Raw genomic sequence first — 70,892 nt, 5'->3', positions numbered from 1 at the left:
AAGCTGGCTTCACCTTCTGAGTTTCAAGCAAGGCTTGGGCTAAATTGTAATCTGATGGAAATGTGGAAAGTGTCCAAAGCAGTCCAAATATTTTTGAACATGTCTTTCCTTTTTCTTTCTCTTCTCTGATCACTGTTTTGCATAGCTGCCAGTCAGCCCTGTATCCCTGATGCTTTTGCCCTGACAAGCACCTTATCTAGGTTGCGTGTGTTCTGCAAGGTCTTGGGATCTGAACAGAGCGCCATGCATGAATTTAGATTTGCAGGCAGCTCTGATCTGAGGCAACATGCACAGCCATAAAACACTCACAGTGTGCGGTGCTGATCTACTGATTCCTCCCCAGGTTCCTGCTTTTTTTTTTTTTTTTTTTTTTTAACCTCTCAGTTCTATCACAAGACTCTGACAGAATTTTATTTTTTTCTCCACTGGCAACTTTTCTACTTCATTTACTGTCAAACGCATTTCTGGGAACATCACCTAACAAGAAGGTTTAGTTAATGAACGTGAAGTCTTTCAGATGCATCCCCTCGGGTGTCATTCCTGAGGACTTTGGGAAAGCTTTAGGTCATTTTAAAAAATTCAGAGGCCATAAGCAATGAAATGGGAAGGAAAGAAACCTGCAGCTATAGCCATTCCTGGTGCAGGTCCTCAGTGTTCAGTCAAGTCTTAGGAGGAAAAATCCCAACTCGTGGCTTTGCTCTGCAAACCCTGAGAGTCGAACAGCAGGACTGATGGCACTTGCAAGTGGGTGATTTCAACTGTCAGATGCAGGGATGTGCATGGGAGAATCACATTTCACAGAGGGCATAAAGAAAATTTTCTAGGTCACTCAGTGAAGTCAAGTTACCCTTGCTTTCCAAGCCAAGGCAGATTCTAAGGGCTTCTATCTCTTTGCCACTCAGTCACTTATTGGGAGCGCACAGGACTACATGCATGCACCCCCCCATCCCATAGGATATTTGGCAATATCCAGAGGCATTTTAAACTGTCACATCTGGGAGGAGAGTTGCTACTGCCTTTGGGTGACAGATGCTGAGCACCCTACAACAGAGCAGTTTTCCAGAGTCTATAGTTGCTGAAACTGGAGATAGTACCAAATCCTATGTGTACTTTGTTACTGCCTAAGTAGTGCCTCATTTGTAAATTTGGTATAATAAGGGGTTAACAAAAACTACTAATGAAATAGAACAATTATAATAATACACTGTAATAAAGGTTATGTCAATGTACTCTGTTTTTGTTTCTGAAATTTTCCATGTAATGTTTTGGACCAGAGTTGACCAAAGGTAACTGAAACTGCGGGCTGGGGGCAGGGGGCCTGCTATATGCAGGATGGTTCCTGCAACAAGATGATTACAGCATTGGCTCAAGGAGTCAACAGGAACACCTTTGAGAAACCCTGTTCAAAGAGGGACCAAAAGAGGTCAGGAAGTATCAGCAGATGTAAAGGCAGGAGGGAAGCTCTGGAATGATCAGAAAACTCTGGGAATTTCCAGGACAACCATGAGATCCGGAGCTTGGAGGGACGAGTGGCTGGAGGTGAGATTCTCAGAGAAGGTCTCTCTACCTTGGTCCACCTGTCCAAGTCACACTTTAATAAAAGATGTGTTCCACACTTGCCCTCTACCAGCCTCATTAGCACACCAGATTCACATTTCCCCACAATCCATGTTGTAGATTTAACTGTGTCCTTTTTCCATTTAAGGAAATGACCAACATGACCTTTCTCCCAAACTATGGAACCTACTGAGCAGAAGGTAGAGGTGAGATTTACACACCCACCTTCATTTCTAGGCATGGACATCTAGATTCATATTTATATATGTTCAGGCAGGTTTGTATAGATTATCTGCTTAGGTGTAACTCTACTCTGTATAATAATACAATTGAGCATGCACATCTGTTTTATTATGTCTGCTAACTGAAATGAGTGGTAGCAGTAATCTAAAGCTATTTTTGAACCAAAATGTGTTGGTCTTAGAATTGGGAGTGCTTTCCATGGTATTCCTGACCTTTCCCTTTCTTGTTGGGTTTGGATGATGTAGACTTTTCAATGCTAGGGCACACAATCTTTGGGGGGGCCCATCAATGCTAATGATTGTAACAGGAGTCATCAATGACTAAATAAGAAGAACATTCTGGACATTCATGGTCTCGCCATGTTTTCTTATCTTCTCTTCCACACTGAGGTCCAGCAGTACATCTTTCAACATATAAGAAGAGAAGAGAATAAAGTTTAGAATAAAGACAGACTTGCAGCACAGCCGTCTTACTAGCTGTGTGGTGTTTGGCAAGATATTTAACCCCTCTGAAAAGTGACATTGACATTAGGAATGTGGATGTAACATATTTCTCCTTTCTGTTTGTGCAGAGTCGGTATAGGACATTGAACCCAGTGCCTGGCATATGTAAAATAAGTGTTCAAAAATGTTGACCACTTTCCATGCATTACCAAGCCTCACCAAAACAATTGAGAGCATGGGACACAGAGAACTAACATCACCCTAGCTTAACCTACTCATGGTGTGTGCTCTCTACTCTTGTAATAAGTTATGGAAATAGTTTAATTCCATGTTTATAGCTATCATGGAAGAAAAGATGGTGCAGTTAAAGGATTAGTGAGGAGACAGGTGAAATAAAGTGATATTCCATTTTGGTGGCCAACTTGGTATTTATGTCAGACTGTGCAACTTATATTTGTGAGTCAGTTTCCTTTGCTGTGCATTGATTAACAAGATTATTAATCCCTGGGCTTGTGGAGAGGATGTGTAGAGAGGGTCCAGTTGGGTACGTGCACACTCCTGTCTGACTCCGTCACATGACTTGCTTTGGGCCAATTGAACCTAAGCAGAAATGATCAATGTTTCCTGATCAACATCTTTATGGGCCTTTTTGTTTCTCCTGGCTTGTCCATCAGCCTGGATCCCAGAGTGAAGGAAGTGTGGGAGAGAGCTACAGCTGAGTTTTGATGGATGACAGCATGAGGAGAACTTGACCTTGGTAGTAGCCACCTATCTTTGGCCATTTATTACTGCCTTGTGAAGCAGCACGTGCAGCATCCGGGGCTCAGGGCTGCACAGGGATGCAGAAAGAGAAAACCACCTTCTCCAGCTTCTGTTCCTTTTGACCTCCTGCTTTCTCTCTTTGAATGATATGTACAGTCTTTTGACTTTCACTTCCTCTGCCCCAAGGTCCTCTGGGATTCACTGTCCAGATTCTCAGGCAAGGGGGACTGTGGTCCTCCACAGGCCATCTTTCTGCCTCACAGTACTGGGTGAAACTCCCTTGGGAGGGTAGATCCATCCCTTCTGCACCTTGCTTCTGCTGACACTTCTGCTGTGCCCAGTTGGGAAAGTGGTGTGAAGTCATGAAGTCCTTAACACTTAAAAAGTTTTGCAGAATCTTTATTGCATTATTGCATTTCGATTTTCTTCCAAACAAGAAGTCTTTTATGCCACAGATGCAGGAAACAAAGTTCCCAGCAGCTCCATAAAACCCACTGGGCTCTTCCAGTGCCCAGAATCACACCTAAGTGGGAGAGAAACCACCCCCATGTTGCATCTTGCCTTATTAATCTCCTTTCTTTATTTACACTAGGTCAAAAGCAACAAATTTAGCCAAAAGATATTTTATCAAGGGAACATACTGAAGAGCAGGGTCTTTTTGTGAAAATCCTGATAGGTTTTCACATTTAAGCAACTAATATAAGTACTGTTGAAATGTGCATCACATCAAGATGGAAAAATGGCATTTCTGCAGAAGGTACTGATTACCTGGACTTCCCACTAAAGGCATCAGATTCCTGAGTACAAGGATCTGCATTTGTGTTCTCTGAAAGGGCCACCCAGTAAACAGTTTACAGGCCACAAAGTCTCTGTTTCAACTACTCAGTTATATCCTTGCAGTATGAAAGCAGTCACAGACAATCTGTAACCAGATGAGCCTGACTGTGTTTTAATAAAACTTTATTTATGTAAAGAGTTTATGAGACAGGTTTGTTTCCTGCCCCTGGTGTTTCAGACCTCTATGTGCAGGTACAGTTTGCTACGTTCTGGTTTATTAGATCTGCTGAGGACCAAGACAAATTAAACAATATTTCTGAATGATTCTTTAACTTGAGTCTTCATAAAAACAGCCTTGAAGAATTAGTCAAAATTAAAATCATAATCATATAGAAATATCTAAATTCTTCACTTACATGTAATTTATTTAATTTGTACATGTACATATACAACAAACTATAAAAAGAAATTGAACATGTTTTTACACCAATCTATAGTCCTCTTAAGAAAATGGTGAAGTCCTTGAGAAGATAGTGTATTGTACATATGTTCAAGTGTTTCTAAGCTGCTATAACAGAGACCCCAAATCATAGCAGCTTTATAAGACGGAAACATCCTCCCACTTCTTTCTCTCTTTCTGCCTCTTTCTCTTTCACATATGCACACACACACACACACGTTACCACACTTGATACATGGCACCATTTCTGGATTATCCTGGCAAGTGGTATAAATTATCTCTTTGTGTAGTCATTAGGAAATGGGAAAGAGGCAAGGAGGAATGATACCGTATTTCTTTAGGCCCTCTCACTTTGGTGTACATGACATTAACCATAATTTACTCTCGTGATCACAACTCAACTATTTGGAAAGTTGCAAAATGTAGTCTCAAGCTGGACAAACATCTGTTCCATGAAAATCTGGGCATTATGTTGGCAAAACCAAAGAGAAGGTGAAGGAAAAGAGAATGTGAATTGGTAAGCCATTAGAAAGTTGTTGTATAGACCATAACGAAAGAGATCTTGTGCCATGAAGTCAGATTAATCTATTTTCATATCCTGGCTCCATTGCTTGCTAGCTGTGCTTTATTAGGAATTATTTAATCTTCATGAGCCTTAGTTTCCTCATTTGGAAAACGAGATGATAATAACAACCTCTCTGGACTCCTTGTTTTATAAGTTCAGTCTAGATCCTAATCATCCTGATGAGGGAGAGAAATGAAAACAACAAGCTGCATGTGCTGTTCCTCATCTAGGCTATGTTAGCCAGGAGCACAAGGGAGTGCCCAACCCTGCCTGCTTCTGGGTTCCCATCAGATGCCTCCAGAGAAGTGCCACATGACATGATCTTATGACTGACACTGGTCTAAGTCAGAGTCTGTGAGACTGGCTTTCTTGCACACACAGGGTTCCAAATTCTTCTAAGTAATTTTCTTTCTGAAGTCATCTCTTTTTCTCTTGCACAAAACTTTGCCAAACACCTGTGAGAAACGGCCAGCCCACGTGTGGTTCTTAGCACTGTTTTTGCCATGGTGTGTTTTTCCTATTGCAGTGTCGTGACACAGGAAGGAGCCCTGAGACAACAGCATTGAAAATGGAGCAACAGAGCACGGCCTTCCTGGAACTAAGTGCTCAACCCACTTTGCAACCTTTGGAATGTCACTATTGCAGTTCCCTCCCCCCTGGTTTAGTCTTTCTCTGCTTTCCACTCTTTCTAACAAGACTTAATACCTTCCCCTTCTCCAGAACAATGGCTTTCCTTCTCTGATCAATACACCTCATTCAACACCCACCTTTGCAAGTTGCTGCAAAGATAAAATGAGGTGGTATATGTAAAAGTCTTGGAACAGATCCTAACATGTGGCAAAAGCGGCAGACAGTTGGCCACACTATGAACAAGGTCTGGCATTGTCCTTCCCTGCTAGGAAATGAGGCTATCCAGTTGTAGGTGATGGCATTAGCTCTGTTCTCTGGCTTTGATTCTCCATCATTCAGTCATCCTGCTCCAATGCCAGAGCAGTTGGTACTGAAATATCAGAAGACCAATGACTAGTATCAGGGAAATTCCTGAGCATAAGGGCTCAAAAGACGCACCTTAAAGTCTGATTAGCTGTGCTGCTGCAGAGGCAGGCAGCCATCACCTGTGCTGCAGAATGTCTGCCAGCCACTCCTCTTTACACAGGAGCAGCTTCTCTTTTGGCTGGCCATGGCATCATCTCCCCTTATCCCTGGGTATTTTCTCTCTTATCTCAGTCACATCTACTAAGGGGATGTAGTAGAAGGGGGAGTTTCAGAGCGGGCTCCTGTTAGTAAAGAAACCTGCTGCAGGAGACTGTCCCACTGGCCAGGACTACAGGCATGATCCCTCATCCACTGCCATGCCCACTGCTCCCTGCATCTGCAGAACTTGGGAGCACTGTGATTTAATGCCTCATGCACCAAGGTCTGGTCTGGGCATTAGGAAAGAATGAAAATGCATAAAGTGCCAAGAGTTACTTTTAATATTTAGGCCCGTTATGATAATTCCCCCAAGCTAATGTGACAGCCTCATTCCTTACCTCCCCATTAGGAGTCTCCAGTTCAGCCAAGTTTACCTGGACATCCCTTCCTTTCATTGTCATTCATTCATTCATTCATTCATTCATTCATTCATTCCTCTACATATTTGATTTTTTGTACCCAGGATTGAACCCAGAGGTGTCAACCACTAAGCCCCATCCCCAGCCCTTTTTCAGTATTTTATTTTGAGACAGGGCCTTGCAAATTTGCTGAGGCTGACTTTGAACTTGTGATCCTCCTGCTTCAGCCTCTCAAGCCGCTGGGGTTACTGGCCACCACACCTCATCTACACCATTTTAATTAATGCCTATTGTTTGTCAGTCACTGTGCTACTTTTTGAAGATAAAATGATGAGAAAAGTAAAAAAAAATTTTTTTTCATTTATCAAACTTAAAATTTGCTTTCAGTGTTGTAGATTTTTCTGCTTCCTAAACCAGTGTTTCAGTTTGCAAAAGCTGCTCCCTTGCTCGCTGCTGAGACAAAAAAAGGACATGAAGTTTCCATTCTCCACAGAGCCTTGAAAAGTAGTGTAGCCCAGAGTGAGCACAGAACCTTCTTTCCTTCTCATCTCACACCTAAGTTTTTCTAAACCAATTAAAATGTTCAAATGTATAGGTCACTCCTGACAGAAACCAGTTCCAAATATTTCAAATTTCAGCATCAGAGTCCCAAAATCAATGAGTAGTTGGAGAATCAGGTTAAAACCTCAATAGAAGCCAGGAGGCAAGAATAGCTAGAGTCTACTCCAGATAGCACCACCAGAGCCACGAGCTTCACCTGCTTCTGCCCTGGACACCTCCAGTTATGGTGGGTACATTCAAAAGCCCAGGTTTGCAGGTGCAGGGAAGACTTATCCAACTGGCCAAACTTTGATCTCCTCTCTCTCAGGAGGTTGGCAGACAAAGGTTGAATTCCTCAAGCCTCCATGATGGGTGGTAAGGGCAGAATCTCTTGCTCATCCTACACATAAGGGAGGATTTTTCTAGAAGAGAAATGAGGAGTCAGACAACTGAAGAAATAACTTGGTCCCTTAAGGAGTCTCCAATGAAACAGAACCAATAGATGGACAGATGGGTGGTGGGGTTTAACATGAAGGATTGGCTCATGTGATAATGGAAGCAGAGTGATCACATGATCTGCTGTAGGCAAGTTACAAGTCCAGAAAATCTAGTGCTTTAGTCCTAGTCCAGCCTGCAAACCAGAAAAGTCAATAGTATAAGTACCAGTTCAAAGGCCTAAGGATCAGGAACACCAATGTCCAAAGGAAAAAGATGGCTGCCCCAGCTCAGGCAGAGAGGGTAAACTCAGGCTTCTTCCATCTGTGTGTTCTATTCTCGCCCTGGGCACTGAATGATTCCACATGCAACTTCTTTCCTCAGGCTGACAATTCCAATGTGAAACAATTCCAGAAGTACCCTCACAGACTCACCTAGAAACAATGTTTTACCAGCTGCCTGAGCAACCCTTAGTCCAGTCAAGTGGGCACATGAAATCAGCCATCCCAGTCCCTCATACCAAGAATGGTGGTGTTGTGATAGCTTTATTTATTGCCTTTATTTATCTCTCCCCTTTTCACCATTTATTCTCTAAATGACTTTAGACTTTGCGGCCAACTCACTCCTCAATTTCCTTCAGGACAAGAATAGGTGTTATAGTCTGTACATGACCTTATACTGACTCACTTACCCAGGCACATGTGAAATCATTTAAAACTGATAAATGCCAGGTATTTATCTAGTTGACTTCTTTTCCATTACTTTAAGTTATGGAGAATGTCAGACTCCAGAACAAATTCCAAGACATTTTATAATTATTTAAAATGGTATCTATTTGACAGCATATATGGTGTTTACTTTTAAACAGTGGGAGAGTGCTTATAAATAAAAATAATAGAACAATTCAGTATTAAATAAATCTTACATCTGCTGTTTAACCACTTGAGGGGAAACAGTTTTGTAGTAAGTGGCAAGGGTCAAGAAAGCTATGGAATTTAGGCCAGTTGTCATGGAAAATAACTTATTAGTTGCTAATCTACCAGTCCTTCAAAGAACTCAATTAGGGGAGACAAATAAGCTTAACTAGACACATTCTGTGAAAGTGGAAAGTTGTAGCTCTCAGCTGATCTGGCAGAAGCATGGCAGGCAAAATGATTGACAAACAGATCTTTGCTTGGCATGAAATTTGGATTTGACTTAGTGAGTGACTGACAGGCAGGTGTCATTGGAAAATGTGGATTGTGTATTGGAGGGGCTATTTTGCAACAAAAAGATTGACACATTACAGAAGTTGTCCCACAGATGGAGTAAACTAAATAGAGATTTGTTTTGACAAGCACTTCCCTTTTACCTGTTAATTTTGTATACAGAGAAGAGAGAGGGGGAGTCCTCCTAGTGCCAATTGATTTATCCAGCAGATATGGGAATGACAATGGTCCTGTGGGTGCATGGAAGGCATCCTGGACAGTGAAGAGTCAGGAGAGTGGTGAACAAGTTCAGGTTCTTCTATATGATAGAATTTTAGAAAGTAGGCGCCCTTTCACGGAGGTCTATATTAGCTGAGGTCTAGAAGTATGGTGCCATCTCTGTCACCTCTTGTGAATTTGGTTACCAGATAAAATAGAGACTGTCTCACTAAAATGAGTTTAAAGTAAACAATGAACAATGAATAGTTGTCTACTGTAAGTGTGCCCCAATATTGCACGGGATATACTTGACACTTTGAAGATCATTGTTTAACTGAAATTCAAAACTATCTGGGCATCATATATTTCTATTTGTTAAATATGGCAACACTATGTGAAGTCACCCTGCTTGGGAATGAAGCCAGTACAGGTAAAACAGGAGCCAAGAGGTGCCAAGAGACAGATCCCTGGTGGCCTCTTTTGAGCCACTTGGATGTGGCCATGCTAGAAGCGGGCTCTGGGCTGGTCAACCCGCAGCTTGGAGAGCAAGATGTCTCTTCCCCAGGTCCTTCCTCCACCTCTTGGAATGAGGCATATGGGGCGGCTCCCGCCATCCTGAGCTCTTTCCCTGGGGATGGACTGGGGCGGGGCCGCCGCGAGGCTGGGCGGGACGGGGGCTGGGCCGCACGCGGCTCCCAGAACTCCGAGCGCTGGGCACCTGCGAATGTGCGGTTCCGCGCTACCGCTGCCGCCGCCTCCTGCTGGGCCCGGTGCTGCTGGTGGCCAGGCGATATGAAGCGGCTCCCCACAGTATAGCCGGATCGCCCGGGATGTGGCTCAAGCCCGAGGAGGTGCTGGTGAAGAACCCTGAAGCTCTGGGTGGCCCAGAGGAGCAGCGGCTACTTCTTGCCACAGCGGCGCCGTGGGCATGGCGAGGGGATCGGTCACCTCACCGGTAAGGGGGTGGCGGGGGTGGGCCGCGCCTGGGGTCTCACTTCCCGTCGCTCCCAGGCCGGGGTTGGGACCCGGAAGCCCGGGAGGCGCCTCTGCAGTCGGCGGGGCTGAGAGGGGCTAGGGGTGCTGCGGACGCTGCCTGGGCGGCCGGGCGGGGTGCGCGGGGTGCGCGGGGCGGCCGGTGCGCGGCTGCGCCGGGTTCGCGGGGAGCGCTCCTCCCGCTGCGCTTGCGGAAGTGCGAGCGCTGGGCACCGCGGGTCTGCGTTTCCCGCGCAGCCGCTGCCTCCGCCTCCTCCAGAGCGAGCTGGGCCACGTGCGGCCTTGGCCCCGTCTACGTGAAGCGGGGCCCCAGAAGAAAGGGAAACAAGCCCGACGAGGTGCTGCTGAAGGACGCCCTGAAGCTCTGGGTGACCAAGAGGAGCAGCGGCTCCTTCATCCTAGGGCGGCGTGGCGGGCACGGCGAGGGGGGCGGCGGCCTCAGCGGTAAGGAGTTCGCGGGGGGTGGCCGGCCTCAGCTCCCAGCCCGGGGCTGAGTCGCAGGTGGGGATTTCGTGGGAGACGCGGGGTCAGGATGGCCCTGCCTCCGGTTTGTTTTCCTTTCTTCTGCATTTCTCTGCCTTGTCCATGGTGTCTACTCCGCGCCCTCCCCCCACCCGGCCCATGTTACAGCCGGCCTTTGCTGGAGTGTTGGAAAGCAGTCGTCATGTCAGAGCATTCAGCCCTGCAGCTCTGCTATGCTTCTTAGTTCCTGAAGTTTTTCTTGATTCTTTCCTTTATTTTTTAATGAAAAGCATGTCATCTTTGAACAGAGTTTTATTTCCTTCTCTCTCTGTATACCTTCTGTTTCCTCTTTTTGTCTTAGCATATTAGCTGGATCTTTCAGTGTGATGTTGAATAGGAGTGATAGGAGAAGTTGTCTTTACCTTGTTCCTGGTTATCAGGAAAGTGTTGTGTTTCTCTATAAGTATGATGTTAATTGTAGGTTTTGGGGGCAAGAAGGTAAATGATATTATCAAGTTAGACAAGTTCTTGATTCCTCGTTTGCTATGTTTTTTTTTTTTCCTTTAATCATGAATGGGTGGGTGTTCCATTTTTGTCAAATGCTTTGTGTATCAATTGGAATAAGTTTGTGATCCCCCCCTACTTCTATATTGATGAATTTTCGAATGCTGGACCATTGTTGCATACTTGGAGCAAGTCCCACTTGGTCCCGAGGTATAAATTCTTTTATATGTTGGTGGATCCTGTTTGCTGGTGGAATTTTTGTGGTGTGAACAATTGAAGTCAGGGAGTTGGGCATACTAGGCAAGCACTCTGCCACTGAGCTACATCCCTAGCCCCACCCCTTTCCTTTTCCTTTGTGTGACTGTGACATGGGTTCCTCGTGGGCCTTGGTTTTCTTTTCTTCCTTCTTTTTTTTTTTCTTAAATCCATTCTGAAAATCCCTGGGTGTTTTTGGTTGGTGTATTTAGGCCATTCACATGTAAAGTGATTGTTGGCTTTGTTAGATGAATCTCTACCAGGTTGGTAACTATTTTCTATTCCTTGCTCTGTTCTTTTTCTTTTGAACCTCTTTTCCTGACTTCTTTAGCAGTTGAATGCTTGGTGATGCCATTTAGCTTGCCAACAATAGGTTGAAAAGAATTTGTAGTATATATTTCTGGTTTGGAACATAATTTCCAGATTAGTCTGTGTCTACCTTCAAATATATTGCTGTTTCACATGAAATGTAGACTTTTAAATTTTTTTTTCCGTGTGCTGGGGATTGAACCCAGGGACGCTTAAGCACTGTGCCATATCCCCAGTCCATCTGTAGCTCTATTTTGAGACAAGGTCTCAGAGTTGCTGAGGCTGGCCTTAAACTTATGATCCTCCTGCCTCAGCCTCCTGAGCCACTGGGATTATAGGTGTACACCACCATGCTTGGTCGAAATGCAGATATACTAGTATTCCCAGATCCTGTCTCATCTTTTCTGACATTGTCATCCATTTCACTTATTTACATATTGTAATCACTCAATAAATTTTTTGTTAACTCTTCAAACATTTCTCTTAGATTACTTAGGGATAGGAAAAATAAGAAATTTTAATCTACCCTCATTCATTTCCTGAGACACACTTCTTCTCTTTACGTAGCTCAGAGCTACTGACCTATGTGTTTTCTTTCTCTCTGACGAATTTGATGGTTAGGTCTGCTGGAAATGGATTTCCTGTTCTTTTTTAAGACAGTCTTTCTTTTTCAATTTTGAAGGTTAATTTCACTGGACTCAGCCTGGTATGGTGGTCCTTGCTGGTAATCCTTACAATTTGGTAGAAGGAGGCAGTAGGATCACATCTTTGAGGTCAGCCTCAGCAATGTGTTGAATCCCTCTCTCTAAACAAACAATAAAACAACTGGGGATGTGGTTCAGTGGTAGAGCACCCCTAGATTCAATACCAAGTATCCCCCCCTCAAAAAAAATCCTCAGTTCATTTAGATTTATTGGTTTGTGATTCATTTCTTTCAGCACCTTATTTCAACTCCCTTGATCGCATGCTTGGAGAAGTCTGCTATAATTACCGTGCTCTTGCTAGGCTGTCTGCTTCACACCCCCTCTTCTTTAAAGATTTTCTTTTTGTTTCTGCAATTTGAATATGATATACCTCGGTGTAGATTTGTAAATATTTTTCCATTTTTTTATAATTTTCTGCGTGGTGTTCTCTGTACTTCTTGGAGCTATGATCTGGGGTGTGTCATTAATTTTGGAAAATTCTTGGTCATTATTGCTTCACATGATTGCTTTCCTCTACTCCTGTTTTTCCAGTTTGGGTTCCATCTATCTTTGGGAATTATCCTCAGCAGTCAGATATTGTGTACTTCCTATGTCTCTGTCTCACTCTTGGCTTTTCAGTGGGTTTGGGGGTTTCTGTTGATCTGTCTTCAAGTTCACTGATTGTTTTCTTGACTGTCCCATCTACTGATGAGCCATGAAGGGCAATCTTCATTTTTGTTTATTTCTATTTATTTTGTTTTTCATTTCTTAGAGTTTCCATGTGTCTGCTTTCATGACCTAGTCTTCCATACTCTATACCTTTTTCTTTAGAGCCCTTCACCTATAAATCACACTTATTTTAAAAGTTCTCTCAAAGTACCAAGATCTGTCATATCTGTGTGTCATTTTGATGCATGCTTTATCTTTTCTCTTTTTTTTTTTGGAGGGGGGGTTCTGGGGATCAAACCCACAGCCTTGTGCTTATAAGGCAAGCACTCTACCGACTGAGCTATCTCCCCAGCCCTATCTTTTAATCATGTGTATTTTCTTGCCTACTGGTATGTTTTTCTGTATACATATAGAGAAAACTTATTATAGTATATGAACAATTTATTATTTATACATATATATAAATAATAACAAGTGAGGAAATCTTTTTCCATGTGTGTTTTGCTACTCTGCTTGGATTTGGCTCTTTGCAGTTTCCTGTAGCTGAAGGTACAAGAGGCCTCACATTCCTCCATGACCCTGGTTGTGTCTCTTCTCTGTCCCTGGGTTCAGAACTTCCCAGCCTCCCTGCTCTTTGAGCTATCATGTGCTCTCATTTATCCTGGAGCTTTTGCTGTTGGCAAGGGGGTGGGTCCTAGAATCATCAATCAATCTCAGTCATCAGTGGATGTGTGACCCTGGCCTGTGACCTTCCCAAGTGTTTTCTAGCCACTTCCTACTACCCCTGTGGGGACAGGAAAGCCAGAGGAGACACAGGAGCCAGAGAAGGCCTTTCCCCAGCTGGGGTGAGGCCCTGAGGATGCTGCATGGCCTTATTCTTCCCTTGTCCACAGAGCTGGGCAGGTGTCCCTGGGGTCTTTCAGTGGGAACTGGTGGGGTTCTGGTGAGAACACCTGTGCTGCCTTGGGGTTCTTTAAGATTACAGCACCAGGGCTTTCTTACTTTCTTTCAGTCAGGCCCCTGCACAGTCAGACTCAGGACTCAAGTGTCCTGCAGTTCATGACCTCAGCACTGGGGGAGCAGGTCCCAGCTGTGTCCCTGGGATTACCTGTGCTGCTTTAGCTTTGGGGGTTATGTTTTGACCTGTGACCTCAGTTCTCCGATGAGTCCAAGAAAAGCCTGTGATTTGCAGTCTGCTTGGCCTCTGCTTGTATTTATGGGAGGGGTGCTTCCCAAGGTCTTTGCATGCTGGAACTGAATCTGGAAGTCCCCTTGTGGCTTTTTGATTGCTGCCCTGACCACCTGCCCACCAGTTGAAGTGTCCGGGTTGACACAGACCTCCAGACCTTTCCAGAAGCATGTGCGAGAAATCCCCACACTGCCTCAAAACTCGGCACCCCTCTGTGGCTGTCCAGGTGCTGCACACCCTCCCTGTTCTCTCTCCATGTCACCTAGAGTCCCCCAGGCTGTTGTTACAAAGTCTGCATGGGTTCTGTCACAGATGTCTGAGAAGCGCCTCCTGGGATGGGCTCCTTTATAGTCTTCCTCGGTGTCACCACCAGGATTTTTTATCTTTGCTAGGCAAACATGGCGTTTCACCGGTCTTTTGAAAACACAGCCTTAAGTGCCCTTACCCCAGCCTGCTGTTATCTTCCACTGAGCTCTGCTAAGCTGCCTGTGGGTTATTTATTAAGGGTTAGCTCTCCATCCAGCATACAGGACAGACTTCCTGTCCGCGCTCCGTCGTCTGACACCAAATAACAAACCCTTAAAGGGTCAGGGGACTAGCCAAAGAATAATTGCTGTAAAAACACACGTCCTTCCTTCTGCTGGGGAAAGTCATCCCGTAGGGCAGGTGAGGGTCGTGTAGGTGCTGGTCATCTAGGAAGAGGTTGCACAGGGTGAGCAAGGTGTCTCTTGGGTATGGAGGTTGGCAGCAAGAGAGGGTTGATGTGCAAGTAAATATATCAAGGGTGGTGGAGGCTGGGCTTCTCTGTTGCAGAAGAGAGCTGTGAACAAGGAAAGAAGTAAGAATGAATACGGGGATTGGGTCGCAGGAGGCATCGCTGTGAACTCAGTTTTTCTGTATGTAGATTATGTACACATACACACATTGCATTAGAGATGTGTATGCCTGTGTGCAAATACATGAGTCATATGAATACACACAGACCCCATTACCAATGAGCTTCCAGATACCAGGTTTTTATTTTTATTTTATAGCAGCGATGGAACCTAGGGCCACATACCCACTGATCCACATCCCCAGCCCTTTTTATTTTTTTATTTTGAGCCACTGTTGTGCTAAGTTGCAGAGCGCCTCGCTAAGTTGCTGAGGCAGTCATTGAACTCACAATCCTCCTGCCTCAGCCTCCCAAGCCACTGGAATGCCAGGTGGCTTTTGTGTAGCAATCCTCTTGAAAAGAAATAGAATTTCTGAGAAAAATGTCCCATTTCAGGGCTGGTGCAGGGAAAGTATGAGACAATGTTGGAATATTTTTTTTGTGGCAGAGACTATGAAAAATCATGAGTTCATGTCCAAAGGACACAGAACCCAGCTTAAAGGGATTCCTACCTGCAAACCTGGAACAATTAAATCATCCGAGTAAATAATAGTAATGAGTTCTTACTCTCTGAAGAAAAGCAGGAAAGATGAGACCATACCAATAAAAGTGAATAAATTCACAGTTTGAGGAATGGGAAATTTACATAACTACATTATTTGTCTGTAGGAGGCTTGTGAGTTACAAGGGAAAAAGGAATAAGTTCATGGTGCAGAGCCCAAGCAGCCACTAACTTAAGAGACCAAGTGAACATCACCAGGAGTGGAACAAGTTGAAATTGTGTCCACCTGAGAGGATGTGATGCATAGCATTCCTGCTGGGAGGCTGGCCAGAGACTTTAACCTGAATCTAATCAGCATCAGGCAAGCCAAAAACTAGGATTTGCTGCTGAAGAACTGGCCACTAATCTTTGAAACCATCAAGCTCAAGGAAGTCAAAGGTGTGTTGAGAAGTAACAGTTCAAGGCAGTGGGTGATTCTGAACAGGTGCAATGTGGAAGAGTCACAAGACAAGCAGTTCTCAACTCCTGTGGACTGGATTAGTGCCTTTGTTTCTACAGTGGTGCAAAAGCAACCTGTGTTCAGTAGAAACCATATAAGCATTTTTTTAAAATAATTTTTTGGATGTTAATAGACTTTTATTTTATTTGTTCACTTTCATAGGGTGTTGAGGGTGGAACCCAGTGCCTCCCCCATGCTAGACAGGTTCTGTGCCACTGATCCCCAGCCCGAGGCCCCATATATGTAGTTTTGAATTTGGATCTTTTCCTGGGGATGTGCCCTAGTCCTCTCTGATGTGGGGCAGGCCCCAGCCAGCCTGCTATCATGAGGGCCATCCAGTGACAGAGTGCCCGCTGCCAAGGCGGGAGGAACAAGTGGATACATCCCATGCATTTCCGAGTCGCAGTGTGTTTGTTCCCCTTAGGACAGTTTGTGAGACGCTTGGAAACTGGCGGGATCTGAGGAGCAGAGGGTAGGAATGTCCCAGCGTTAACTTTCTGAATTGTGGGTTGTACTGTTGTGTTGGCACACATCACTGCTGGTGTGAAACATGCTGCACACTCTGGGGTGATGGGGTGGCAAGTCGGTGACATACTTAATGATTCAACTTCCTTTAACATTGGGGTCTTAAACCAAAATAAACTCCTCAGGCCACTCAGGGCCCTCTCGGGGCCTAGTAGTGAAGGAGCATGGGCAAAGGAAGGTGTAGGGCTTCAGCTCCTCCAGGGAGGAGGGAGTGGGTTTGTTCACCTGCCAGTGATTCAGGATGCCATTCATCACAGCAGAATGTCAGTCCTTCACCTGCTACCTGTGCCTTCTGTCCTGCGGGGTCTTGGATGTGTTGTCATATTTCTCAGGGTACCTTTCTGGAGTAGAAAGGGATTATTCTTCCACGTGAGATGTGGGTACAATGAGGATCCTAACGGGCAACACTTACCTGGTGCTTGAAGGGCCTGGCAATAGTCTAGGTACTTTGAATGATGACTTAATTTCCATAATTACCCTTGGAGGCATATCATGGTTGCTTTATCTTCCAAAGAGACCTGGGCACAGAGAAATCAGGTAACTTTCCTAATGCCACACAGCTTGAAAGTGGTAGAGCTGGGGTTCCCATCGGGCAGTCTGACTCCAACAGCAGATGCTGGGGAAATGGGTGTGAGGAAGCTAGAGCTCTGGGCCCCATGGAGCTCTGACTCTGCGGGGTGTCGGAGCTGTGCCTGGACTCTCACCAGTGACCATGCTGCCTCTGCATGTGGGAGTGGCAGCTGCACACTGGTTGTGGGTCTGCATGTCCCTGAGCTCACAGGTGTGTGTGCTTCTCTTTTGCCTTGTAGGTGGCCTGGTCGGTGCTCTGGAGGCAGTGCTGGATTCCAACACTGGGGTCGCTCCATTTCGAGTTCTGCTTCAAGTTCCCGGCTCACAGGTGTACTCACCCATAGCACGTTCAGAGTTCCTGGATGGATGTGACGTTCACTGGGCTGAAGCCACTGGTGAGTCTTGTTCCCATTGGAAATTTTCAGATCCTGAGTTCTGAGCATGCGGAGCATCTGTCTTTTGGTGAGCCTGCAGGTAATGCCCTGGGAGCCTCCCCTGCTTTCAGAAGCTCTGGCTCTCCTCCACACGTCTGTCTCTTTGTTAGTGATCGGAAGCACACTGAACTGTGAGCGTGAGTGAGCCAGGCTTCTGAGGGGTGTGTTTCAGGGCACTCAGGTGTTGCTGGGTATGAAGTGGCCGTTTCCTTTACGGTCTTGGTGTCTGACAATAGGGTTTTCCCAGGTGTGTGCATGTGTGGTAATAGCCGTGGGCAAAGTGCAAGGGCTGTGTCCAACTTGGGCAGTCTCCACCCCATGTTACATGTCTGTGCCAAGAGACTGCATCACTGGGCTTCCGGGTGCTAAGGAAGTTTTCCTTGGGCCGGCACAGGTTAGGTTTGCTTGTTTTCTACCATTGTCCTGCCCTCAGAAGGTCCTTAGTAGTGAATTGTTCTTTTTAGGGTTCTCTTGTGGGGAGTGAGGATGGGAGGCATGGGTATGTTCTGGTGTGGGGATTGTGCTGTTGACTGAGATACTTGTACTTGTGCAGGCATTACTTGAGCAACTTCCATGTCATTGACTCGCCCTCATTCTTCATAGTGCTGAGCATTGACAAAGGATCCCTGCCCAGGAATGTGGGTGTCCAATAAATTACAAACAAAAAGGGTAGGAAAGGCCCTGGGTGGAACCAGCTTAAGAGTAGGAAAGGGATGAGCGGCCTGTGAGGATGATCCCCGTCTTTTCCAGGCTCTGGTGTGACAGAACAGGGAAGTAGAGGGGGGCCTTTAAGAGTACTTTTTTTCTTTTAAACTAGGTGGAAGAGAGAGTTAAACTATTTCATGGGTGAACTGTGTTATTTGGCAAAAGATCTGTGGATAACAGGTAGGAAGGGAGACAAGTCGTTATTCCTGTTTTAATTTCACATGGACCAAAGTCTCTCCAGGCTTCCTAAAGATGCCTCACTTTAGGCAGAGAGATAAGTTGTGAGCCTTGACTGAGTGGCTTGGGGTTGTAGACAGAAGAACATGTCCAGTACTTCTGGCTAGAGCTCAGACATCCGTTGTGCTGACTCCCTGCTGACACTCAGGTCACTTCTTTTTTCCTGCCTCCCTCCATGGAAATAAAAGTTCCAGTGTCTCTCTGGCTGCTATCCCTTCTGTGCCCAGGACAGCATTAGGCATATAGTCAGTACCCAGTAAAGCATGGTTGGGTAGATAGTGGAGAAGCATGCAAAGAAGGTGACCAAGGCCCCTTGTTGAAGTTTTGTAAGGCAAAGGAAAGTGACGTATCCAGATGGCCCCCTGACTTTGTGTGGTCAGACGTCACGATTTTTGGACTTCTAGGTCATGTGGAAGCATAGCCATAGAAACCTTGGACTTTTCACTTTGGCATAGTATGCAATAAATTACGTGAGCTCTTCAACACTTTATAATACATAGGCTTTGTATTGGATGGTTTTGCCCAACTGCAGGATAATGGGTGTGTTCTGAACATGTTGACAGGAGCTTAGGCTAAGCTGTGATACTTGGTGGATTAGGTATTAAATACAGGTTTTTTTGATAGCAATCTCAATCTCATGATGAGTTTATTAGGATGCAACCCGGTTGTCAGTTGAGGAGCATGTGTAGTCACAATCAAGATTTCTTGGGTCCTTTGTGAAAAGGCAGGGCACAGGCCTGCTCATGAACATTGAGCAGTCAGACAACTTCAAGATAGAGGTTGTGGTTTTTGCTTTCAACACAAATTTTTCTTCTCAATGGTACAATACAAAATTTACTATCCTAATTATGTTTAGTTAGTTGCATAAAGTACTTTCACAGTGATATGGGCATCACCACCATCCATCTCCAGAACACTCCTCAAGTTCTCAAAATAAATCTCTGCACCCGTTAAAGTCTCTGCTACCCTCTCCCTCTGGCAGCTGCCATTTCACTTCCTGCCTGTGCATTTGGCGAGAAACCTCATATGGAGGACTCATACTGCCTTATCCTGTGACTGGCTCGGTTCACTTGGCACAGTCTTCAAGTTTCATCCATGTTGCTGTATATGTCAGAATTTCCTTCCTTCTTAAGACTGGATGAGACTCCATTGTACGTCTGCCTGCGTGTTAGAATCATATATGATGGTTGTCCCGTGAGTAGAGTTAAGGACACTGTACATGGAAGCAGGAGGACCAAATACCGGGAGGTAATCCCCACTCAGTTTGGGGCCGGGGGAAGAAGGTGGAGAGGAGCAGGCGTGATGAAAGGACCCGAACCATGCTGAATTGACCCTAAGCCGTGACAAATTCTCTGGGGGCCCTGGGAGGACAAGGAGGCTTTGCTCCTGGTTCTGTGTGCCTGGTGGTCTTGGTTAGTCGTGGTCCTGTTCTGCTTTTGAGAAGTCCAGGCCATGGCAGGACTTATGATTTCCCACGTGAGACTGGTTCTCAGTGAGATTGCTGTGTTGTTGAAACACTCACTGTATTCTTCAGCATGACCCGGAGCACTAAACACCTTGTTGACTGCCTGCTTTCCAGGAAGCAGAAATAACATTGGCAGGAACTGCAGGAGTTTGAGTTATCTGCTTAGAATCATTCCAAGAGTGGATTTGCTTATGTAGTCATTTGATTCCTGTTGCTGTATATTGAAGGCTTAAGTGGACTATCTTTTCTGATTCCCAAAAGAGGACTTAGAGGCACAGCCAGGAGAGGAGTCCTCCATGGAACATGGCTGAAGGTTGAAAGGCTCTGAGAAACTCGCCAGACCTTTTGTAGAGATAATAACACTCATGCCTTTACAGACCTGAGTTTGGATTTCTGATCTTCAAAGTAGTTTTGGAGTTGCTTGTAGCAGCCTAAGTGCAGGGTTTTCCCATTGCTAGCAGGATCTGTGGCATGGACTGGAGGCAAATGAGAGAAACAGGAAAAGGGGGAAAAAGGAAGGAGCTCTATTGTTGTGGGAGGGTCAGGAGCTGGAGTTCGTGGGCTGGTGTGCAGGATTTTGAAGCAGAGGAGACATGATTGTGACGTGGTGTGCTGGAGCATGTCAGCGTAGTGGGAGGTGGTATGTGTCCTCAGCCTGGGTATCTGGGGTTCAGTGTCGGCAGAGTCAATCAACTGAGTATCAAAAGTATTCAGAAAAAAGTCGCTTCTGTATTCAACTTGTAGTTTCTTATTCTTGTCATTATTCCCCACATAAGATAGTATAACAGCTATTTATCATTTACATTGTATAAGGTTAATGAGTAATCTAGAGATAACTGGAAGTGTATGGGTGGATGGGCCCAGGTTATACATCAATACTACATACCATTTTATCTTAGGAGCCTGACCATCCTTGGATTCTGGTATCTTTGAAGGGTTCAAAAACCCATCCTTTACAGATATTGAGGAGCAACCTACAATAGTTTGAAGAAAGCTTACCTAGTAGCTCACCCCAGTGGTAGCTCCTTCTAAGTTTCAAATGGGTTGCCGCTTAGGCTTCTGGATTCTTAAAGAGCAAGATGGGAGGTGAGAAGGTCTCTGGTCACGTCCTCTTGGTTACCTGGGAATGGAGACGTGGGTGGAGAGAGACAGGGACAGCCTTCCAGTGCTGACAGACTGGCTTTGGTGATGACCCAAAGATGTTACCTTAGGCCATCCTGTGCCTCAGCGTTTGGAGATTACAAAGGAACCAAGTTCTGTTGTCTTGAGCTTTTCTCTTTCCTTATGAGGTACTTCTGGGTACTTCTTTTAATTCCATCCCAATTGCCCACTCAGAAGAGCAGTCCTAATACAGATGTTCTTCTTTCTCACAGACCTTAATCTGCAAGTTCAGAGTGAACTTTCTGGCCCTTTCCCTGTGAGGTACAGGTTGCATATCCCATATTCAAAATCCTGGGGACCAGAAGAGTTTTGAATTCTCTAGGATGATGGGATATTTGCATGTAGATAATATCATGCTGCCCAACTGAAACATGAAATTCATTTGTTTCATATGCACCTTGTGCCCATAGCTGGAAGGTACTTTTATATAGTATTTTCAGTCCTGTACATGAAGTAGTTTGTGTCCTTTGAACCAGAAATCAGGTATGGGGTTTTCCACCTCCGACATGATGTTGGATCTGCAAAGTTGCAGACTTTGGAACATTTCAGAATTTGGATTTCCAGATTGGGTTGCTCAACCTGTGTTACACGATATTCACATGAATCGTAGGAGAGGAAGGTTGCAGGTGGGATAGAGTGGGAAAGGAAGTTCAGTTTTGAAAACACACATGTGGCATTTAGTATGACACTAGTGGCCTTTGTGCCTTACAGTGGCTCATTTATTCTGTACTATTTTGTGGTATCCTTTAACTTCTCTGAGTTTAGAATATATCCCATGTTCCATTTGGAAATCCAGCTGAGCCACACTGCCTGGTCCTCACATGCCTTTTCTTGTCCAGGATTGTGCTTGCTTTACTGAGCACTTCACTGAGCGTCTGCTATGTGTGGGACCCTGCACTGGGAGCTGAGCACGTGCTCTCCTATGCTGGAGTAGCCATCATGCAATAGTGATGACTAGAAACCTCCTTGTATAGAAAGAGATGACTGAAATGATCGTGCCTTTGGTTAATGGTGTTGCTCAGTGCTCCAAAAATATGGTGAAGTTTCTTAATTGCCTTTGAAAGAAATTAACTTACCGTATTTGACTTTATGCTATTGTGCTTTTTAATGTGTACCTGATCTTATAGTTTTTAGAGATATTGCTGTAAATGGTATGAAGTGTCCATTTGTAAACCTGTGAAATTCCTGACTGTTGCTTGTCGGTTGACTGGTGCCTGTTGCAGCGACAACATCCTTGTGAGGACCTTCCCAGGAGGTTCTTCCCCTGTGAACGTGACTTTGGTACTTCTCCACAGGCCTCACTTCTGCTGGGAGACAGCAAGTGAGACTGTTGAGAATCATCTGCCACTTGGTCTGTGTTCCATGCTGGAACAGCTGTACCACTGCAAATGCTTCTGACACTTGAGTGGTAGGTGCTCTGCACATGATCAAGGTGTGCAGGGTGGTCACAGGACAGTCCCAAGGCTTTCCTGCTTGGTGAGCTTGCCTAAGTGGCCATGGGACTGAAGTTTGTAAGTCCCAGTGCAGTGGTGGGAGAGACCGTGGCAGCAGTGGAGAGTGCCAGTTTTCAGTGACAAATGGTGGCTTGGGCTGTGAGAACCTGGCATAGGACGTTTGTGGAACATTAACACAGGGACTTAATGTTGGCAAAACGATGACTCTTGTTTTTCACTCTCTGTCTTTCTATTCTGATCCAGGTGCCACATTAGAGGAAATCAACCAGCACTGGAACTGGCTGGGACAGAATCTCCTCCATACTCTGTCTGTGTTTGATAATAAAGACGACATGGCCAGCTTTGTCAAGGGGAAGGTGAAGGTAGGCCCTTTGATCTCTACCTTTATCCCCATCTCGGGTGACTCTTCATAACATTTTGAACTCTGCCACTTACCCACAGTCTTCACCAGTCTGATGACACTTTTTGGATTAATGCGCAAAGCCAAATTAGTTCAATTTGTCACCTGTCAGTCTTTGAGGCACATAAAGATACACCTGAAAATTAGGAAAAAAAAGGGGGTGGTGCTTCATCCTCAGGCCTAATTCCTGTTATCTTTTACAGATATAATCATCCTTTTTTTTTCTTGTGGGATACCATAATGTTAAGATTTGTGTTTTTGCAGAGCAACATAGTATTGTCTTTCTCAAATTAGTTATTCCTGACTCATTTTCTCTTTAGCTGTAACATTTGTCACCAAGTTGGACCTAGTGCTCTGGTTCCACTAATAGTGAATGTTTGTTCTGCAGATGTTAATTAAATGGAGTTACAGCCAGTTAAGGTCTGAGAAGGCAGGAGAGGAATCTTGGGAGGTATTTGTCCATACCTGCTGCCAGTTACATTGTTACACAACTGGTGTCCTTGCAAGGACATGATGGTGATTGGTGCTTTAAGATCCTGTTGGGGAGGGACATGTCTCCTTGTTCTACAGTGAACTCTCCTTACACACTTGAACACATAAGCCTTCAGTTCAGTTTTCTTCCCTTGGGATAAAACCTCCCCAAAGCAATCCATCTTTCCTCCCTCTTCCCCCTCAGTTCCTTTCCTCTACTCAAAGGATCCCCCGTGTGGAAAGAAATTGTCAAAATAGTGCTGTCTATGTACATGAATATACGACAGTGAATTCCACCTTTGATGCATACCTATAAAGCACTAATTAAAGACCAAATACGTAGTAGAGAGCCCACTAAAGTAGGAAGCCCAGGGGAGGGAATTGGAGCTCATTCTATTCCATGACTGCATGATGATGTCAGCATGAACCCCACTACTGTGTATAAGTAGAATGCACTAATAGAAACATTGTGAATCTCCCAGACCATGGATTTTGTTTTCTTGAAAACAAACCTCAAGAATTCCAGCTTGTCGTAAGGGGTGTCAAAGTGAATTTTTGGTTTTAGAGGAAGAAAGAGAAGCACTCTTTTCCATCGTTCGGGGACTGAGGGATGTGAGCAGGATGAGTGAAGAGCAGGGGTGACCGAGGCCATCCAGTGCTTGGCAACCAGGGCATGACCTCTTACCTGTGGGGTCAGAGCTGACCTGGGCTATGGTAAAAGACACACACAGCTCTCAGGACACCCCTCATCCTTGCCGATGGACTGTGCCTCGGTGTCCTGTGTCAGATGGGGCTGAGCATCAGCGACACTTGACCTGCCTCTCTTGGCCTAATGTGAACTGTAGTGGTTCTTTCCTCGAGGTGTTTTCCTTACTTGGGAGGAAGGAAATTGATTTCTGCTGTGCTGGTTCCTGAAACAGTTCTGTAGGAGAAGGAAAATGTCCTCTCCCTAGGTTCTGTGGTTCAGGTCCTGGAAATTACATTGCTATGCAGCAGATGAACAAGAAAGAGTTGATTTGAATGCATGCAGAGTGTGTATATGTGGCAGAAACTGAGCCAAATAACTCATAGGGTGGTTAGAATTGACTTTGCACAGCCCTTTAAACAGAATCCTCAAACTCCACAGTGGTTTCTTTTTATTTTTATTTTATTATTTTTTTTTCACCCTGGCTAAGAGAATCTTGAACCAACTGAAAAATAAGACTGAAGCCCAAGTGAGGGTCACGAATGTATCACCTTCATAGGGATCAAACTGATGCTGGGGATTAAAAGCATTTCTTACAGTTCAACCCCAGAATGTGACTTCTCACCCATGACAGAGAAAGCCAGAGCTACCCAGCCCAGCGCCTGCTCCTGCTGAATGTCATTTTTATAGCTCAAGGAGCAGAGCAGCTAGCCCAGAGAAAGGGGGCTTATTCCCATGCCAACCTCCCTGGGCATCCATCCGCCTCCAGGAGGAGGCCAGGAACACAGCCTCTAAGAAGCAGTCTTCTAAGAAAAGCCTCCAGATGGAGGGGGGTGCCTCTTCTCCCTGGCTGGCTTGGGCCCCTAAGGGATGTCTGCATTGTGGGTGGGGAAGGGCTTCCTGGACCACAGGATTGTCCTGCCACCTCGGTCTCGACCTGGTCTGCCATAGAAGTGGACATTCTACTGAGGGCAACTCCTCCCTTTCCTTAAGTGAATAGTTTTGGTTACCAGAGGAAAAACAAGAGCACACACACAAGACCTGGAAATAACCTCATCCTACCCGACCTCGGAAATCCTAAAGCCAAGTATGGAATATCAGCTCCACGGAATGTTGAGAAGCCATTTAAAATGATGTTTTCCAAGAGTTTGTTATCACGTGGGGATTATGGAGCATTGTGTTATGATGTCAAGTGAACACACGATACAAAATCATACGCATCATGTCAGCTCACCTATTTTAGGACTTCCCTAAGAAAATGTAAAAGTTTGGGGGGAAATTTCCAAAATATTCATGGGGGTTGTCTTGTTAGTTTTCCCCTCCATATAGCTTTCAAGTGTTTCTGTAATAAGCATGTATTTTTTTGTAATGGAAAAAAAAAAACTTTATTTAAAAAACCTATTTTTTAAAATGGCAAGGGTTATATATTACCAGTAAAACAAACAATTCAGAACTCCATGAATTCATGAGATTGCAGAATTTTAATGCTGTAAGGAACCATAGACATTTTTCTAGTTTAAGGATTTTCAAATAGTTATTTTTTTAAGGTCACAGATTTTTTTCGAGAATCTTCTAGAAACTATGACTTTTTCTCAGAACATGTATACATATCATCATTTAAGTGACTTGTAGTTTGAAGTTACACAAAGCCCTAATCAAAGTATCTTAATGGAGAACATTCATTGACTCATACAACTAAACACTTTAGGGAGATCAGGTGAAGCTTGATCTAGCACTTGAACAATTTCACCAACACTGTCATTTCTTCTATCTCTCATCTATCATCAGCTTCATCCCAAGATTGGATCACCTGTGGGCTCCAAGATGACCAGTGGATGATTTTGACACTTCATTTTTAACATTTGTATCCAGCAAGAGTGTCTCTGTTTCCACATTGCTGGCAAATGCCATAATATTTGATCTGATTGTAAAGTTTAGACACATGCTTATCCCCAAACCAATACTTTAACCAGGAAATAGAGAGGGCCAATCACCTTAGCTAGGTCACTTGTTCTGCCTTGAAGTTGATAGGAAATTTGTGTCCCTGGGACTACATTACTCTCCACATAGAAATTGAAGACACAAATATCCCTATACACACAACTCTCTGCATATAATTTATCCTTATTTTTCTTTTTTCCAGTATTGGGGACTGAACCCAGGGAAGCTCTGTCACTGAGTTACATTCCCAAGCCCTTTTTGGTTTTTCTTTAGAAGCAGGGTTTCACTAAGTTGTCCAGGGTGGCCTCGGATTTACCATCCTCCTGCTTCAGTTTCCCAAGTAGTTGGGATTATGGTCTGCCCCACTGCACTGTTAGCCTCGTTCTTAAACTCCCTGAAGCCTGCCCATGTTCTGCAGATTAAGAATTCTTGGTCTACTGGGACCCTCCCAGTTTAACGATCAGGACTTAGAAACCAGGATAGAGGTCATGAACATCCCCAAAGCCACACAGTCCACTGTCTGCCTGATGTTCTTCATGCCTTCAAATTTCCTTCCAATAAGAAGTCAGAGATGAATGCATAATAAGTTAGACACTCAGCAGATCCCAGAGCTTCCTGAACACCAAGACCGGTTGCATTTTGATGAAGAGACAGGGAAGGTCTTACGGAGACAGAAAGGTCCGGCAGGGGTGAGGCAGCTGTACTGAGGCATGGCTAGACATCTCCATACAACCTGGCATTAAAAGCAAGGAGAGAGGAGGAGCATGCCCATATCTGGAAGATGACCATTGTAATTTCCCTTTGAAAAACCCCACTTGCTCAGGAAATGATGATTCTAAGAAGCACTTGTTTATGAAGCGCGGTAATTGGATCGGAATGTGAATTATTAAACTGCATGTGGGGCGGCACTGCTTGCCAGGTGTTCAATGATCATGTTCAAATGTGTGGGGCCAGCCCATTGGTGGAGAAGATAATCCTCTCAGGAAGAAAATCATTTCAATGTGGGTCAGGGCGAGGGTGTCTTCCACAAGTTTCTGAATTAGCTGTGCAGATGAGGCCTTGCAAGTGACCAAGCCAAGCTGCCTCGTTTTGGAGATGGGGAACCTGAGACCCAGCATGGCAAGGGACTTGTTGAAATCTTGCAATTAATTGCTTCTACTTTTTAAAAGATTTTTTAATTGTAGGTGGGCATAATACCTTGATTTAATTTTTTTATGTGCTGAGGATCGAACCCAGGGTCTCACATGTGCTAGGTGAGCATGCTGCCACTGAGCCACAACCCAGCCCAATGAATTGCCTCTTTTTCTTTTTTCTCCTGGTACAATTAAGCTCTGTGGCCAAATCCATCCTTTGGTTTCTAAACCACCATTTCCTTGTCCCCTACCTGGAGAGACTGGGAAACTAATTTTTTTTTCCCCAGCAGTGGGTGTTAAACTCAGGATTTTGCACCTGCTGGGCAAGCACTGTACCACTGAGCTGCATTCCCAGCCCAAGCTAACCTTTTTTATTGCTGCTTGATCAGTCCCATTGCAAGATCAGTCCCACCAGGTAGCTGCCCTGCCTGAGGCTTCTCTGCCTCTGTGGCTGTGGAGGCAGGTGCTGGAGTTGTGGGGGTCTCCAGGTTCCTAATGGTCAGTGGGACAATAGCTTTATAACCCGGGAATTGCAGCCATAGTGGCATGACCTTGAGCTCCATGGTCCCCTGGAGACCTGGGCTTCTGTCCTCTTGGCCTTTGATGTTCACAGTCTCTCTCTTTTTAGCTCATTGCTTGTATTAAATATCTTTCTATTGTTAATAAAGTGATTTCTGTTTCCTACACTGGCCTGTAAAGTCCAAAACTAACATCGTCCTCTTTCTCTGCCCACGTGCTTCCTCTTCCTATTGACTTTCCTTCTGTGTACTTTGGACCTGAACTGTCCCTCAAAGGCCAGTGTGCAGAAGGTTTGGCCCCCAGCCCACAGTGCTGTTGGGAGGCGGTGGGACCTAGTGGTGGTGTTTCTGTTCATTGGGGGTATGATATTGAAGGAATGGTGGGACCCTAGCCCCTTCCTCTTCTTTTCTTTGCTCCTCGGCCACAATGTCAGTGGTTCTGCTCCATTACCCACTCCCCACCATAATGTATGTCCTTGCCACAGGACCAGAAGGAATGGAGTCAACTGACCATAAACTGAAACCTCCAAATCTGTGAGCCAGATTAACCTTTTCCCTTTTTAAGTTGATTATTTTAGCTATTTGTTATAGTGACAGAAAGCTGACTCACACATCCTCGTCTATACCATTTCCCCACTTCCTCCCAGACAGGTTTGAAGGTAGTTTTGACTTTTCTCTAATTATTCATGTGTATAATCATTGGGCAAATCTCATAGATTCTACTTTTTTATGGCCGTCAGCCTGTTAGTTTTATATGATCCATTTAGATCAGATTAATGAACAGAGAGAATGTGAAGACTTGCTCAACTATAATGAGCATCAGGTATGTTTGGATCTAGGGGTTTAGACAATGCCATTGGGACTTGTTCCGTCTCTCCTTCTCCATGCTGTGCTTTCTGCCTGTCTCTCTCCAGTGGTATTCTGGTGGGCCCTGACAACTCTAGGCTCACATGATCTTTCCATCAAGCCTGTGAGAAGCCAGACATGGTGGCACACACCTGCAATCCCAGCTACTCAGGGGGCCAAGTGAGGTGGGAGGATCAAAAGTTCAAGGCTAGTCTCAAAATATAAGAGGCCAAGGGTGTTGCTCAGTGGTAGCACCTGTGTAGCACGTGCAAGGCCTTGGGTTCAAATTCCAGTACTGAAAAAAATAAGTTCTTGAGAGGGAAAGGTTTATCTTTTATGATATTTTTGGAAAAAATTCTAGATGAAGTCTTTGTGGGTAAAAATGACCTTACCACTTGTTATAGGTGGAATTGTTTTCTCCAAAAGATACGTTAAAGTCCTAACCTCTAGTACTTCAGAATGTGACCTTACTTGCAGTCCTAACCTCTAGTACTTCAGAACGTGACCTTTGCAGATGTAGTGAGCTAAGTCATAATATGATAGTAGAGTGGACCTCAGTCCAATATGGCTGGTGTCCTTAAAAGGAGAGGAGAGAGGCACAGGACACTGCCAGGAGACACAGAGACATGGAGGGAAGGTGGCATGGTGAAGACAGAGGCAGTGATGCCCCTAACCCAGATGCTGGTGGAGGCAGGGAAGCATCTCCCCAGGGGTCCATGGGGGGCGTGGCCCTGCTGGTGCCTCAGTTTCAGACTTCTGGCCTCCAGAAGTGGGAACAAATGAATTTTATTTAGTTATTTATTTTGGTACCAGGGATTGAGCCCAGGGGCACATTAGTGCTGAGCCATGTCCCCAGCCCTTTTTGTTTTTATTCAGAGATGGGGTCTCGCTGAGTTGCTTAGGGCCTTGCTAAGGTGCCCATGCTGGTGTTGAACATGCAATCCTCCTGCCTCTGCCTCCTGAGCCACTGGGATCACAGGTGTGCACCGCTGTGCCTGGAAAATCCCTGTTGTTTTAAGCCACCTCGTTGGTGGCTCTTTGCTATGGCAGCCCTGGGAAACCCCAGGTGACTGAAAGAAGATGCTTGGCCAGGCCTGGGGCCCGTGTCCACCCCTGCGTCCTCTTCACTCCAACATGGTCTGGGAGGGAGGCTGTGCTGAATTCTCGAGAAGATCTGGAGAGTGTATCCAGATGAGGCGGGCTGGACTCTCCCTCGCCAGAGCGCAGGTTCCCTGTGACGCTCTGCTGGGTCCCAGCGCTCTCTCCCTGAACTGCCTGCGTGCCTCCCAGTGCCCTCTGGTCCTTCTCTGACCCTGCAGCTTATCTAGTAGGGACGTTGGATTGTGGGTCCTCCTTCTGGGTCCCTTCTTGCTGCTCTCTGGGAAAACCCCTTCCAGGACTCTCCAAACCAGAAGAGTAAGGTTGCACCTTGAAAGGAGCTTCAAGCTGGCTTCATACACCTCCATTTCCTCACGGATTTATTTAGATGTGTGTGTGTAGGGGGGGGGGGGGTTGGGATTGGGTCCGGAGTGAACTTGCACTTGAAGTCTAAATCAGACTTAGTCTCCCCCAAGAACCTTCCCAGATGTCCTCTCAGCTGGTTTTCAGGAGACTCTGAGCTGCTTTCCTCCATTTCCATTAAGGCCCTTGTGTCAGTTTTCTAGGGCTTTCGTAAGAAGATGCTGCAGAGGTGGTGCTTCACCCTGGGAGTTCATTTTCTCACCATTCCAGAGGTTGGGAGTTCAAGATCAAGGTGTCGCGAGACCTTCCGTCATCTTGCAGAGCCTGTCTTCTTGCTGTGCCCTCACATGGCCTTTGATTCCTGGACTCAAATGAAAATAGAAAGAGGTGATGAAGGTAAAATGAGGCCATCAGGATGGCCCTGATTCAATCCAGCCAGTGCTGTGAGGGGGAGACGTGGGTCCTGAGCACTCTCCTGCCCTGGCTCTGGTCCCAGGCCCACCATTCAGAGTGCACTTCTCCACTGTGCTGGGTCTGTCCCTCTTTCATCTCTCTCTACCCCAGCCCTCTGCTGTGCCACCACGCAAAGGCACTAGGTCTTTCTGTGTCATCCTCTGCTATATTATCCAAAGCCTCTGGAGTTTTTCCAAGTCTCTGTTCACATTTAAGATTCAGTGTGTTCCTAGTCACCCACAGCCTCCTCAATGAGCAGCTTCTCTTCAGTTGCATTTTTGTTTTGCTTTGGTTTTGGGTGGTGCTGGGGATTGAACCCAGGGCCCTGTGCATGCTAGGCAAGCACCCTACCAACTGAGATCTCCCCAGCCCCTCTCCAGGTGTTTTCATTCAATCCTGCGGAGAAATGGGTGGGTGCTAGGTTTCTCTACGCCACCATCTCGAGTCTATTAATCACCTCTTTGAAGGGCCTCTCCAAATATTGTCCCATAGATTAGTGCCCACCCAAATGACCTCTTTTCTTAAGCATCCCTTTAAAGAACTCCATTCTAAAAATGATTATGTTTTGAGATACTGGGGATTTGTGACTTCAGTATATACATTTTCTTTTTTTCATTTTTACTGGGATACAATTAAGCCATGACAGTATTTAAGACCTTCCATTTTATTTCATGAATATTTGTATACTCAGTTTCTTTTACTTTTCTTTCCTTTTTTTTTTTTCCGGACCCAGGGATGAACCCAGGAGTGTTTAACCACTGAGCCATATGACCAGTCCTTTTTTTAAATATATTTTATTTAGAGATAGGATCTTGCTAAATTTCTCAGGGCCTTGCTAAGCTGCTGAGCTGGCTTTGAAGTTGTGATTCGTGGTATCACATGAGTGTGCCGCTCCCAGCTGCTGCTCATTTTAACTCTTAGTAGATGGTGGCACCTCAAAGGTAGAAGGTATACCTTGTCTATATCCTTTTATCTCCCACAGTGTTTAATAAATTTTCTTGGACTTAGTAAGTGCTCAAAGTTTTTGTTCAATGAATGAATGATCTATAAAATAATTTTTGATTAATAAGAATTTTCATTTTCTGCCAGGCACATGCCTGTCATCCTAGTGTCTTGGGAAGCTGAGGCAGGAGGACTACAAGTTCAAAACCAGCCTCTGTCACTTAGTGAGACTCTGCATCTCAAAAAAAAAATTTATTTTCCAAATTTTATACAAAAAATTTACCTAGTGTTGGTAACTTTGGGTTTGATGTTAAAGTCCAAGGTTTCTCCTGCCCTCCAACTCTGTCACTCTCTGTGTGGTTTTGAACAAGTCACTTGTTCTCTGGGTCTGTGTTTCCTCTTCTGTAAAAAGGGGATATGAATGTTTTCAATGGTTGTTTATGAATATTGATGAAATAGTTTAGTCATTTGAAAATATTTGGGAGCACCTACTGTATACCAGGCACTGCTCTTGGTACTTGGTTTACCATGGTGAACAAGCCAGCAAGGTTCCTGTCCTCATGGTTCTGTGGAGCAGCTGACCCTGAGGCTCAAAGTGTGGAAAATGCTTGTGGGAAGTGCTGAGTTCTATGCAGATGGTAAGGCGTGGCAGTCACAGGGCAGGCCCACCTGCTAGCAAGGTGCGTGGTGACCTGGAGCTGATATTTGAGCTGTGATGTGAAGAATGAGAAAGATGCATCTATTCTGTCATTGTGGGTTGGGGAGACGGGCATTCTTGGCAGAGGAACCAGCAAACGTCCTGGGGGTCTGTGAGCATGGACATTCACATGAGCTGGCAGAGTAATGACGGAAGAGGCTCAGTCCATGTGCAGGCTCCCCAAGCCTGACAGCAGGATCCCTGGAGCTGGGTTTTATTTCCGACTCGCCCTAGGTGCCACCTGGGGCATCACTTCTCTTGTGTGCAGACTGGGGCGCACTGTGAGGGACAAGTCCCTTCTTCAAGAAACTTAAAATGCAGGGGATGTAATCTAATTGGGTGGATTGGGTAGAAGTGGGATAAGTTGCTTTTCTCTGTCCTTAATTCCCTTAGGTAACCAGGGACCAATTGAAACAAAACCATAATCTGACTCACCCCAGATAAATATCTGTTAGCACTGTTGCTCCTTCCAGTCTTTTTTTTTTTTCTATACATCTAAATATAAATAGGTGGCTGTATTTTCATAAAATTGAAATGATGAGTTATGTTTTACTTAGTTTTGTATTCTGCTGGTTGTACCTAAAATTATGTTAGAAGCAATGAATAAATCATTAAATATGCTTCTAGAACAGAATAGTTAATATTTATGTCATGTTTTATCACAGAGCTGTATCAAAATTTATCTAACAGTTCTCCCATTTAGGTGATTCCCAGGTTTTTGCTAATATGAATAATTGTGTAGTAATATCTTTTTAGATATCCTTTCCTTAGGATAAAGAGTCTCATCTTCAGAGGTATTTCTTTCTTTTTTTGTTCATCTTAAATGCTGCCATTACACTTGATTTTCCCTTCATCCTTTTTATTGTCTCTTGCACTAGTCATCTCCTTCAATTCTCTTTGAACCCCTCTAGGCTCAATGAGAGAATTCAGAGGCCAATCAGCAGCTCTGGTCTGTGGGAACCTCTGGTTTGTGGATTTTCCAGATGATGGGGCTGGGCTGACTGTGGCCCCTGCCAGCAGCTCCTAAGTTTGTCTGTGTAGTGTGGGTGTCTAATACAGCATGGAGTCTTTCTTCCTATCTCCTCCTGCTTCTCTATTTCCCCTCTCTCATTTTCTCTCTCTGTAAAAGACAGATTCACATAACATGTGTCCATACTCAAATCTGGGCACATAGAATGTCAGCCAGCTAAGGTGGGTTACATAAGTGAGCACAGCAACTTCTGCTACAACCTTGTGCTTCATGGGAGGAAGAAGAAGGTCCTAGAAAATAGACTGGCCAAACACAACAGCAGGGTCTCTGACAGTTGAGTCCTGTAAGACAAGGTTCTAATCCAGGCTCTGCTCTCAACCTGCTGTTTGGGTTTAAACCTCTCCTTCTCCTCAGGACTCAATGTGCTAATCTTGGAAAGCAGACCATTGGCCTGACTGGTCCCCAGATTCCCGCTCGGGTTCTTCAGCTTGCTGGTGGTAAGGTTGAGGCTGTCAGCGAGGGCTTCTGCCTCACAGTGCAAGTCCATGGATTAGCAGACTTCTCTAGTCCAGTGTCCTGATGAGTTCCCTGACTCCCATCTGCTCCACCAAGTCACAATGAAGACATTGACCTTTGCAGTTGACTTTCAAGAAAGATAAGTGTGTTTCTTGCTTTACATGTGACATGCAGATTTGGGAGTCTTTTTCCCACTGACTCTGACTGCATTATAGTTCAGATTTTATTTTTCTTCAGAGAATGTGAGATAGTGAAAGGCTTTATAAGTAATTTAATTTTAGACAAGTACTCGTTAAGTTGCTTAGAACATCATTAAGTTGCCAGGGTTGGTCTTGAACTTGCTTGGATTATAGGCATGCACCACCACACCTGGTAATCTAGGGGTTCCAAATCTGTATTTTGGTAACCCCTGAGGTCTGGGAATATGATAAAATTATAGGAAGAATGTTGTGTGTGTATATATTTGTGGATCCATGGAGGGGATCCTTTTAAAAATCCAGTTTATTGTTGAGATGTTATTTACATTAATTTGATAAGTCTATAACCTGATCAGCCACCATCCGAAGAGGATCTATAATATTTCCATTATCCCAGAAGGTCACTGTTTATGATTCTTCCTGGTCAGTCTTCCCTCTACCTACCTTATCTCTGTCAACCACTTTCTGAGTTAATTCACCAGAGTTTCCTGTTTTACTGCTTTAGGGTTTTATGTGAATGGAATCATAGAGTTTTTACTTTTTGATCTGGTATCTTTTGATTTGCCTACTTTCTAAAAAATTCTTAAAAACTTTATAATTTTTATTTTTTCATTCCACATTTTTTATTGAAGCATTATAGGTATATGTAATAATGGGCTTTGTTTTCACATATTCATACTTGCTACAAATAATATAATTTCGCCAGTAACACATCCCAGTACTCTCCCCTTCCCTCCTGTCTTCCCACCCTCTGGTCCCTTCCTCTACTGATCTCCCTTTGATTTAAAAAAAAAAAAAAAAGATTTTGTAGTTGTAGATGGACAGACTGCCTTTATTTTATTTGTTTATTTTTGTGTGGTGCTGAGGATCGAACCCAGTGCCTCACACATACCAGGCAAACACTCTACCACTGAGCCCCAGCACCAGCCTTGCCTTTGATTTTCATGAGCTCCCCCCTTTTTTCCCCTTTTCCTCTCTAGCTTCCATAGACAAGAGAAAACACCACCCCGACCTTCTGAGTTTGGCTTATTTAATTTAATACAATGGTCTTTAGTTCCATCCATTTTCTGAAAATGACATAATTTCATTTTGCTTTATCTCCTAATTTTTTTAAAGACTAACTTTTAGAACAATTTTAGGTTCCCTGCAAAATTAAAGAGATTTCCCACATATTCCCTGCTCCAGCACAGAGGTAGCTTCCCTAGTGTCAGCACCTGCTACCAGAGTGATACATTTGTTACAGATGCTGAATCTGTGTTGACACATGCTTCTCACCCAAAGTCCACAGTCTACATAGGGTATGAGGTTCATTTCTTTCTTCTTTATTCAGTCCTGGGGATGGAATCTGCCTTGTGCATGGTAAGCAAGTGTTCTACCGCTGAGCTACATCCCCAGCCAGGAAGGATTCCCCCTTCCTTCCTCCCTCTCTCCCCCTCCCCCACTCTTTTTTTTTTCTGTTTTCTTTCTTTCATACTGGGGACTGAACCCAGGTTGCTTAACCACTGAGCCACATCCCCAGTCCTTTTTATATTTTATTTTGAGACAGGGTTTCACTAAGTTACTTAGGGCCTCAGTAGGTTTCTGAGGCTGACCTCGAACTTGCCGTCCTCCTGTCTCAGTCTCAAGTCATTGGGATTACAGGCATGTGCCACTGTGCCTGGTAGGGTTCACTGTTGATGTTGTGTATTCTGTGAGTTCTGACAAAGGTACAATGACGTGTACCTTCCATTGTAGTTTTAAACAGGACATCTGCACCACCCGCAGTCCCTCTGGGCTCTGGCTTTTCATCCCTTCCTTCTCCCATCAGCCTGACAACTGCTGACCTTTCTGCAGTGTGCATTGCTTTGCCTTTTCCAGAATGTCCTATAGTTGGTATCAAATAGTACATAGGCTTTTCAGATTGGCTTCTTTTGCTTGGTAATACATATTTAAATTTCTGCTATGCCTTTTTATGTCTTGATAGCTCATTTCTTTTTGGTGCTGAATAATGTTCCATTGTTTTTGTGTACTGCAGTTTTATCCATTTGCCTATCAAAGGACATCTTCAGAGGTTTACCAATCATTCTACGAACATCAGTGTGCAGGTTTTTGTGTGGACATAATTTTCAGCTTTTTGTGTGACTATCAATGAGTGTGGTTCTTGGATCGAAAGAGAATGTTTAGTTGTGTAAGTTTCACAGACCATCTTGCCAAGTAGCTCTACCCTCTTGCATGTCCACTGGCAGTGACTGAGAGGACATCACTCCACACCCTGCCAGTATGTGGCGATGTCGGTGTTCCAGATTTTGGCCACTTTCGTAGGCATGAGGTGGTATTTTATTGTTGTTTCATTAGCATTTCCTTTATGACCTATGAAGTGAGCATCTTTCTATATGAAACTTGCCTTTTGTGTATCTTTTGGGAGGTATCTGCTAAATTCTTTGAGCTATTTTAAAATCAGATTGTTTATTATTCAGTTTTAAGAGACATTTGAGTATTTTGTGTAACAGTCCTTTATCAGTTGTGACTTTTGCAGATATTGTCTTCCAGTCTGTAGCTTGTCTCCTCATTCTCCTAGAATTGTCCTTCATAGAGCAGAAACTCCCCCACCGTTTTTTAATGGTGCATTATAGTCCTATGTACTGATGGGATTTGTTGTTACATATTCACACACGAACACAGTACACAACATAACAATTTATTTTGGCCAATATCACTCCCCAGCATTGTCTCACTCCCTTCCCCTATTCCACCCTCTCCCTTTCCTCTACCAAACTCCCTTGAATTTTCATGAGATCAGCCTCCATCTTTCTTTTCCTTTTTCTCCCTGGCTTCTGCATGTTAAAGAAAACATATCATCCTTAACCTTCTTCTTTTTTTTTTCTGCATTTGGCTTATTTTTTTTATTAAAAATCATAAATTTACATAGGGCAATGTTGTTTGATTCATTCTGTTATTTTTTTCCCTTCCCTCCCACCCCTCCCACCCCTCTTTCCGCTCTGTACAGTCATTCCTTCCTCCATTCTTACCACCCTCCTTATCCCTAACCCTAAACCTAACCCTAACCCTAACGCTAACCCCTCCTACCCCCCATTGTATGTCCTCATCCGCTTATCAGTGAGATCATTCGTCCTTTAGTTTTTTGATATTGGCTTATCTCACTTACCATGATATTCTCCAATTTCATCCATTTGCCTGCAAATGCCATAATTTTATCATTCTTCATGGCAGAGTAATATTCCATTGTACATATATATGCCACAGTTTCTTTATCCATTCATCAACTGAAGGGCATCTAGGTTGGTTCCACAGTCTGGCTATGGTGAATTGAGCAGCTGTGAACATTGAGGTGGCTGTATCTCTGTAGTATGCTAATTTTAAGTCCTTTGGGTATAGGCCAAGGAGTGAGATAGCTGGGTCAAATGGTGGTTCCATTCCAAGCTTTCTGAGGAATCTCCATACTGCTTTTCAGAGTGGCTGCACTAATTTGCAGCCCCACCAGCAATGTATGAGTGTACCTTTTTCCCCACATCCTCGCCAACACCTATTGTTGCTTGTGTTCTTGATAATCTCCATTCTAATTGGGGTGAGATGAAATCTTAGGGTAGTTTTGATTTGCATTTCTCTTATTTCTAGAGATGTTGAACATTTTTTCATATATCTGTTGATTGCTTATACATCTTCTGTGAAGTGTGTGTTCATTTCCTTAGCCCATTTGTTGATTGGGTTATTTGTATTCTTGGTGTAGAGTTTTTTGAGTTCTTTATAGATTCTGGAAATTAGTGCTCTATCGGAAGTATGAGTGGCAAAGATATTCTCCCACTCTGTAGGCTCTCTCTTCACATTACTGATAGTTTCCTTTGTTGAGAGAAAGCTTTTTAGTTTGAATCTATCCCAGTTATTGATTCTTGCTTTTATTTCTTGTGCTATGCGAGTCCTGTTAAGGAAGTCTGATCCTAAGCCAACAAGTTGAAGGTTTGGACCTACTTTTTCTTCTATAAGATGCAGGGTCTCTGGTCTGATTCCGAGGTCCTTGATCCATTTTGAGTTGAGTTTTGTGCAGGGTGAGAGGGGTTTAATTTCATTCTGTTGCATATGGATTTCCAGTTTTCCCAGCACCATTTGTTGAAGAGGCTGTATTTTCTCCATTGCATATTTTTGGCACCTTTGTCTAGTATTAGAAAATTGTATTTATTTGGGCTTGTGTCCATGTCCTCTATTCTGTACCATTGATCTACCTGTCTATTTTGGTACCAATACCATGCCATTTTTGTTACTATTGCTTTGTAATAGGGTTGAAGATCTGGTATTGCGATACTCCTTGCTACACTCTTTCTACTGAGGATTGCTTTAGCTATTCTGGATTTCTTATTCTTCCAGATGAATTTCATAATTGCTTGCTCTATTTCTGTAAGGTACATCATTGGGATTTTAATTGGAATTGCATTGAATCTGTATAGCACTTTAGGTAGTATGGCCATTTTGACAATATTAATTCTGCCTATCCAAGAACATGGGAGATCTTTCCATCTTCTAAGGTTTTCTTTAATTTCTTTCTTTAGTGTTGTATAGTTCTCATTGTAGAGTTCTTTCACCTCTTTTGTGAGATTGATTCCCAAGTATTTTATTTTTTCGATGCTATTGTGAATAGGGTAGTTTTCCTAATTTCTCTTTCTGAAGATTCATCACTTATGTATAAAAATGCATTGGATTTATGAGCATTGATCTTGTAACCTGCTACTTTTCTGAATTCACTTTTGAGTTCTAAGAGTTTTCTGGTGGAATTTCCAGGTTCCTCTAAATATATAATGATGTCGTCAGCGAACAGGGATAGTTTGAGTTCTTCTTGATGAGTGCTGGCCATATAGCCCGTCTCATCCTTAACCTTCTGAGTTTTACTTATTTCTGTTAACACAATGGTCTCTAGTTCCATCCATTTTCCTGCAAGTGACATAATTTCACTTTTCTTTATGGCTGAATAAAACTCCATTGTGTATCTATACCACATTTTCTTTATCCACTCATCTGTCGTTAGACACCTAGGCTGGTTTCTTAGTTTGGCTATTGTGAATTGTGCTGCTGTAAACATGGTATGCATGTGTCACTGTAGTACAATGACTTTAATTCTTCAGGGTAAATACTGAGGTGTGGTATAGCTGGGTAATGGTGGTTCCAGGCCTAGTCTTTTGAGGAAACTCCATATTGATTTCCATTAGTGGCTGTACTCATTTACATTCCAACAGTGTGGTGCTCCTTTTTCTCCACGTCCTCTCCAGCATTTATTATTATTTTTTTCTTGATGACTGCCAGTCTGACTGGTGTGAGATAAAATTTCAGTGTAGTTTTGATTTGCATTTCCCTAACTGCTAATGATGTTGAATATTTTTTTTCACATATTTATTGGCCATTTGTATTTCTTCTTTCAAGAACTGTGTGTTAAATTCATTTGCCCACTTACTAATTGGGTTATTTGATTTTTTTGGTGTAAAGTTTTCTGGAGGAGTTTTTAATTTCCATGAATTCTAGCTTATTAATTCTTTCTATAATAAATGGAGTCTTTGATATTGTGTCTAAAAAGTCATCCAGGGTCCTTTAGATTTTCTCCTATATTATGTTGTAGGAGTTTTATAGCTTTGCATTTTATATTTAGGTCCATGATCCATTTTTGAGAGAGTACAGATTCACTTCTTTTCCAGGTTTACCAGTAGCATTTGTTGAATAGTCTGTCTTTGTTCTATTGTATTGTTTTTGCTCCCTTGCCAAAGATCTGTTGTCTATATTATGTGGGTCTATTTTACTTTATTTTTATGGACTTTGTTTTCTGTTCTATTAATGTCTAATATTTTGCCAATACATATTTTTCATGATTACTGTAGCTTCACAGTAAGTTCCAAATTTAGGTATTGTCAGTCTCTTGAATTTGGTATTCTCTTTGCATACTCTTGACTATTCTAGGTCTTTTGCCTGTTCATATAAAGTTTAGAATTAACTTGTGAATATCTACAAAATAACTTGCTGGGATTATTTCTATTTTTATTTGTTCTTTTTAGTTTTACATGACAGTAGAATGTATTTTGACATACATATATGGAGTATAACTTTCCATTCTTGTGGTAGTACATGGTGTGGAGTTAGAATATTTGTGAATTCATATACGAATATAGGAAAGTTATGTCTGATTCATTCTGCTGTCTTTCCAATTCCCATCCTTCCTTTTTTCCCCCACTAACCCTTGTCCAATCTGGTGAACTTCTGCTTCTCCCTCCCACCCCAACTATTGCGAGTCAGCATCTGCATACAGAGAGAACATTCAGTGTTTGGTTTTTTGGGATTGGCTTACTTCACTTAGCATGATAGTCTCCAGTTCCATCCATTTACTGACAAATGCCACAATTTCATTCCTCTTTATGGCTGAGTAATATTCCATTGTGTATATGTAATACATGTTCTTCATCCATTCATCTGTTGAAAGGCACCAAGGTTGGTTCCATAGTTTAGCTATTGTGAGTTCAACTGCTATAAACATTGATGTGGTTGTGTCACTGTAGTATGCTGATGTTAAGTCCTTTGGGTATATGCCAAGGAGTGGGATAACTAGATCAAATGGTGGTTCTATTCAAGTTTTATGTTAAATCTCCATACAGCTTTCCAGAGTGTTGGCAACAATTTGCAATCCCACCAGCAATATATAAGTGTACCTTTCCCCCCATATCCTGGCCAATATTTATTATTACTTGTATTCTTGGTAATTGCCATTCTGATTGGAGTGAAATGGAATCTCAGTTTAGTTTTAATTTGCGTTTCTCTAATTACTAGTGAGGTTGAACAGTTTTTCATATATTTGGTGACCATTCATATTTCTTCTTCTGTGAAGTATTTGTTCAGTTCCTTTGCTGATTTATTGATTGTTTCCTTTGCTGTGAAGGTTTTTAGTTCGACACAATTCCATTTATTGATTCTTAATTTTACTTCTTATGCTTTAGGAGCCTTGTTGAGGAATCCAGTTCCTAAGTTGACATGATGGAGATTTGTCCTACCTTTTCTTCTAGTAGGCTCAGGGGCTCTGGTCTAATACCTCGGTCCTTGATCCACTTTGAGCTGAGTTTTGTGCAGGGGGAGAGATAGAGGTCTAAGTTCATTTTATTCCATATGGATTTCCAGTTTTCCCAAATTGCTGGGATTTTGATTGGGATTACACTGAATTTATACATCAATTTGGGAAGCACTAACGTCTTCACAATATTCAGTCTTTCTGTCCATGAACATGGATTATCTCTCCATTTATTTAGTTAAAAAGATATTTTTTTCATCAGAATTTTGTAGTTTTCCTCATATAAATCTTATACATATTTGTTATAGTTTAACCTATGTATTTAATTTTTGGGGTGCTAGTGTAAATAATATTCTGATTTTAATTTCAAATTGCACTTGTTTATTGCTGGTGTATAGGAAACTGATTTACATTTGAATATCAACCTTGTATCATGGAAACTTTCTGTAATCACTTATTAGTTCCAGGATTTTTTTGTTGATTTTTTGTGATTTCTTTTGTAGATGACCATATCATCTGTGAACAAAAGTAGTTTTATATTTCTTCCTTTTTGTATTCATTTTGCTTCCACTTCTTGTCTCATCTCATTACCTGGGACTTCCAGTACAATGTTGAGAAGGAGTGGTGAGGGAAGAGACATCCTTGATTTGTTTTGTATCTTAGTGGGAACACAATGATTTTCTCACTATTAAGTGTGCTATTAGCCATAGGTTTTGAATATATTTCTTCTTATCAAGTTGAGGAAGTTTGATTCTATTCCTTGTTATTGAGAATTTTCATCATAAAAGAAAACTGAATTTTATCAAATGAGTTTTCTACATCTATTGATGTAGTGATTGTATGATTTTTCTATTTTAGCCTATTGATGTGCTATATTATGTTAATTGATTTCACTGTGCTTATTGAGTATACATCTTCATTGTAAAGTGTCTATTCAAAATATTTTGCCCATTTAAAGCCAATTTAAATGATTTGTTACTTGCAAATGAAAGAATTTTGATCAAGACAGCATCCATGTATGAGTTTGTGATATTCTAGATTAATTGACCTGGCGTTGAGTATCGATAAAAAGGTAACTTTATTATTTGGACAAAAGCGGTGAGTCCAGGTAGAGGGAGTAGTGTAAGTAAAGCCTCAGAAGTATATTCTAGTCCATGAATGAACCATTAGTAGTGGATTATGACTGAGAATGGGAATTCTAGTCTCTCCATTTATTTAGTTAAAATAAATACATAACAAATAAATACATAACAAAATATGTATAAGATTTATATGAGGAAAAGTACAAAATTCTGATGAAAAAAATATCTTTTTAATTAAATAAATGGAGAGATATGCTTCCAAACTCTACCAGAGTGTAGAATTTGGAAGCATATGGAGATACAGGATTGTCTATCCATGTCTACGTTGACATTCCTTACATGTAGTGTTTGCAGCCTTTTTCTAGGATTGTTATGGGATGATTTGACTTACTCCAGTGGAATGGCATGATTAAATATGTATTAAAAATTTGCAAAAAAAGTACCTACTTTATATATACCAGTGGATTTTTTCTATATCTTAATTGTTCCATTATGGTTGTACATAATGATGGGATTTGTTTTTACATATTTGTACTTGTACATTATAACAATATAATTTGACCAATATCATTCCCCAGTATTGTCCCTTTTCCTCCCCTCCTCCTTAGCTCTCGCCCTTTCCCTTAATGATTTCCCTTCAATTTTCATGAGACTCCTCTAGGTACTCTTCCTTTCTAGTACTCTATTGAATAGGGATGGTAAGAGTGGACATTCATGTCTTGTTTCAGATTTTAAAGAAAATGCTTTCAGTTTTTCCCCATGCACTTTGATGTTGGTTTTTGGTTTGTCCTATACAGCCTTTATGGTGTTGAAGTAGTTTCCTTCTACTTCTTATTTCTTCAGTGTTTTTTTTTTTTTTTATCATAAATGAGTGCTGAATTTTGTTGAAGGCTTTCTCTGCATCTATTGAGATGACAAAGCAATTTTGGCCCTTAATTGTATTTGTGTGATGAATTACACTTATTGATTTGCATATGTTAAAGCATTCTTGCATCCCTGGGATAAAATCAGCTTAGTTATGGTATGCAGAGTTCTTAATATGTTGTTAAATGTGATTTGCTAATATTTTATTAAGTATTTTTGCATTTGAGTTCATCAGGGATATTAGCCTGTAGTTTTCTTTCTTCGATATATCCTCATTTATTTTTTTTTTTATTTTTTTTTTATTTTTATTTTTTTTATTGTAAACAAATGGGATACATGTTGTTTCTCTGATTGTACATGGCGTAAAGGCATACCATTTGTGTAATCATAAATTTACATAGAGCAATGTTGTTTGATTCATTCTGTTATTTTTTTCCCTTCCCCCCACCCCTCCCACCCCTCTTTACCCTCTATACAGTAGTTCCTTCCTCCATACTTGCCCCCCTCCCTAACCCTAACTCTAACCCTTCCCTCCCCCCCATTATGTGTCAACCTCCACTTATTAGCGATATCATTCGTCCTTTGGCTTTTTGAGATTGGCTTATCTCACTTAGCATGATATTCTCCAATTTCATCCATTTGCCTGCAAATGTCATAATTTTATCATTCTTTATGGCTGAGTAATATTCCATAGTATATATATACCACAGTTTCTTTATCCACTCATCAATTGAAGGGCATCTAGGTTGGTTCCACAGTCTGGCTATTGTGAATTGAGCAGCTATGAACATTGATGTGGCTGTATTTCTGTAGTATGCAGATTTTAAGTCCTTTGGGTATAGGCCAAGGAGTGGGATAGCTGGGTCAAATGGTGGTTCCATTCCAAGTTTTCTAAGGAATCTCCACACTGCTTTCCATAGCGGCTGCACTAATTTGCAGCCCCACCAGCAGTGTATGAGTGTACCTTTCTCCCCACATCCTCGCCAACACCTGTTGTTGCTCGTATTCTTGATAATCGCCATTCTAATTGGGGTGAGATGGAACCTTAGGGTGGTTTTGATTTGCATTTCTCTTATTACTAGAGATGTTGAACATTTTTCCATATGTTTGTTGATTGCTTGTAGATCTTCTTCTGTGAAGTGTCTATTCATTTCCTTAGCCCATTTGTTGACTGGACTGTTTGAATTCTTGGAGTAGAGTTTTTTGAGTTCTTTATAGATTCTGGAGATTAGTGCTCTATCTGAAGTATGATTGGCAAAGATATTCTCCCACTCTGTAGGCTCTTTCTTCGCATTGCTGATAGTTTCCTTTGCTGAGAGAAAGCTTTTTAGTTTGAATCTATCCCAGTGGTTGATTCTAGCTTTTATTTCTTGTGCTATGGGAGTCCTGTTAAGGAAGTCTGGTCCTAGACCAACAAGATGAAGATTTGGACCTACTTTTTCTTCTATAATCTGCAGGGTCTCTGGTCTGATTCCGAGGTCCTTAATCCATTTTGAGTTTAGTTTCGTGCATGGTGAGAGATATGGGTTTAGTTTCATTCTGTTGCATATGGATTTCCAATTCTCCCAGCACCATTTGTTGAAGAGGCTATCTTTTCTCCATTGCATATTTTTGGCCCCTTTGTCTAGTATGAGAAAATTGTATTTATTTGGGTTTGTGTCCGTGTCCTCTATTCTGTACCATTGATCTACCTTTCTATTTTGGTACCAATACCATGCCGTTTTTGTTACTATTGCTTTGTAGTAGAGTTGAAGATCTGGTATTGCAATACCCCCTGTTTCACTCTTCCTGCTAAGGATTGCTTTAGCTATTCTGGGTTTCTTATTCTTCCAGATGAATTTCATAATTGCTTGCTCTATTTCTGTAAGGTACACAATTGGGATTTTAATTGGAATTGCATTGAATCTGTATAGCACTTTAGGTAGTATGGGCATTTTGACAATATTAATTCTTCCTATCCAAGAACATGGAAGATCTTTACATCTTCTAAGGTGTTCTTTAATTTCTTTCTTTAGTGTTGTATAGTTCTCATTGTAGAGGTCTTTCACCTCTTTTGTGAGATTGATTCCCAAGTATTTTATTTTTTTCGAGGCTATTGTGAATGGGGTAGTTTTCCTAATTTCTCTTTCTGAAGATTCATCACTTATGTATAAAAATGCGTTGGATTTATGGGCATTGATCTTGTAACCTGCTACTTTACTGAAATCACTTATAAGTTCTAAGAGTTTTCTGGTGGAATTTCCAGGTTCCTCTAAATATATAATCATGTCATCAGCGAACAGGGATAGTTTGAGTTCTTCTTTTCCAATTCGTATCCCTTTAATTTCTTTGGTTTGTCTAATTGCTCTGGCCAGAGTCTCAAGAACGATGTTGAATAGAAGTGGTGAAAGAGGGCATCCCTGCCTTGTTCCAGTTTTTAGGGGGAATGCTTTCAGTTTTTCACCATTTAGAATGATATTAGCCATGGGCTTAGCATAAATGGCCTTTACAATATTAAGGAATGTTCCCACTATCCCTATTTTTTCTAGCGTTTTGAGCATGAAGGGGTGCTGTATTTTATCAAATGCTTTTTCTGCATCTATTGAAATAATCATGTGATTCTTGACTTTAAGTCTATTAATATGGTGAATTACGTTTATTGATTTCCTGATGTTGAACCAACCTTGCATCCCTGGGATGAAACCCACTTGATCATGGTGCACTATCTTTTTAATATGTTTTTGTATGCGATTTGCTAAAATTTTGTTGAGAATTTTTGCGTCGATGTTCATTAAGGATATTGGTCTGAAATTTTCTTTCCTTGATGAGTCTCTGTCTGGTTTAGGTATCAGTGTGATATTGGCTTCATAGAATGAGTTTGGGAGGGTTCCCTCCTCTTCTATTTTATGGAATACTTTGAGAAGTATTGGAATGAGCTCTTCCTTAAAGGTTTTGTAGAACTCGGCTGAGAACCCATCTGGTCCCGGACTTTTCTTTGTTGGTAGGCTTTTGATGACTTCTTCTATTTCAGTACTTGAAATTGGTCTATTTAAATTGTTTATGTCCTCCTCATTCAGTTTAGGCAATTCATATGTCTCTAGAAACCTGTTGATGTCTTCGAAATTTTCTATTTTGTTGGAGTATAGATTTTCAAAATAGCTTCTAATTATGTTTTGTATTTCCATCCTGTCTGTTGTGATATTTCCTTGTTCATTCCGAATTTTAGTGATTTGGGTTTTCTCTCGTCTTCTCTTTGTTAGTGTGGCTAAAGGTTTATCAATTTTGTTTATTTTTTCGAAGAACCAACTATTTATTTTGTCAATTTTTTGTATTGTTTCTTTTGTTTCAATTTCATTGATTTCAGCTCTGAGTTTAACAATTTCCTGTCTTCTACTACTTTTGGTGCTGTTCTGTTCTTCTTTTTCTAAGGCTTTGAGCTGTAGTGTTAGGTTGTTTATTTGTTGAGTTTTACTTCTTTTATTAAATGCGCTCCATGAAATAAATTTCCCTCTAAGTACTGCTTTCATAGTGTCCCAGAGGTTTTGATATGATGTTTCTTTGTTCTCATTTACCTCTAAGAATTTTTTAATTTCCTTCCTAATATCTTCTGTTATCCATTCATCATATAATAGCATATTGTTTAATCTCCAGATGTTGGAATAGTTTCTGTGTTTTACTCTTTCATTTATTTCTAACTTCAATCCATTATGATCTGATAGAATACATGCTAGTGTCTCTATCTTCTTGTATTTGCTAACATTAGCTTTGTGGCATAATATATGGTCTATTTTAGAGAAGGATCCATGTGCTGCTGAGAAGAAAGTGTATTCACTCTTGGTTGGATGGAATATTCTATAAATGTCCGTTAAGTCTAAATTATTGATTGTGTTGTTGAGATCTATGGTTTCTTTGCTCAATTTTTGTCTGGAAGATCTGTCCAGTGGTGAGAGCGGCGTGTTAAAATCACCTAGTATTATTGTGTTGTGGTCTATTTGGTTTCTGAAATTGAGAAGGATTTGTTTGACATACATAGATGAGCCACTGTTTGGGGCATAGATGTTTATGATTGTTATATCTTGCTGATTTATGCTTCCCTTAAGCAGTATGAAATGACCTTCTTTATCCCTTCTGACTAACTTTGGCTTGAAGTCCACATTATCGGAAATGAGGATGGATACTCCAGCTTTTTTGCTGAGTCCATGTGCATGGTATGTTTTTCCCCATCCTTTCACCTTTAATCTATGGGTATCTTTTTCTATGAGGTGAGTCTCTTGCAGGCAACATATTGTTGGATCTTTCTTTTTAATCCAATCTGCCAGTCTATGTCTTTTGATTGATGAATTCAGGCCATTAACGTTCAGGGTTATTATAGAGAAATGATTTGGTTTCCCGGTCATTTGGTTCATTTTTAAAATTTTGTTTATTTATTTGTTTGACACAACTTGTTTCCTCCTTTATTTGACAATTCCTTTAGGATAATTCCTCCCTTTGCTGATTTGCTTCTTTGTTTTTCATCTCTTCCTCATGGAATATTTTGTTGAGAATGTTCTGTAATGCTGGCTTTCTTTTTGTAAATTCTTTTAGCTTTTGTTTATCATGGAAGGATTTTATTTCATCGTCAAATTTGAAGGTAAGTTTTGCTGGGTATAAGATTCTTGGTTGGCATCCATTTTCTTTCAGGGCTTGAAAAATGTTGTTCCAGGCCCTTCTAGCTTTTAGGGTCTGGATTGAAAAATCTGCTGATATGCGTATTGGTTTCCCCCTGAATGTAATTTGGTTCTTTTCTCTCACAGCCTTTAAAATTCTGTCTTTATTTTGTATGTTAGATATTTTCATTATAATGTGCCTTGGTGTGGGTCTGTTGTAATTTTGTGTATTTGGAGTCCTGTAAGCCTCTTGAACTTGATTTTCCATTTCATTCTTCAGATTTGGGAAATTTTCTGATATTATTTCATTGAATAGGTTGTTCATTCCTTTGGCTTGTTTCTCTAGGCCTTCCTCAATCCCAATAATTCTTAAATTTGGCCTTTTCATGATATCCCATAGTTCTTGTAGATTCTGTTCATGATTTCTTACCATCTTCTCTGTTTGGTGAACTTTGTTTTCAAGGTTAAATATTTTGTCTTCAATGTCTGAGGTTCTGTCTTCCAGGTGTTCTATCCTATTGGATATGCTTTCTATGGAGTTCTTAATTTGGTTTATTGTTTCCTTCATGTCAAGGATTTCTGTTTGGTTTTTTTTCAATATCTCTAACTCTTTATTGAAATGATCTTTTGCTTCCTGTATTTGCTCTTTTAACTGTCGATTGGTTCGATCAATCAATGCTTGCATTTGCTCTTTCATCTCATCATTCAATGCTTGCATTTGCTCTTTCATCTCCTCGTTTGCTTCTCTGATCATTTTAATTATGTACATTCTGAACTCCTTTTCTGTCATTTCTTCTGCCATGCTGTCATTGGGTTTTATTGATGTAACATCTAGATTTGTTTGCAGCATTTTCTTTCCTTGTTTTCTCATGTTGTTCAGATATCAGTGGACCGCTGAGATATTGCAGATTTCCTCTGTTGATTTACAATGACCCTGAAGATTTCTATATATCCCCTCTTAGCCTTCAGTAGGCTGAAGTCTTGGAGGAGGTTGATAATGCGGTGCTCCACAAGGAAGCTGCCTCTCTAGGAGTGGTGGCCTTCAGGTGGGGTATATTCCCTGCTAGTGGGCAGAGGTGCCTCCACTTGTTGACCAATGGTCATCCAAAGGGGACCTAGGCTGTGGGCTGAGGCAAGGCCTGTTTGGGCCTGAGCCTCTGGTTTTACCGTCCTTGTGGGAAACCTCACCCAGCAGGGAAGACTCACCCGGTGGGGAGGTCTCGCTGGTCAGTTTCCTCCTAGAGGTTCCCCTCAATTTACAGCTACTGCCTGGGCTGGGCTGCCTTCCTCTGCAAAGTTTCCAGGGGCCCGGCCCTACCTCCTGGGCCTGGGAGCCTCACCATTCGCAGATGAATCTCCTTAGGCTGCCCCTCCTCAGAGAATTTGCCCATAGGCCTGGAACCTTCGCTCCGCCCTAAGCCTGTCTCTGTGCGGCTCTTCCACCCAGAAGCCTCCTAGATCCTGGGACCCTGTTCTGCACCTAATCGCCTGGCTGCGTGGCCCCTCCTCTGAGCAGCCACCTGTGGCCCCGAACAATCGCTCTGAGTCCCAGAGACCCGCCACAGGCCTCTTCCTCCAGACAGCCGCCCAGTATGCCGGTGCGGTCACTAGGAGTCCAAGAAACTCACTTCGTGCCTCCTCCTCCCACCAACCACCCGTAGCCCGGGGCAATCAATCACTCCGAGTCGAAGTGACCCTGCCCGTTCCTCCTCCTTCTCCAGATAACCCCCCGGGTGTTCAGGAGCAGTCCCTCTGAGTGGCTCTGAATCCACGTGACCCGCTGCAAGGGTCCTCTGGGCAACCGCCCGGAGCTCTGGTGTGGTCCCTCAAGACCAAGCGTCCCACCACGCTTCTCCTCCAGGCAGCCCCCTGTGTTCAGGAGCTGTCACTTTAAGACCAAACAACTCACCACTCGCCTTCTCCTCTGAGCAGCCGCCTGGAGCGCTAATGCAGTCACTGCGAGTCCAAAGGACCTGCCGCGCTCCTTCTCCTCCTTCTCCTACTCCTCCGGGCAGGCCCCAGGGTTCAGAAGTGGTCAGGGTCCAAACAGCTCGCCACGCAGCCCCTTCTCTGGCAACCGCCTGTAGTTCCCGTATAGTCACCCGAATCCAAGCGGCTGCTCCTCTTCCTCCTCGTCCTCAGGGCAGGCCCCGGTGTTCAGAAGCGTCGTTCTGATTCCAAACAGCTCGCCGCGCGGCTTCTCCTCTGGCAACCGCCTGCAGCTCTGGCGCAGTCTCTCCGAATCCAAGTGGCCACGCTCCTCTCCTCCTCCTCAGGGCAGGCCCCGGTGTCCTGAGTCCACACAGTTCTCCCCGCCACTCCTCCCCCGGGCAGCCGCCGGAGCCCCAGTGGCTGCTCCGAGTCCCAGCGCTGTGCCGAGCGGCCTCCTCTATGGCACTCCAGCGGGGGGAGGGGCGTCTCGCCGGCAGTTCTACTTCACAAAGTTTCCTGCGTTCCGGGACCCCCGTCCCATCCGGGATGCCCCCCCAGGGGGTGAGAGTCACCCGGCTACTTTGAGTTGGTCCCAAGCGTCTCAATATCTCCTCTCTTGAATCCTGAGTTCTGGAGCAACACGTAATGCAGCCACCCTCTAGGCCGCCATCTTGAAAACCTCCTCATTTATTTTTTGTATGAGTGTGATATGACTTCAGAGAATGAATTGGAAGTGTTCAATCCTTTACTATTTCATGGAATAATTTGAGGAGTATTGGCATTACTTCTTCTTTAAAGATCTCATAGAGTTCAGCTGAGAAACCGATACTGAAATTTTCTTTGTTGGAAGACTTTTTATTACTGCTTCTCTCATTGTTGGTTATTGGTCTGTTTAGATTTTCTACATTCTCTTGATTAAATCTTGGCAGGTTACATGTGTCTAGAAACATATTCATTACTTTTAGGTTTTCCAATTTATTGAAGTATAAGTTTTCAAAACAGTCCCTAATGATCCTCTGGATTCCTATGATGCCTGTGGTGATTTGTCCTTTTTATCTCTAATTTTTGTTAATTTGGGTCTTCTCTCTTTTGGTTAATTTGGCTAACAGTTTATCAATCTTTAACTTTACAAATAACTAAATTTCATTGGTTCTTTGTATTTTTAAAAAATTCTCTATCTCATTGAGTTCCACTCTGATCTTAAATATTTCCTTCATATCAGTGGCTTTGGAATTGGTTTGCTCTTCTTTTGCAAGGGACTTGAGATGCATCATTAGGTTGTTTATTTGGGATCTTCTGATTTTCTCATATAGGCACTCATAGCTAAAAACTTTCCTCTTAAAACTTCCTTCATAGCATCTTAGAGCAATCTGGTTTGTTGTATCAATATTCTCAACGAGTCTAAGAAATTTTTAATTTCTACCCTGATTTCTTCTATCACCCATTCATGAATCAAAAGTGTATTGCTCAATCTCTATGTGTATATAGTTTCTGAAGGTGTTTTTGGTTTTGATTGCTAATTTCATTCCATGATAAAATTCATGTAATTATATAAATTATTTTATATTTGCAAAGAATAGCTTTGTGGCCTAAAATATGGTCTATTTTGGAGAAGGTTCCATAAACCACTGAGAAGAAAATGTAAAATATTGTTGATGTTTGATAAAATATTCCATAGATATCTGTTAAGTCCATTTGATTTATAATATTTTTCAGGTCAAAGAGTGTTTACTTAGTTTATGTCTGTATGACCTATCTATTGGTGAGAGAGGTGTGTTGAAATCACCCACTATTATTTACTGGTAACAACCTGTGTCTAATTCAAGTAGTGTCTATTTTATATATTTAGGTGCCCCAATGTTTGTCATAAATATTTACTATTGTTTTATCTTCTTGTTGAATTGTTCCCTTTATCATGATTAAGGGACCTTCTTTGTTTCTTCTGATTATTTTTGACCTTTTTTTAATAATAAATTATTCAATACTGACATTTTATTTTCTGAAGTTTTTGTTTTGATTAAAACAAAACAAAAAATAAAGAGCAGAACCAAGTGTGGAACCACGTGAGTGGCCCGTGACTTGCGAGCTTCGAGTCTGCAGACCCTCTTGGTGAATCTGTCCAGGGCTGGACCCCTGTGGAGTTCTTTCTGGGCAAAACCAGGAGCATATTTCAGCCACGTGGCAAGGGACGTCCCTTGATTCTGCCCATTGGCTGCTTTCTCCATGGTCTTCTGCCCTTCCTCAAGACACTGGATGCCAGCCTGTCTGTAAAGGTGGACGGCAAGCCCATGTGTAACTGAATGGCCTGGTGGCCACGTTTTTAAAAGATGTAGGAAAATTAATTCTAACAGACGCCCTCTTCAGCTAACGCATCTGAGGGATCGTCACTTCGCTGTGCCCAGCATAGTCACAGGGTGTTTCTCCTCCCTCGTTCCCAGCCAGGCACTGAATTCCATGCGTAGCAGGACGTAGGTTTGAATGAGCCATGCTTCAGGTGCCCAGTGGGTCATGGCTGCCATGCTGGGCAGTGCAGCTTGACCTGAGTTGGAGGGAAGGACAAGGGACAGTCGCAGTGGCTCTGGTGCCGCGAGTGCCCCGAGCACCAGTTGTTCATAGTACTGGGACAGGGTCCTGCTTTCTAGAGCCTTCTGGTGCCTTCTGGAGCCTCCTAGTGGAGACAGGTGGAGAAAGGAGAGCCTGGGCTGGTGGGGGAGGTTACAGAGCAAGGGCGGCTTGATGTGAGGGGTCGGGGTCAGGGTCAGCCCTGTAGAAGCCCCCAGGGGCTGCAAGAGGAGCCACAGACCTGCTCACTCTGGAGAAGTGGAAGAGCCCAAGCAGGTGCGGGGACTTGTGGCTGGAGAGGGCGCCTGAGGGGTTCAGGTGGATGTGGCTGGGTGAGGGGCACCGCTGAACCCACTTCCACTCGGTTTGCTTAGCTGCTGGCTGGAGAGAGCAGATCCGGTCCACCTGATCGCCGCGGGCCTCCTTTCCTCCCTCCCTCAGGAGACCAAGGGCAGCGAGGCTGTCTGTGTGGCCCCTAGGGAGACTCAGCTGGTCCAAGAGGTGCAGCGCTTCCTCCTCCACAGTGGGGTCAACCTGGACTCCTTCAGCCAGATGGATCCCCACTGCCCTCCCTGCGGACTCTGATGGCCCCAACTAGTGGCTGCTGCAGAGCAGGGGACAGGGTGTGTTGACAGGCCCTGTGGTGACTGGAACCAAAACCTGAGGGCTCACTGCTCCACTGCCCCTCGCAGGGTCAGGCTGCTCCTGGGGCTTCTCCTCGCTGGTGGCAGCACGTGGCCTGCAGTTCCACACTGAGATACCAGTCTGATCAGTGGAGCAGCGGCTGGGGCACCTGGGAGGTCCAGCAGGCTGGTCATTCACTGTCAGGTTCTGCACGACTCAGTGGGGGGCTGAAAGCTGACCCCTAAGCAGAGCTGCCCAACTGTGGAGCCAGCACGTGGTCTGCTGGAGAGGGTGGCGCCTCCTGGGTCTGCTTCCCAGGCACCTGGCCCCTGGGGCCCCATACAGTTCTGGTGTCAGACTTACCCCTGCTGCTGTTCTCATGAGTCCTGTGCTCTCCACAGGCCACAGCAGAGCGAAGCAAGACCGTGATTCTGGCCAAGAACCTCCCCGCAGGCACCCTGGCAGCTGAGTTGCGGGAGACCTTCGGCCACTTTGGGAGCCTGGGCCTAGTGCTGCTGCCCAAGGGTGGTGTCACTGCCATCTTGGAGTTCCTGGAGCCCCTGAAGGTGCGCAGGGACTTCTGAAACCTGGCCTACTCCAAGGTAGGGCTGCCCCAGGGGAGAGGGAGCTGGCTTGTGGGAGGGCCCTCAGTGTGAGCTCCACCCTCCCGCACTGCACCTGCAGAAAGCACCCCGCCCTGCCCCCTGCCCTGCCCCTGCCTTCCCTGGCTTCCTTCCCTGCCTTAACTTGAGCCTTCACTGTCTGCTTCTCTGCCGTCCTGTAACCGTGATAAGCTGAAAGTCAGTTCTCTATGTGGGGCTGTTTAAGAATATCTATAGCCACGGCATGTTGGCTTAGACCAACAGAAAGTCACCTGTGGCAGAGCAGGCAAGCAGGTGTCCAAGTCCAGGGGCCAGCACCTCTGAGAACTCTGAGGAGGACCTGTCCTTGTCTCTGCCATCATTGGGCTCCTGGTGTCCCTCGTCTCCCTGAATCACTACCATTTCACACCCGCCTGTGCCCCTTCTTTGGGCCTTCTTGGTCCCAAATCTCCTCCTGGGTTTACAGCCCACCCAGATAACACAGGACATCCCACCTCGGGATCTTGGTGACAGTTGCATGGGACGTCTCCTTAGATTCTGGGGTGGAGGCATAGCTGTCTCTTGGGGAGCCACCATTTAACCCACCACGAATACTTTGTCCAGCGACTTAATGCTTTGCAGACCACGGTCCCCCAACGATCCTCAGGGCAGGCATTGCAGGTGCGGAGGTCATTTCTCCAAAGCTGCTGCCCCCCTGTGGTCGTCCCCAGCTAGGGCCCTGCCCACTGTGCTGCCAGGCAGTCAGTGAGCTCCTGACCCACAAGACAGGTGCTGGTGCCAGCACCACAGATGCCCTTCTTCCTTCCTCCTGCTGCTGTGGGAAGGAATCATCACCAGGTGAAGGGTAGCGAAGGGCCCACCCTGGCAAGGCTGCATCCCTCTTTCGCACATAGGGAAACTGAGGCCCAGTGACCCAAAGTCACCCAGCTCAGAAGTGGCATAGCTAACTCTCTGCTCCCCAGTCTGGCTCCCTTGCATGAGTTTTCTTTTTTCTTTTTTCTTTTTTACTGGGGATTGAAGCCAGGGACATTTAATCACTGAGCCACATCCCCAGCCCTTTTTTATATTTTATCAGTGACATGGTCTCATTGAGCTGCTTAGGGCCTCCCTCAGTTGCTGAGGCTGGCTTTCAACTTGCGATCCTCCTGCCTCAGCCTCCAGAACTTCTGGGATTACACGCTTGCCCCACAGCACCTGACTGCTTATTTTTTTTTTTCTGATTGTAATTAACTTGTGAGCACCGCATTGTGAAATTTGAAACAAGTCCCAGAGGGCCCAAGTTTACAAGTATCCTTCCACCCTGCCCTGCAGCTCCCAGCACCTTTTACTGAGGCAGCCATTAGGAACATCTGTGTCTCCTTAGTTAAGAAACTGCCTCTGAATGCATGTGTAGAACAAGAGCGCTTCTCTGGGTGACCACACTGACTTCCTGCTGGAGCCTCCCCTTGCTAGCAGTTCTTCCCCTTGTCACATTCCCCCTTTTATCCTCTGACTAGAGTAAATGCAGGGGTACCTTGACTTCACACTATTGCAAGGCAGCAGAGGCGTGGGCTCTCCTTTGCAGCCTGAAGCACAGCCCAGGGGCCAGAGTGTTTTTCTCTTGGGGCTCTGGGCTGCATTTATCTTTCTAGCTCCTCTGCCCTGGGGAGCCCCCATCTCCTCTGATCCTTGGGCTCTTCATCTGCACGTGGGACTGAGTCCCTCTCCAGCCATGTCCCAAGATGGAGTCCCACAGGTTGGCACTTTTGCCTCTGCAGTTCCACCATGTCCTGCTGTATCTCAAGTGGGCTCCAGGTGGCATCTTCTCCAGCACAGCCCCAGAGGAAAGAGCACCAAGAGGCACCAGCAAAATCTGCAGAAAAGAACGTGGTGGAGCCAGAAATGGGTAAGAACAGGTCTGTGGGAGGAGAGCAGGGCAGCATGGAAGTGTTCATCAGGTCACGGGTTTAACACTTTGTTCATCTTGCACTCCAACGGACTTCGGTCTCTAATTGTATAGGTGTGTAAACCATCCCTGAAAAATAGAGCATCAGAGCCGGGCACGGGGTGCACACTGCTCATCCCAGCAGGTCAGGAGGCTGAGGCAGGAGGATTGTGAGTTCAAAGCCAGCCTCAGCAACTTAGTAAGGCACTAAGCAAGTCAGTGAGACCCTGTTTCTAAAATATAAAATAGGGCTGGGGGTGTGGCTCAGTGGTTAAGTACCCCTGGCTCAATCCCTGGTACCAAATAGAGCATTGTGAGCACAGTGTAAGGTAGAAGCTGTGGGTGAGGGAAGAAGACCTAGATCTCTTCATGTTCAGAACAGCCAGGAAAGCATCCCTGCTCCGTTGGTGGGGTGAGCTCACAGCAGTAAGGAGAGCACTCTTTGCATGTGGCACAGTCCCCCTGGTGTCCAGCGACTGCACAGGAAGGAAAGGGAAGAGCAGTGGTGGGCCACACTGGCCTGGGCGGTCCCAGCCCCCTGGCTGACCCACATAGTGGGCATGTGAGCAGGGTAAGCGTTCCTTGTCAGGACTGTTGTGCAGACTGCAGGACCTGGCACGTTCCTGGACTTCACCCCTTTCAGGATGCCAGAGAACTGAGACCTGCCTCGTACCCACAGCTACCCCAGGAGACGGGCAGCTCCCCAGGGACCCACAACCACACCTTGTAGTCAGACACCTTCAGGAGCCTCCTGCGGACTGGGTTGTTTGACCCAGGTGTTAAGATTCTACCCCTCGGGCCACCACACAAAGGGTTACCAATTGCTCAGTTTACTAAAATGAGAATTTTCCTCTTAAAAACAGATAAGCCCCTTGTCTACCATCTCCATTGTCCTCATATATTTACAAAAAAAGTGTTTCATGGCAAAAAAAAAAAAAAAAAACAGAGGGTGATGGGGCCTCTGATCACCCCTGTAAGGTTTGAATCTGTGGCCTTGCCTGGTTGGGCTTCAGGGAGGTGTAGGGCTGAGTGTCCCTCGACAGAGGAGCAGGTGGGTAGAAAAGCACTTCCTCCATGCCTGTGGCTCACATCCGCGTGCCTGTGGGTCTTCAGGACTGGCCGTCTGTTAAGGGCATTTGTGACCCACTGGCCTGGAAGCTGCACCCATCCCTTCACTCTCTGCCCATCCCTTTGCTCTGCAGATGGAGTGCACCCCATCTGCTAGGTGGATGGTGAAAGGCATGAACCTTTCCAGTCCTTCCTTGGTGCCGCCCAGGTTGGCTTTGTGGTGGGGTCCTTTCCACCCTTCTTGTGCTCCTGGACTTCTCCTCTCGTGGGGTCCTCCTGTGTCCCATAAGCAGCCATCGCCCTGTAGCTGCCAGCCACCATGGCTTTCAGTTCTGCTGCTGCACATGAACCTGGATAATGATTTCTGACCCAATTGAACCCTCCTCTCAAGCACACAAATTGGTGGGGTCAGGAGGCTTGCACACAGCTCCGGTCTGACTTCTTCCTCCCTGCTTCAGGCACAGCCAGGGGGACAGGCACATCAGGCATGGTGCCTCCTTGGGTCCTTGGGAGTCTGCCTCCATCTGGCTGGGCTGATTTCATTTGAACTAGATGGTACCCTCTCAAGCAGGCTCCTCGTCTGCCTTGCTGACCATGCACCCTGTGGAGTGCCAGGCCCTGGGAGTGCGGAGAGGGTGCTGCCCCAGGGCAGAGGGGGGCCCGCTCCCTGCCTGCTGGCGCCAAGCTCTCCATGTTCTCACACTGAGGTGCTGCTTCTGGGGAGTGGGCCATGTGTGCCAGTGATGGTGGGCAGGGTCCCTGTCCCGTGCCCACTCTGGGGCTGGGCCAGCTGCCTCCCTTCAGGCTGGTTCTGGCCCTGAACAGTGAGGGTGGCACCCACACACCCCCCTGAGGACAGGGGGATATGCCATGCTGACCACGTCTGTAACTCTGCCGCTGCTCTCCAGGGTGGCCACAGCAGACATGGCCCAGACTTCCCAGGAGCTCCTGGGCAGGTCCTGGCCATATCTGAAGAGGGCCTTGGGCGCAGGCCTGCTCTGGGGCACGAGCAGTGTCCTCTCGGCACCAGTATCTGGACCCTGTTAGAACGCTCTTCTGTCCCCAGGCTCAGGTCAGTGTTGAGGGTCCTGACAGTCCTGCAGCTTGGAGTGGCTGGTGTCTGCTCACTGACTGACAGGAGGCCTCAGAGCTGGTATCTGTCCAGCCCCGCTGGGCTCGCCGCAGCCTCTGGGAGCCTCTGTTGCCTGCACAGTCCCCAGTCCCTGGTCCCCTGAGCTGTGCCTTCTCCCCTGTGGCACCCCACCCACCCTTTTCACATTGTTCCGGAAGCTTCCTCAGGATGACAGGAGGTGGGGGACCCAGAGGCCCCAGGCTCTGTGTTTGGGGCTGGGCAGGGGGAGCGGGAGGGACCGTGCTTCTCTGCAGCGCTCTGCTCTGCTCTCTGCCAGTCTCCAGGGAGGTACCAGCGTGTTTTATCTCCCCATAACCAAGACCCTCGCCTCCAGATAAAGGGCTCTGGATGTGGGGGTCCTGGAAAGCTGCTTGCAACTGATAACAGTCTGCTGGCGGCCGCAGCACAGAAGCCTAGAGGAGTGGCACAGCCTGGCGATAATAAAGCTGTGTGGCGCTGCCTGTCCTCAGGGCCAGGAGGGACACTGTCCCCTGCACACAGATGTCTGGCCTGGAACCTGCAGGAGGAGGGCTGAGCTCCCCTGCAGCCGCCTTCCCTCAGAGGGGATCATGGGCTCCCCTGGGTGCCAACCTGGCCAGCTGGACATGCAGGGTCCAGGGGCAGTGTTCATGGTGCAGTGTTGCTCCTGGGGTGTTGGATGGGCCCAGGGACTGTCGCACAGCCTTGATGTTCACCTCGCAGTCACCCTGCAGGCAGCTCCGACCACGGTCCCCACTCACATACAGAAAAGAGGAAGCCCCGGCTTTAGTGACCTCCAGAGGTCACACATGTGGAGGGCGTGGGGATGTGCCCCGCAGCTGTGAGCCCTGAGGCCTGAGCCCTTGCCTGTCCCCACTGCTCCCTTGGAGCACTCAGCTTGTTGGCCATCTGCAGATGTTTCTGGAGTGTCCTCTCTGGACCAGTGCTGGGGGTGCAGGGGTGACTGCGTCAGGCTTTGTCCTGTCCTCGGTGTACTCCCCTTTAGTTGGGGACCCAGATGCAACTAGTAAGGAAGGTGGTTTCAGAACAGGCTAGGGGCCCTGGAATGAGGACACCAGAGACATGGTGGCCTTTTTTACTAGTGTGACCAGGAAGACCTGTCTGAGGGCAGGATGTTTGGACTGACACTGGGCAAGCAGAAACCAGGACTGGGAAGACAAGAGGGGAGCTGGTTGGGCCAGGAGGTAGCAAGTGCAAAGGGCCTCTGGTCAGCATGGCTCTGGCAGCCTTGAGCATCAGCGAGGAGGCCAGCAGGGTCAGGGATGAGGTCAAAGGAGCTGGCAAAGTGGGAGCAGACACCGAGAGGCCACTGGCAAGGCAGCCACTCTGTTGTCCAACGACAGGTGATAGTAAGCAGGCCTGTGGATGAGTAGTAGATGCTTGTTTTTCCTAACAGTTAAGCATAGTGCAGGAGTGTGTGTGTGTGTGTGGTTTTACTCCGGGCTGCAGGAGGGATGCGGAGGCAGGGTGGCTCTGTCACTGGCCCAGGCTGCGTGCATGGTACACAGCAGAGCCCAGCGGTACAGGCCCACAGCCGTGTGTTCCCACATGCGTGTCCCATGGCTCTGCCCCTCCTGACCTCTGTCTCCAGGCCCCATGGTCAGCAGATTTCTAAAGACTGCCATGCCCTCTTCTCATAGCATTTCAGGATCTGGGTACTGCAGGGGCAGGGATGTTGTGGGCGTGAAGGGTTAGGGAGTGGAGGTCTCTGGAACTAGCCAGCCTGTGCTGTTGGGGAAAGGCCCGGCACACGGGAACACGGCTTTCATCTCCAGCCAGCTGTTTTTCCCAGTGCCCCTCCCTGGGCGGGGCTGAGAGCGGCTAACCTGCCCGGGGAGGGACCGTTCCTGAGCACAGTTCCTGAGGTGCCCACTGACCCAGCCTGCTCAGCTCAGCTCGGCTCTCACTAAACCCAAACCCCACACCCCAGACAGTGCTGCGACCACCTGACAAGGCTTCTGGGCCAGGGTCGGGTAGAGTAGACTCTGCTTTGCCAAGTGCCCTGGGCTCCCACTCCTGGAACCCTGGCAGGCCCCTGGGACAGTGCAGGGAAGGTGGTCAGTCTTTACAGAGGTCTCTGAGCAAGAGGGAGTATCTGCTTGCTGGTTGGTTAACCAGTTCCTGCCTGGTACAAAAGCCTCGTGCCATTGAGTTAGGTTGCCAAGATTGAAAAACTGGGTTTTCCCATGTAAAGTTGAGTTTTCTGCTTTTTTTCAAAACTCTGAACTTCTGGCCATACCGAGTTGGCCTCCCTAGGGGCAGAAGCTGGCTGTTGCCGAGGAGAGGCTACCCCTTCCACTGGCCATGAACCTTCTGCAACACCATCATCCCCAACACTCTCCCCTCTATAAATTTCTGTCAGTCTTCTGGGAACCTGTCTTGCCTTCCTGAAACTGCTTGGCATCTAATGATGGGATGCTGGAATGTTCCCGAGGCCTCCCGTTTCCACCTGTTTGTGTGTATGATGTGGTCTCTGTGGTTGTGCATGAGGCTAGGTAGCCAAGGCAACCAGCTGAGGTCCTGGCATGTGGCAGGAGATCTACTGCCCATTGTTTCCTTGGCCTTCAACCTCTGAGATGCAGGATGACCAGGAGACCCAGAGGGTCTTCCTGCTGATGGCCTTGACTTTCACTTTGATTGAAGTTCTCCTCCAGGACCTGGAGTCTGAGCTGCTGTGTCCTTGGTAGACTGTTTCCTCCTCTCTCCTTTGAAAGTGGGTTTCTGTGTATCAATGCCCACACCTGTAGTCCCTTGCTGGGTCTGTTGGTTGTTTCTTGGGTGGGGGAAGCCTGCATGTAGATTTCCTCCTCGTGGCCTGGGACCCAGGAAGCTAGAGGACTGGAGGTGTCCTTTGGGCGCTGGGAGGGATCCAGCTCAGTCACTAGCTGTTTCTGTGAGGCTTGAAAGGTTTGTTCACTGGCTAGCAGTTGACACCTAATCAGGACTGGAAAGCTTCAGTCCACAAGCAAGAGATAGGGAACAGGGCCCTGGAGCTTGGTGTGACAGTGCAGGGCAGGTTTGAGCACCCGGAAACCCCCTTAGGCCACGCACAGGTGGAGCTGTTGGAGGAAAGCGTGCTGGGGAGAAGCCCATGGGCTCCTCTTGGGCCACGGGACCTCAGGAGCTTTGCCAGCCTGTGGGGCAGGGCTGGAGTCTGGGGCAGGGAGGCCACCTGCTCAGCACCAAGGTGGGTTGGGGTAAGGAATCCCCTCCCTGGGGCTGTCCCCCTGGGCTATGGGATAGCTATTGAGCCTTTTCTGGGAAAGGGTCTTGTCCCCAGGCCCAGCTCTCGGGACTTGGTGAAACTGGGAAGGTTAAGCAAAACTGAGCATATTTCCCTAAAGTAGGGTTTCTCCAGTGGTCCTGAGGCTAAGGCATCCACCACCCTCACCGGGGCGGACGCCCGCACTGGGCCCTGCCTGATCGCCCGTGGCCCTGCCCCTTCTGCCCATTGCACCTATGGGCACCACCACTAACTGGCAAGGCTACGTTCGCCTTCCCTCTCCCTGGAACCTGTTCCTTCAGTGGGCGAGGTGCAGGGGCAATGGTGACAGGTACTGGTGGAGCCACCTGGATCTGCTGCTGCGGAAGTGGCCAAGGCCCCTGCCCTCTGTTCCCATGGCTGCATGCACATGCACGCTTTCCGTGCCTGAGCAGTCTGACGGAACCATGCACCACCTTCCTCGTCTTCACCTTCAGCTCCCTGGGTCTGTCAGCACCCTTCAGCGTTCCTCAGCACATTGTTTCAGTGGCAACCTACCATCCCAGCCTCCGGTGGCCTTGCTGGTCTGTCTGTGACTCTGTGGTGAGTTTTCCCAGTTTCCACTATTACAAAACAATATAACTTCCTTGTGTATAAACAAAACCACTTTGACACACATGCATGTTCAAGGGGTATTTGATATCCATATTCAAGGGGTTTTAGAATGCTCTGTTTTCCCATTCTGTAATTTTTGCAAAACTCTAAGATGTGGTTCAGTTTCAAAGTTCACTAAGTGCTGTTTTTTAAGGAAAAATAACATTTTGCTTAGGTTCATGGTTCAAGAACATAGTTTCCATAATTTATTTTGAAGTTAAAATGAGTGTGGCCTAGTTGTATCTGGAGCTTTTAGGTTTAGATCTGTTATATTCTCTTTAAAACAGAGCAGGATCTGGGTATGGTGGCACATGTCTGGAATCCCAGCAGCTCTGGAGGCTAAGGCAGGAGGATCTTGAGTTCAAAGCCAGCCTCAGCAAAAGGGAGATGCTAAGCAACTCAGCGAGACCTGGTCTCTAAATAAAATACCAAATAGGACTGGGGATGTGGCTTAGTGGGTAAGTGTCCCTGGGTTCAATCCCCAGTCCAAAAAATAAAATACAACAGGGGCAGATGGTGGGACTTTGTCTCTCTTCCTGGCTCTCTCACTGCTGATGCCTGTGGTCCTTCCTGACTGTGCCATGTAGGCAGAGCCCCTTGGTATAGCATTCCATGCTTTAGGCCCTGGCTTTGGTGGGTAGATGTTACTTAATGGGGTTGTTTGTTTTTGATGGGGTTAGTAGCTGACGGTGAGACCCCAGAAGGTAAGAAGCCAGCAGAGGAAGGAGCACAGGCCTCCAAGCCAAGGGCAGAAGAAGAAGAGGAGGAGGAAGAGGAAGATGAGAGCCTTCCAGGATGCACTCTGTTTATTAAAAATCTCAACTTCAACACCACAGAGGAGATGCTGAGGGAAGTGAGTATCCACCAGGAACTGGGGATGCTCCAGGCTGTGATGCAGGCAGTGCATCTGCTCTGTGTCCGGCACGGCTCAGGTGGTGGGCAGCCCGCCCTGCTGCACACCATCCCTGCTGTTGGGGGATTCCGTGTTCCAAGTGCACTTGAAAACAGTTCCCCTACTGCTTCTGTGGTGATCGGCCCAGAAGTAAATGCCACCACTGTGTGGGGCCTGATGGAGCCTGCAGGAGACTCATCAGTGAGGGTGTCCCCACCTGGCATGTCTGGATTGGGTGAGTCTGCACCTGTGGGAGGAGAGCAGGAGGGGCAGGGTAGAGAGCTCCAGGCAGTGGTTTGGCAGATGCCCAGTGAGCATGGCAGCCCATGGACTGCAGGGCCAGGATGGGAGAGGGGTTACTCCCACTCAGAGGATGGGGTCTGTGAGTCCCCGCCTCCCCAATCAGGACTCCCCAGCAGAGGTACTGCTTTCAGTGAATCAAGCGTGGCACAGAACAGACGCTCACCAGATTTCTTGCTTTAATGGATGAGTGACACAGCTCACAGCCGTGAACTTGTCCTGGAAGGGAGATGGCAGAGGATGGAAGTCTCTGATTCTCCTTCTTTTGAAAATGTCCCTGAGCTCTAAAATTCTATACAGGGTTCAAGAGAAGAGGCAGCGTCTACTGACCCTGCCTCTGTGCCGTGGCTGTCCTTAGGTAGGAGGACAGCCACAGCAGTGGAGAGGCCCAGATCCAAGCAGGCAGCATAGCCAGGGGCCCCGGAGCACCTGGTGAAGCACTGATACCATGTGACTTGGTTTTAGAGGCGCACCCTAGCAGTGTCTCAAAGGCAGGTGGCTCTGAGCCTGTCAGGCCATCTCTGGTCCTGTGTTGTCCTTGTCACTCCTGGCATGGTGTGGGACCTCACTATTGGATCAATATTTCCTGGAGTTGCACAAACAGCAGCTCAAGGGTGTCCTCAGAATTAAAGGCCCTGGAGCTGGAAGGCTCAGCCAGGACCCTCTAGTTCAACTGGGAGATGGAGCTTCAGAGAGGTTGCCTCACTATCCTGAGCTCACACAGCCCATTAGAGCACTGTGGGGAAGCATACCCAGATCACAGGACCCCTGTCCCAGCACCTGAGTGTGGAGCCATGATCAGGGGTCAGTCCTCCCAGGCCTGGATCCTGGCTTCACTCCTTGCTAATGGGCAAGCCCTCCAGCCTTTCTGTGCCTTGGTTTCTCTGGCTGTCATAGAGGCATGAGTAGAACTTTCCCATTGGGTTGTTTTGAAGGTTTGACTAGGAGTAGTGAGATCCTCCAGGTAGAGGGCCCCACGCCTGAAGCACAAGTCTGCCGCTGGTGTGTGTGAGGGTCTCTGCTCCTCCTGCTGCCTGTTGCTCACTTGGACAGTACTGAGCACCTGCCTGTCTTTGGTATTGAAGACAGAGCCAGAGCCACGTGGAGTGTGCCTTAGCTGGGCTCTAAAGGGAGACAGGAGAAAGGAGGGGAAACATAGAGTGTGACTTACAGTTTTTTAGATTTATTTTGGCTTTAAGCACAGAGGGCAGTGAGGTGATCAGGCCTGGGGTCAGTAGACTCCATGCCCCTGAACTGACACCGGCTTCTGGGGTCTGCAGCAGACCTCTCAGCTGTTCCAAAGCCTAGTTCTTCCCTCTGTAAGTGGAGGAGGAAAGCAGGCCAACTGCCATTTTGAGATGTCCAGGGGACTGGCCAGGTTACTTGGAACAGGCCATCGCTCACCACCTCTGAATGACCCAGAATCTCCGTGGGCAGACGTGGGAGGACAGCTCGGCAGGCTGCACAGTGGCTGAAAGCCTGGCTCAGCAACCCAGGCCCAGGTCCAGCATGTCCAGCTTTGTGACCCCAACTGCCAGCTCCCTGGCCCTAGGCTGCCCATATGAGGGCATTTCTGGATCACTAGGTGGGTGGATGGTGTGGGTCCTGGCACAGGCCTATGCACATTGAGCAGTCTCCTGGGGTCAGCTCTATGTGCCTCCTGCTTCCTGTGCCTGCAGGTGGATCCATGGTGACTGGAGATGCTCCCGTGCAGGTGGTGGATTCTCCCAGAAGTCAGGGGCTGCATGATCCTCTCTTCTCCAGGTGTTTTCCAAAGTGGGCGCTGTGAGGAACTGCTCCATTTCCAAGAAGAGCAAAGCAGGTAACCCATGGAAATCTTGGCTGGAAAGAAGTGGTTCCAGAAGAAATTGTACTTGTGAGCAGGGAGGGCAACCAGGCTTGTCTGAAACAGCCCCTCCTCTCTTCTGGAGACTCCTGCTGTGCAGTCAAAGAGGCCCATGTGTCCTGGGCTGTCCAGAGCCTCACAGGCTGTCACATGGTCCTGGAGCTGTGCACCTAGTGGGCGGGCAGGGTACCATCAGCACCCAGGGGCTCCCTCCTCCCCACTCCTTCCAGACACAGCAAGAAGGACTGATTGTGGGCTTTCCCACTTCCGTTACAAGGGAAATGACCCATACATAGAACTTCTCGATCATTCCACCATGTCATTAATCTGCACTTCTCTGGCTATTAGCTAGTGGGCAGACAGAGACCACTTGGCCTCTCCCTTCAGCCCCATGTCTTTTTCTGATGCTCCTGGTCTCCCCTCATTCATGCCCTGGTTCCCTGCAGAATGTGAGCAAGGACACATCCTTTGTCCTTTATCACAGCCATGTACCCAGTGCAGCAGCCCTTTGATTCGTGGACATAGTAGGGTGCAGCATGAGTCAAATGACCGCTGCTCATTCACTCCCTAACTGTCCTGGACCACCAGGCAGTGAGCACCAGAAATATGATCCCTGTCCATAGGTACCTGCAGTAGCTGGGGGACATGTGAGCTGGTGGCTTCAGCACAGGACCAGGAGGGCTGTGGCAGGTTCTTCAAATCAGAGTGGGCCTAGAGGCAGGGAGGCTGAGCAGCCTCGTGGCAGAGGCCAAGGCAGGAGGTGGATAGGGAGGCAGTTTCCAGCTTAGGAAGTGGATTTTATGCCCTGCAGGGGTTTGGATTGCAGCCTAGTAGGGAACCACCGAGGGTTTTAAGCAGACGCTTCTGTGTGTGAAGTTAGAGGTCCCTTGACTCTGTCTGCTCAGGCTGCTATGGTAGCAGATAAACCAGGCCACAGGGACACTGCCCCTCTGGGAGCCTGCCCTCACCCCCATGAGCACTCAGCAGCACCTTGACAACCTGTCTTCAGTGTTAGAAGCAGCTCTTGGGGTGTCCACTGTACTTTTGGGACCCTGACATCCAGCCAGGCATTGGGGAGAGCTAGGTGGTATCTGGTCAGCTAGGTGCAGCAGGACAAGCTGTGCTCAGCCTAGGGCTGGCATGAAGGACGGCAGGGCACAGGCAGCTGTGCAGTAGCAGTTCATAATGCTAACCCTTCAGGGGCACAAGGAGAGATGGTGGGCAGAGCTCATGCAGAACTGGCACACGGGGGCCAGAAGAGCTGGGTCCTTGGCACCAGCATGTGCCCCTCTCCCACAGTCCCAGGTCAGCATTTCCTGTGGGCTGATCCTGTGGGCACAGAGGCCCAGAGCCAGGTGCTGCTCTTGGCAGAGACTGGCCTCCCAGGCAGTATGGCCCTGCCGTGTCGGAGGCTGGGTGTGCTCTTCTTTCTCAGCAGTATGTTTGACACTCAGGTGCAGATGCCACCGGCCCACTGCCCACAGCCTTATGCCCCCACACGAAAGCTCTCTGCTCAGAGAGCAAACTGACAGTCACCATGGGATAGGACTGCCTGTCCCCTTCAGTTCTGAGCCACGTTTGGGCTGTTCACAAGGTTCCCTAGCACACAGGGCTCTTCAGGCGAGGTAGAGGTGCAGTTAGAGACCTTGTGCTTTGGGGTGCCCCGTGGGACTCCCCAGAATTACCCCTCTACGCCTGACACACACTGTCAGGAAGCAGCATCCCTACAGAGACTGCTGTTGCTCTTGCCCTCTGACCTTGTGTTGCCTTGGAATGGGGAACCAGGCAGAGCCAGGGCACCTTCACCTCCCTGTCAGAACTTTAGACCTGAAATCCAGGAGCCAGATCCAAGGGTCAGAAATGCCCCCAGGAGGCAGCCCTGGGGGCTCGTGATGCCAAACGGAGGCAGGGCTGTCCAGGTAGAGGCTCCTACCAGCAGCAGGGCTGTCCAGGTAGAGGCTCCTGCTGGAGAACAGTGGTCAGCCCTGAGTCAGTTCTCCTCCCTCATGAAGCCAGGATTGTATTAGGAATTATCACATCAATCATCTGGTAATTAATAGTGAAACTTGGTGGCAAATTTGCTGGGGCAACTAGTTGTAAATGGCAAGCTTGGAGCTGAGGCCATGTGGGGGCTGGAAAGGGAACTGGAAAGGATCCAAAACCAAGCCCTGGCTCACTCCGTGCTCCCTCTCACAGTGGGCCCCCTGTTCCAGGAGTGCTGCTTTCCATGGGGTTTGGATTCATGGAGTACCAGAAGCTAGAGCAAGCCCAGAAAGCAGCTGCAGGTAAGCAGGCCATAAGCCAGGGTCCATGCTGGGAGCCCATCACCTCTGAAACTGGGGGCAATCCCTGATCTCCTGTCCTGCTGGGCCCGACCTTTTACCAGTTTTCCAAGCAAGGAAGACCCCTCTCATCCCTCCACAGCCACTTTCATTCACTTATTCCACCCACGTGCTTGTGTCGTGGGGCTAGTTTGTGACAGCACTGTGGTAGGCCTGGGGAGATGCTTCCTCTTTTTAGTGGGGAGATGGGCAATGGAGCCATGAATTAAGACAAGATCATTCCAAATATTCACATGACTTCCGAAGTAGGGCTTCCTTGGGCTGAGTGGGCTAAGGGGAGCCCCTGAGGAGCATATGGCTGAGCTGACACCTGCCCACACGAAGTCACCTGCACAGAGACCTGGAGGAAAAGCCATCCAGGAGCAGAGGACAGCATGTGCAAATGGCCTGTGTGTGGAACTTCAGGGAGTTGGGAATATAAGTCCCTGAGGGCAGCTGGCAGAGCAGTGTGTGGCAGGTATCAGGGGAGGTGGAGGTGTTTAGGACAAGATTTGCAGGTCACTTAAAGGACTGGATGTCAGCCTTAAGGCTGGCAAGACTTTCGGAGGGCTGGAAGCACATGGGGAAGGGTCTTATTTGTGCTCCAGGACAATTTCCAGTCCCTGTGTGGAGATGAGATTGAAGGAGGGTGGGCAGGAAACCCTCAGTGGTCAGAAAACAGTAGCTTGTGCCAGAGATGGGCAGCAAACTTGGTGGGAGTGGCAGGAGAGTATTCGTAGATTGAACATTTGGTGCAGATGGAGGAGACAGCCTTCCTGCTGAGCCCTATGTCTGGGGATAAATGGGACCCTTAGCAGGAGGAGGGAGCCATCACTGCAGGGAGCACATGGCCAGGGGACTGTACCACAACCAGGGAGCCGATCTCACTGGCAGTGACCACAGCTACCTCACTGAAGCCCACGTGCCAGGCCCCGCCAGGGCAGGGAACAGGGAAGAGCACTTCCTGGTCTTTGGTTAGACACTGGTACTCCCACTGTGTCACCAGCACTGTGCTGTTAGCTCAGACATGGTTCCTCAGACCCTGTGGTCATCTTCCTCTTGCACTCAGGTCAACGTTCAGTTCAACTCCATCATGCAGATAGCACACTGCTCAGCCCCAGCAGTGTGCACGTGCGTGCCTTTGGCCACCAAGGATTGCTTATGCAGAGCCACCTGGCTGTATTTCCTGGGAGGTTGGAGGAACTTTTGGAGTATTTTACTCAGACACCAGCTACACCGCGAGGGACCAGTGCTTTAGGTGCTGAGCGCTAGGCCGGGGATTTTGGGAGATGCAGACTAGAGAACAAGCTCTCTCTGCAAGCCACATCAAAAAGGCCCCTGAAACTTCAGATGCTATTAAACAGTGGCTGCGCCTATGCCCTTGAATGCTGTAAATGTCAAAGTGCCGCAGGGTTCAGGGAGCATTTGGAGGCTGGGTCTCTGAGAACACTGGTCGCTGCCTGGCTCTCACCCCGCCATTTGGGGAATGCCATTCCATGCCTGCACTCCTGACCCCTCTGCATGACCTCTGTGAGCTTGGCCTCTGTGAGCTTGGCCTCTGTGAGTTTGGCCTCTCTGAGCTTGGATTCTGCCAGCTCATCTTCTGTGAGCACCACCACTGTGAGCTTGGCCTCTGTGAGAATGGCCTCTGTCAGCACAGTCTCTATAAATTCAGCCTCTATGAGAATGGCCTCTGTGAGCACGGTCTCTGTGAATTCGACCTCAGTGAGCTCAGCCTCTGTGAGGAAGACCTCTGTAAGGAAGGCCTCTGTGAGCACGGCCTCTATGAGTATGTCCTCTGTGAGAACGGACTCTGTGAGCTAGTCCTCTGTGAGCAAAGCCTCTGTGAGCACAGAATTTGTGAGCACAGACTGTGAGCATGCCTTTGTGAACAACGCAAATGAGAGCAAGCCCCCTGTGAGCTAGTCCTCTGTGAGCTAGGCCTCTGTGATCAAGGTCTCTGTGAGCATGTCCTCTGTGAGGATGGACTCTATAAGTACAGCAACTGTGAGCATGGGCTCTGGGAGCAAGGTGTCTGTGAGCATGGCATCTGTGAGCTCGTCCTTTTTGAGCTCTGCCTGAGACAAGGCCTCTGTGAGCAAGGCCTCTGTGAGCTCATCCTCTCTGAGCTCGGCCACTGTGACCAAGGCCTCTGTGAGCAAGGCTTCTGTGAGCATGGTCCTAGGCCTCTGTGAGCACAGACTCTGTTAGCAAGGTCTCTGTGAGTATAGCCTCTATGATTAAGGCTTCTGTGATCTAGTCCTTTGTGAGCACGGCCTCTGAGACCATGGCTTCAGTGAGCAAGGCCTCTGTGAACATGGCCTCTGTGTGCATGGACTCTCTGAGCTTGGCCTCTATGAGCATGGACTCTGTGAGCAAGGTCTCCGTGAGCAGAGTCTCTGTGAGCAAGGCCTCTGTGAGCACAGTGTCTGTGAATAAGTCCTCTCTGAGCAAGTTCTGTGTGAGCATGGAATCTGTGAACTCATGCTTTCTGAGCTTGGCCTGAGACAAGGCCTCTCTGAGCGAGGCCTCTGTGAGCTCATCCTCTCTGAGCTTGGCCTCTGTGAAATCGGCCTCTCTGAGCTTGGCTTCTGTGGATAAGGCTTTGTGAGCAAGGCTTTGTTAACACATCATCTCTGAGAAAGGCCTCTATGCGCACAGTCTCTGTCAGCGTGGACTCTGTGAGCTTAGACTCTGAGCCACGGCCTCTGTGAGCTCTGATTCTGTGAGTATGGACTCTGAACAAGAACTCTGTGAGCAAGGTCTCTGTAAGCAAGGCCTCTATCAGCAAGGCCTCTGCGATCTCATCATCTTTGAGCTTGGCCTCTGTGAGCATGGCCTCTGTGACAAAGCCCTCTGTGAGCTCATCCTCTGTGAGTAAGCCCTCTGTGAATAAGCTCTCTGTGACCAGGCCTCTGTGAGCTCGGCCTCTGTGAGCAAGTGTTCAATGAGCAAGAATTTTGTGAGCACAGCCTCTGTGAGCTAGGCCTCTATGATCAAAGCCTCTGTGAGCAAGGCCTCTGTGAGATTGTCCTCTCTGAGCTTGGCATCTGTGAGAAAGGTCTCTGTGAGCATGGCCTCTGTGAGCATGGGCTGTGCGAACACAGCCTATGTTAGCAAGGTCTATGTGAGCAAGGCCTCTGTGAGCTAGTCCTCTGTGAGCTAGGCCTATGAGAGCACAGCCTCTGTGAGCATGGCCTCTGTGAGCATGGCCTCTGTGAGCATGGCCACTGTGACCAAGTCCTCTTGCGGCGGCCTCTGAGCAAGGTCTCTGTGAGCACGGCCTTTGTGAGCATGGCCTCTGTGAGTAATTCCTCTGTGAGCACAGCATCTGTGAGCAAATCCTCTCTGAGCAAGGTCTCTGTTAGCTTGGCCTCTGTTAGCTTGTCCTTTCTGTGCTTGGCCTGAGACAAGGCCTCTGTGAGCAAGGCATTTGCGAACTAGTCCTCTCTGAGCTCGGTCTCTGTGAGCAAGGTCTCTGTGAGCAGACCTCTGTGAGGAGGGCCTCTGTGAGCAAGGCTTCTGTGAGTAAATTGTGAGCAAGGCCTCTGTGAGCACAGCCTCTGTGAGGAGGGCCTCTGTGAGTAAGGCATCTGTGAGCAAGGCCTATGTGAGCAAGTTCTAAGTGAGCAAGGCCTCTGTGAACATGGCCTATATTAGCAAGGTCTATGTGAGCAAGGCCTCTGTGAGCTGGGCCTCTGAGAGCACAGCCTCTGTGAGCTCTTACTCTGTGAGTATGGACTCTCTATGCAAGGCCTCTGTGAACATAGCCTCTATGAGCAAGGCCTCTCTGAGCAAGGCCTCTTTGAGTTCATCCTCTCTGAACTTGGCCTCTCTAAGCTCGGCCTCTGTGAGCTACACCTGAGAGCACTGCCTCTGTGAGCACAGCCTCTGTGAACAAGGCATCTGTGAAATAGTCCTCTCTGAGCTCGGCCTCTGTGAGCAATGTCTCTTTGAGCAAGGCCTCTATCAGCAAGGCCTCTGTGATCTCATGCCCTCTGTGATCATGGCCTTTGTGACAAAGTCTTCTATGATTTCATCCTCTGTGAACTCGGCCTCTCTGAGCATGGCCTCTCTGAGTAGGCCCTCTGTGAACAAGCTCTCTGTGACCAGGCCTCTGTGAACAAGGCCTCTGTGAGCAAAAATTTTGTGAGCATGACCTCTGAAAGCTAGGACTCTATGATCAAGGCTTCTGTGAGCATGGCCTCTGTGACCTTGGAGTCTGTGAGAATAACCTTTGTGATCACAGCCTCTGTGAGCAAGCCCTCTGTGAGCTCGTCCTCTCTGAGCTTTGCATCTGTGAGCACAGACTCTGTGAGCAATGCCTCTGTGAGCACAGCCTCTCTGAGCAAGGTCTCTGTGAGAAAGGCCTCTGCGAGCATGTCTTCTGTGAGCTAGGTCTTTGTGAGCAAGGCCTCTGTGAGTACAGCATCTGTGAGCATGGCTTCTGTTAGCACATTGCTGTGAGCAAAGCTTGTGTGAGCACGGCCTGTGTGAGCAAGGCCTCTGTTTGCTACTCCTCTCTGAGCTTTGCCTCTACTAGTTCAGCCTCTGTGAACAAGTTCTCTTTGCGCAAAGTCTCTGTGAGCCAGACTCTTGAGCAAGGCCTCTGTGAGCTTGAACTTTGTGGCAAAGCCCTCTGTGATCTAGTCCTTTGTGAACTTTGACTCTGTGAGCATGGCCTCTGTGAGTAATCCCTTTGTGAGTAAGCTCTCTGTGAGCAGGCCTCTTTGAGCACGGCCTCTCTGAGGAGAGACTATGAGCTCGGCGT

The 70,892-nt window shown here is 46.2% G+C and overlaps 1 protein-coding gene and 1 long non-coding RNA gene across 4 annotated transcripts; both read left to right on the top strand.

Moving 5' to 3' along the window:
* Nucleotides 1–9,482: 9,482 nt before the first annotated feature.
* LOC306652268 (uncharacterized protein) lies at nucleotides 9,483–23,276 on the top strand. Its single transcript, XM_079125263.1, has 4 exons — nucleotides 9,483–9,696; nucleotides 9,972–10,178; nucleotides 17,015–17,103; nucleotides 22,475–23,276. Exons 1-4 carry the CDS (start codon nucleotides 9,572–9,574, stop codon nucleotides 22,642–22,644), a joined length of 591 nt encoding a protein of 196 aa, XP_078981389.1. The 5' UTR covers nucleotides 9,483–9,571; the 3' UTR covers nucleotides 22,645–23,276.
* Nucleotides 23,277–52,718: 29,442 nt separating this feature from the next.
* LOC306652269 lies at nucleotides 52,719–64,358 on the top strand. 3 transcript variants are annotated; one of them, XR_013761343.1, is made up of 5 exons: nucleotides 52,719–52,782; nucleotides 54,540–54,667; nucleotides 60,606–60,711; nucleotides 61,443–61,615; nucleotides 63,719–64,358. It is a non-coding gene; the product is annotated as an uncharacterized lncRNA (long non-coding RNA). The 3 variants fall into 3 exon arrangements; XR_013761345.1 differs by lacking the exon at nucleotides 52,719–52,782 and having other exon boundaries at nucleotides 54,275–54,667; XR_013761344.1 differs by lacking the exons at nucleotides 52,719–52,782; nucleotides 60,606–60,711 and having other exon boundaries at nucleotides 54,275–54,667.
* Nucleotides 64,359–70,892: the final 6,534 nt, after the last annotated feature.

Source organism: Sciurus vulgaris (assembly GCF_902686455.1).
Source record: "Sciurus vulgaris genome assembly, contig: HiC_scaffold_167_arrow_ctg1, whole genome shotgun sequence".
Lineage (NCBI taxonomy): Eukaryota > Metazoa > Chordata > Mammalia > Rodentia > Sciuridae > Sciurus > Sciurus vulgaris.
This window is presented reverse-complemented; position numbering and strand designations above follow the sequence as displayed.

Bases quoted from the DNA above. Each gene is read 5' to 3' on its own strand.
- LOC306652268 (XM_079125263.1), top strand. From the start codon at position 9,572: ATGTGGCTCAAGCCCGAGGAGGTGCTGGTGAAGAACCCTGAAGCTCTG. The intron at 9,697-9,971 runs GTAAGGGGGTGG...TTTCCCGCGCAG, and splicing joins GGGGATCGGTCACCTCACCG to CCGCTGCCTCCGCCTCCTCC. The intron at 17,104-22,474 runs GTGTACTCACCC...ATTCTGATCCAG, and splicing joins TTCAAGTTCCCGGCTCACAG to GTGCCACATTAGAGGAAATC.